The following is a 72,089-nucleotide window of genomic DNA, read 5'->3' on the forward strand; positions in this document are numbered from 1 at the left end:
TGAGGAGGTGGCAAACATCTACTGCTCCCCTGAAACCTTCCCTAGAGATGTAAATGGAGGCTTGAAGGTGGGAATATTTTTACGTCTCCCATATCTCTCAATTTCATAAGAACTTTTGAGTCAAAAGTCTTAGTTTATGTATAGTACAAAACTAATTGAGGAAGTTGTTCTCCAACAGCTATCATCTCCAAGAAACCACGTACAACACACAATATTTAGCAGTTCTGGTAATAGTCTCCAGGCAACTTTAAAAGAGTTAATAAAAAGTGGAGAAAATGTTGCAGCAGCTTCACATTTATAATTGATTTATTCAAAAGTGTATAAAGTCTTTAATGCAATTTAAGATTTGGGATTTTTCCTAATTTCTGAGAAACTTAATTTTATTTTTTCATTACGTAGTATCAGGAGGTTCACTGTCATTGATGATATTCGCTAAGCTATTAAGTGTGGAGGTATTTAGTCTTTACCAAGAATAGTAAACTGTTTGGAGAGGTGAATATATTTGTCATGTATCCTGATTAACTACCAATATCAGCTTCCACACCCGTAATGGTATTGATCAATGTTAGATTCATTTAGGTCACATCTGTGAAAAATGTTCTTTTGTATTTGTAGAAATATGTTTATTATACGTGGAATCTGTGGAAATATGTTCAGTAAATATGTACAGATTGATTCTAATTCTGGTTCTCAAGTCTCCAAAATATTCATCTTTCCTCTTCTCATTTCCTGGGGTCAAATCTTTGCCTTTTCAAAATCAGTGGTAAATCTTCCACTGACCTTGACAGAGCCAGTACTCTACTTTTAGTATTTCTTTTTCAGTTCTTTTCAGCACCTTTTTCTCTTTTGCTGGTTTCCTTTGGATCCCTGTTCTACTTTTGGTTTTGTTTAACTTTCAACATCCAAACAATCTGCTATTTTTCCTTTTAATCTTTTTTTTTCCCTCACTTTGATTCTTAGGTTTCTACATATGCTTTGGTTTTTGCCACCTTATTTCATGTACCCATTTCCTCCTTTTTTCTTTTTTTTTTTCTTGGGTTTTTTGTTTGTTTCTCATCTCCTGTTTAACTACTATTTTCCTCTGCTTACTCTGCTGTTTTTCCTCTCTCCTAGCTGACATTTCCCTCTGTACAATATCTTTCTACCTTCCCTTTCCTCTCTTTTCCAAAACACAGCTCATCATTCTATGCCACTAATGTATAGCAGATTCTGAAATACTGTCATCTGAGACAGTTAAGTACTAAACAAAACATTACCAGGGTGGAGGAATCACTTACCCTGATTGACAACAAATCGTAACTTCTGTATTGTTGCCAGATTGCCGCTAACTCTGTATATTCCATCAACATCTAGACCTGAAAGAGAAACACATATTTCATTTTAGATCATATAAGTATTTTTCTTTGTACGTCTGTCAGGAAGCCAGAAGTGCCCTAACAAGTATGAAGAAGAGCAGTGTCGTGAACGACTGAGAAATAATCCACCTGACAACAACTGAAGTGCCTCCTGCCTGATTAAAACAACAATGAAAAATAAAAGTGGTAGATTAACTTAAGTGAATACAAAACACCTAACTATAATTATCTTGTAATTCTGTCAGCAGAATACGGTTCTGCAAGGGTATTTGAGTGTGACAAGAAAGAAAGAGTGAATTAGCTCTTGTGCTTATAGAGAAGGGCTGTTTGGGATACGCACGGTGCTATGTAAGCCTTGCTTAAATGCGGGGTATTTATATTAATAGTACAAGGGAAACTTCTCAGTCTGGGGCCTGGGTTTTTCAGACGTGAATTTCTGAGGCTGTGACCTTTCTGAAAATAAAGCGGTGAGATGCCCACTCTGAAATCATGACGTGCATGAGACTACACGTTTCTCTACTATATTCTTCATAGCAGATCAGACAAGTTTGAAAATGAAATTAAATATCCCAAATAGCATGTGCCCTGGAGTACATTTCTTCATTAATATAGGCCATTCTTTTCAAGGACAACCTGACAGTCTTGTTTCTCCCTGCATATCTACTTAAGGTTTATCTTCTAGGTGAAACTAGATGTCATACTCCCTTTTGTGACATATTATCTCCTACAGCAAGCTCTGCTGATATGACTGTTTAAAATAGCACTTCCAGCCCCGGTTGCATAGCTGTAGCATTTCAAAGCACATGGGAACTGCTCTCCTTTCCCGGGAGAATTAGCTATTGTGCAACAACGACCAAATCTGCATGCTTAAAAATTGAAAACACTAAACTATACATTGTCATTTCACGTTTAAAACTTGCAAGTACATAAGAAGCTAAGAGAATCTACACAAAACTTGAAGGCTACTCATCACCTGGAACACAAGTTTTAATTAGCTTTTGGCAAGCAATTTCAGAGAAAGCCTTTCTCTTGGAAAACACTAATTGGTCAAAACCAAAAATTTGTGGGAAATATTTCCTGACAATGTATCTATGCGGAATTTTTTTTCTGATTCAGGGTGGGGAAAAAGCAAAAACTGAAACTATAGGAAAGAGCAAAAACAAGTTCAAAAGCCCAGAAGCCCAGTTGTAATAACACTTAAATAGGAAGGAGCTGAGGTTCAAGTCCTTATTTCAAAGATACTTGCATCATGCCTTGGCAGATGAGTGCCATAGCCAGTGCACTCACCTGCTTGGAGGTATTCCTCACCAATCTTGAAACATTTTAAAAGATTTACTTTTCCTTTTGATGCAGAATGAAACCAAATAAAGTCTTTTGTTTGTTTGGATGTTTGTTTTATCTCTCTATAAAATACAGTTCTTATTTTACTGTCTGTCCTGCTAGGAACATCCTGATTTGGTTTACATTAAATAGTCTATTTTAAAAATGAATAATAATTCCGCATTATACACTGGTTATCTGTGTCTTTTATTAGACAATTTTCTACCCTGCACCTGTGGGTGTCCTGCAACATAATACCGAGAGTGATGATTCATTTCAGGAAGATCCCCTTTGGTTACAGGGGAATAAAGAAGTAGTTTATTTAAGAGAAATCAAAAAGGATTTGGTAATCAAGAACACTTGGAAGTTATCCATCTACTGGATATATAACATATGAGCAAATGGAAATTACTAAAATGTTTAAGTAATGCAATTCTACCCTAAATCTGAAGAGTCTCATTCTGTTTTAGTAAGGGAAGAGTGAGAGAGCAAGAGTAATTCCCAGCATAGGAATGTGGGACTCTTGTGGTAAGGGATTAAGAATTGCATCATGTAAATTGAAGTCTAAACCAGAAAGTAAAGAGGAAAAATAAAACAAACAAACAAACAAACAAGCCCCCAAACAGAATGTTAACTTTTGTTTGGATCTAACTCAATTCAGTTCTTAACCTTTTGGGATATATGGAAGTGAAAGCAATACATGTCACTTTGGGTGAAATAGCTATGTCTCACATTAATAGCATCAATTTGGAACCTGCATAAATTATCCAGATCAAGTGAAAATGACAAACTGTGTTGTAAATTGGTGGATATTACATCTTGCAAAATGACCTGGAGTATACAAGTGCATTATTATTGTTATAAATTTACTTTGGTCCAGAAATGAGGTCTGATTAGCATTTCATTTGGACACTATACAATATGGCAGAGAGAAAAAAAAATAAAAAAGAAAAAAATCCAAGAATATCAAGCCAATTATAGTGTTCACGTGCCATCAACTTTCTGCTCCAAGAACTTTGAAAGTTAAGCCAAACCAAACCAATGCAAATTGGTGGATTTGGACATCCTTTTCATGACCACATTATCTTAGCTGGATTGTTAACAACTTATTTTGGAAATCCAATTAGGCGCAAAAGAAAGAGAGAGAAAGAGAGAAATACGTCTTTATAGTTCTAATATCCTGATTCTATGAACAATTTTCAAAGCAAATTCACTTTTAAGAGCACCTCTATCAAGAATAAAAACATCACTGCACTGCTGTCAGTGTTTCTTCACGGCAGGCTGTAAATACTTAGGGAACAAGATGAAACAAAAGCCTTGCAGAGTTTCCTATCTGGTGCTGGCATTTAAGTATAGTGGTAAAGAACGTTTCAGAAAAAATGTTCATTGTAATAAAGTCCAACTGTTGTTCACTATAGGGTGACCTTCTTGTGTTTTGGAGTGCGGTTTATCAAGGAAGAATCACTGGATTTTGCCTTAGAGGAGAACAAGTATTTTATTTGCTCTATATGCCAATCTCCAACTCTGTTTCTGTTTGTTTTAACGAGGAACCTGAGAACAGGATGGACCCACAATTAGAACTGATAGCCAAAAGCATGATAATGACTTCAGTATTTCCACCCTAAATTTTGTAGTGGTATAAGAAATGTAGGAAAAGGACTTACTAAAGAATACATCAGTTTAGCTGCCAAACTATAGGCACATTTTAATTATTTTCATTTTAAAAATTATACAGGTACTCCTGATGAGAAAGTTAAAAGGCAACTGAACTCAGGCTTGGTTGAGGTTCATGAACAATAATGAACGTTATATTCACTCTGCATAACTGCACAGAAGATGTTAGAAGAACACTTATTTAAGAACATTTCTTGCACTCCTGCTTCTAGCCAAAATGGAGATAACCATGAATGCAGGTCAGCGTCAGCTCCAGTAGCAGTTTGAGCTGGAACCAGATATTGCAGAGAAACATTAAAAACACAGGAAAAAATTAGAGCTTAGGTGATATATTTATCCAAACATACGTTTTAAAATATTAGACTTGGATATTCGTTGAGGTAGTCCTGATGCTTTATGAACTGCCTTGAATGAAATGTTCTTATTAATTCTTTTCTGTCTCCCAAATCACATTGCATTCTGCCTAAGTTTAATCTATATTTGACAATATCTGCAAACTGAATATAAAAGGAAATTATCTATATGCAGGGGAAGGGGGGTGGTGGTATACAGAAATTTTTCTCTCTGTTTTTTAACAAGATTTAAAATTTGAAACATACCATTTTAAATGGTACTAGGTAACTTCCTGCATAGAAACCCATGAAACTTTCACAATTAATGTATCCTGAAATAGGTGTGGTCCCCAGGCCTGGTAGGAGTTTTGTAAAAGAAACCATCGTGCTGGATTCAACAACAAAGTGAAGTACAAACTTGAAGAAAGGCATTCTTTAGTTAGTCCTTTCATTTAAAATCAGTTATGTTCAGGGCAAAAATATTGTATTTCAAAGGAGCCTATTATGCCTTCCCATAAACAGAAAGATCATACGTTTTAAAACTAAAGTATCATTATGTAATCAAGCTGTTGTATTATAAACTATTTTGTGGGCTCAGATGCCCAGGGCTATCTTTACAAATATTTAAGAGGTCATTATCAGGGTATGTTCTCCCTAAAACTATAATTCTTTCCTCCTGTTTTCATATGCATCTTACCATAAATATCTGATTTATAAACAATTTTTTTAAAGTTTACTAAGGGCACAAAAGTGAGGCATGAAGTCACTTAAAGCAACAGAAATGCATGAATGTAGTAAATACACCAATGTCAAGATAATGTGTCTGATGAGAAAAACACCACAAAACAATGTGCAACAAAAATAAAGTTTCGCAAAACGATCGATATTTGTATGCCAGTAGAACGAAAATCATGAAGAGTAACAAAGAATGAATCTGACACATTAAAATTCGACATTAAAAGTACTGTATCTGGATAGGGTTACAAAAGGTCCCCAGAGTTTTAGGTGAATGTGGGAGCAAAAGAAAAGTTTTTGTCTGACACCACGGAAATCAGAGATGAAAATGATGAGAACAACGAAACAAATTTGAGTTACACCACAGAGAGAAAAAAACAGAGGCACTACCAGCAAACAAGGGACATATGGATATAAAAATGTGTGGTGCAGAGGTGGTGTGAGCTAGAGATACTTGGACCAGCAAACTTGGTACGCAGCTTGATCAGCTCGAGTTGAAACGAGCGCCAGCTCATTTTGAACGTAAGACTATCTGCACTCAGCATGGTTTTCAGTATTGCTGACATCTCTATCCTGCTTTTTGGTGTGGCGTTGGGTGGGGTTAGGCATGCCCTAAAGCTCCTGAAGCGGGGCCGGAGGCTGAGACCGGGATTTGCTCTGCTCTGCTGGAAAACTTCTCTTTTGATCATCAGAACTACCTACTTCTTGTACTCCTCCCATCAAAAGATCACATTCGTGAGGCTGAAAACAACATCCCAGCTAACATCTGATGTAAAAAGAGGTCCCATCCCTAGTCCAGAGAAGTTACTCATCTATTGTGGAAGTGGGTGCCATACAAATGTCACGTTAGATAGTGCTACCAGACAGACAAGGATAAACCTACCTAGGGGACCAAACAGTGGGTGATATTGGAAGCCAATCTGAAGAACAAAGAGATAATCACCGTCATAAAAAAATCAGTTTTCACTTATCAGTGCTCATGATATACACGTCTCTCATTTGCAAATAAAGTATAGAGAAATACTTGGAAATGACTAAGGTTAGAAAGAGCGGCAGAAGAGTTATTCTGATATTGTAAAAGCAGTTAGAGGGATGCGCTTGGAGACTGGCTAGACTGACCTCAGTCCCAGACAGTCTACTTAAATAATTAATTCAGGACTCTATGAACAAATAATTCATAGCAAAATATAATTAATCCCAACCAGCATGGTTTCACGGAAATCAGGGCCTTGTCTAGCAAACTTGCTGCATTTTTTGAGAGGATTGGATTTTTGACAGGTTGATAAAGGCAATGGTGTTGAAATAGTATGTTTGGCTTTCCACGAGGCTTTTGACTTAGTACCACATGACATTTTGATTAAAGCACTTGCATTTTATGGAATTAACAGGGCATATATTACATGGATTAAAAAGTGCCTCAATGACAGACCTCAAAATGCGGTAATTAATGGGAGATATCAGTTAACAAGGTCGTAACTGGCAGAGCTCTCAAGAATGGAACTCTCAGTCCAGTGCCATCTAATACCTTTATCAGAGATGTGGACAAAGAGAAAAAAAAGCTCTGTTGGCAAAGTAAGCAGATGACACAAAGATCAGGGAGATATTAAATAATGATGAGGACAGGTAAAGTTACAGAAGGTCTGAACCGCCACCTTAAATGGTCACAGTCTGGTAAAATAAGTTTTCATACGGAGAAACACGGGGTACATCCAACACTCTGGATGTAGGTTACAAAGGACTTGAGGGTTATTTTAGATAATTAGCTGAACATGATCTCTCAGTTCAGTGCCATAGCAAAGATGACTGATGTGATTCCTTGAATTATGGAAAGAGGAGTACCAAACAGAAGCAGGGAAAAGATTGCAACTCTTCACATGCTACAAATAGGATCTCCAGTAGAACACTGTACTTGATATCGAAGCAAATAAAACGAAACATAAAATATATGCTTCGCTGCTTCGTATTAAGGAGAGGATGGAGAGATGTTCTCTCCATCGGTACTTTTCACATGTTTTGCAGGAACTGGACCGTAACCAGCACTGCCCAACTGCAGGACCTGTGACAGACAAGCCCGAATTCAAGGTAGCATGAACAAGATTTTCTTTATTCTATGATTAGTAGAAATCCAACACTGCACCAAAATTTAGTAAAGGCAGAGATAGTGGGGGAAAGAAAGGAGAGGAGAAATTGTACTAGTTCTTAACAAGCTAAGAAATTGCTCTATAGGAGGTGTCTGACATGAGGTTTGGTGAATCTCTTTAGGAAATTAGCTAACAAGAAATAATTCTATGTTTGACTGCAATAATATCAAGAAGATGAGGGGCATTCCTACATAAAAAGAGAATCTCATTTTTTCTTGCAGTAATAACTTCAAGATGCAATGAAAGGAGAAAAGCTTGACTAAGATCTTATTGTTTTCAAGACCCTGTAGAAACTGTTTAATGGAAGCAATTACAACACTGAATATGAGCATTACATACTGAGAATAAGTAACAAGTGAATATGATGGATGATATACTTTACTCTGTTTCATATCACTTGATGGTAGAATTTCCACTTAGATATTTATATACAAATAAATAAGGATAGCGACAGTACAAAGCAAGTGCAATTTAAACTAGCACACAGTTCACTGCTATGCAGGGCTGCTGTTTAATGCCTAAATCAAACTTGCTATGCCTTCGTCTTCTTCTCTATTGTGTGGCACTGTCTTTGACATTCAAGAAGTTTATGGTTTAAAAGCCCCAGGAACAACAAGACTTACTCAGAAGGCTCCCTGTAACACGAAACAAAACTAAGCTTTGAAGCTGTTTTTTTTTGAATGAAACCATCGAACATGCAGCGTGTTCACTGTAATTTTGCCGATACCTCCAATATATACTTTTGCCATTCCGATAGTCCCACTTCTTGCAGCTAAACAAAGTGACCTCATTGCTTTCCACTGTATTTTCTTTTAAACATTGGCTGGGATGATTGAGATTCAGGAATGTGGGAAAATGGATTCCCAAGCCACGTCCATCCCCTTTAATTCTGAGCTGTAATTTTTGGCTTGGCTTGAATCACAGTCATCACATTTCAGTCTGAATCTCTCTGTAAAGTGATCTTTCTTAAACATTTCTTTCACTCATCATGGGATCAGAAACAAAGCCATTCTAGTCTTTCAGCAAAACACTTACAAACGTCTTTTTACAGCGACTCACAAGAGCTGAATTTCCTTTAAAAATGTTTGAAAAAGAGGAGGTTTTCATTGCCTGATTGTCCTCTTTGTGAATCTTGTCATCTGTATGCCATGAGCTACAGCTATTTTAATCTGTTTTTGTTTGCAATCCATTTGGTGTCCGCCCAAGAAAATGCAGGTGATTCTAATTAACTTACTGCTGAAGATGTGGAAAAATCTCAATTGTGCTACAGAGAATTATACACTTAAAGCCTTCCCTCTATTATTTATAACGGCTTATTAATGAAAATGATTACATGAATACATTTACCACCTGATTCATCTTTGTTCACTTTTTAAATCAACAAGGTTTATGCTAAAGGGGAAAAAGCCCTACCAAATACAGACCTCAAGTACACACATCAGCTCGCTGGTTTAAACGGAATGGCAGTTTAAAAGGAAATAACATTGTCTTACTTTATGCAACACAGTATAATATCTGAAATTACCAAATGTTTGGAAATAGCCATTCTCTCTCTGTAACACATTAGTATTTAATTTTGTGAATGTTTATTTCTTTTTTGTTTGCTTGTTTGTTTTCTCTTTTAATACTTCCTTCACCGCTCCTATTTGCTCTCATTTGCTGCAGTTACCGCTTCTCACATATGGGTTAGTAGGTCCATTCTAACCAACGCTTAATTTATTTGAAATAAAATAAGATTTCTATGGTTCTCTGTTACTTTATGAAGTGTATTTTTTTTCCTGCTTGACCAGAAGGTCTTTCAGGAGTATTAGGAATCTTCAAAAGCTGAATCATCCCTCACCAGCAGCTCTCTTGGGATATTATCAGCTTCATGTCTCCAGAGATGTGCAGCTTCCAATTCTTACTTGTCTGGCGTTGTGGCCATATGACACTATGGTGACTGACAGAAGGGAATTTCTGGTAGAGAGATTTGGGTCATTTGTAGGAAAATCAGTAGATGTTAAATACTAACACTGAGCATTTTCTACTAGGTACAGCTACCAACAGGCAGTTTACCTCCTTCCATCAGTTACCATCAGTTACCATTTCTATTATTCTGTGCCACGTAATATACGCTGTGATAGTCTAATTTGAATGTGATGACAAAGTGGATAATGCAGTTTATTTTTGGGAAGATGAAAGCCTGAATAAAGGTTATCATTTTAGGAGAAGCTGACGGTGGAAAAACTCATCCACTGTGTGACATGATCAGAACAGCTGGGGATGTAATGTGGAGGGTGGGGGAGAAGAGAGCCAAGGTATTTTGTATGTTCAAGAAATATATACAACATTGCCATTTCTTATATCCCAGCTGTGCCTGTTAACTTCTGGAAACACGTAGAGCTCAGCAATAAAGCATACTTGACTGATATTTACTGCAATGTGCACTATAAGACATTTTCTGTCACACATTACGTTCTGAAAGAGTTAAGTAACATGAAAAATACAGGCTCAAGATTATATCTGTCATGGATGAAAATACTACATTTATGCCTCATTGTAATCCATTCATTGGTTTATGGACCCCGAGCCCTCCAGGGAGTGTCACAACTCCACATGATACTGCTGAGAGCTGTATTTTGCTTTTGGATTTCTGATTTAGCTGAAAGAAGTTTAAAAACACATGTAGCCTGACAACTCCCTATTGGCTATACAACTGAGGAGGGTCAGGAGCATAAACTATTCCAGCAAAAGCCAGCTGTAACTTATGCTCGCTAAACTGGCTGAAGATCTGCCTGTTACAGACAGTAGCATACAAGAAATTTATGCATTTTGCTAAATCCTCCCACTTTGGTTAAACTGTGCTTCATTTGGGGATCCATCATCACCAACATCATGCCTGTGTTTTTTGAGCAACATCAGAACACTAAGGGAAATTGCACTTTGGGGGGTCTAACTCTCCTCTTAGGACTATATAGGACTTTCAGTCAGGTCCACTGACATCAGTAGGAACTGTGGTTAAAAGCTAAGGGACAGATACAATTCTCCAAACATCCCTTCCTCCCAATGCTGATTTTAAAGAGAATTTAGTGCACAGTAGGGACAAATCTTTTCCTGTCTTTCACAATAGTGAGAGATTAAATTAGACCTCAGTAATGTCACCTCCCCATCCTGACTAGTACTGCAGCTTATTGGACTTTTAACAGTTGGAAGTGGAAGAACTGTACATTTGGGCACACATAATCTTCAGCCAAAATGGGTAAGGAGTTTGCATTTTCTGGACTGTAGTGCCTTTGCTTGGCAAAGAGATTTATTTTCTTTTAATGATAGTGACTGGGATAGGAAATTTAGGATGGAATAGGGATATTTAGGATGGAAATTGAAAGTCACAGGACTGCTTCTTCCATCATCCCTTGGCTTTTTAGAGATAGTTGAGGAGTCCAGATTGGCCCAATACTCTTCTCTATAACAGATCGGTTTTTTACTTGGCAGCCTGAAGCTATGCTCTGTTCAAGCTTAGATGTCTTGAGGTTATCTACCTTGTCTTCAGGAACGGGTCCTACCCAACCGTCTGTGGGCACTTCCTACAGCTGTTGTGCATTGCTGGGGAGTGGATGCGAATGCAGCGTTTTAACTGCTATAGTTCAACAACGGTTAAAGAAATATCAGCGAGGCATTTGATAGTACTTGTTTCGTTGCATAAGACGGAAGGCTGGATCTGTTTCTTACTGTTAGAAATTAGACCAGCTCGGTTCTGGATTTCTAACAGAAGGAATGTGCAGAATCTTGCTCTAAAAATGGAGTTTGGGCTCTCGTGCAGTCGGTAACGGTCTTTGCTTATACATATCGTATTGTAGGCATCTATCTTTGTATTTGTTTTTTATCTTGACGTGGGAGAAAACATTTAAAACTCAGATTCTTTAGTCTAAGGCACACTATCAGACACCTTTGGGTGTTACAGTCCATGCCTGTGTGGAGGGCTCTTGGAGGCTCTCTTGGAAGATAAGTATACATATGGCTATCTAACACCAACTTACTGAATTCTTAGCATTGCATATCTGTCTAACATATAAATGTGATAATACAAAGGTGTGTGTGTATATGTGTATGTGTAGATAACTTTTACTTTAATAATTTCTTTCCCAGTGTACGTTGCACACATTTAAAGCCACAATAATGATTAAAATCATGGGATTCCACTGAACGCTCTTACACCTTCTTTTGTGTGATAAACTTCTAGTCTAATAAGTGAACAAAATTTTCTTGGTTTTGCAAAAGTCATATTCAGTGTTATGAAACAGTGACATTAAGCAGTAGTATGTGAAAACATGGAAACATTAATTTTAATATGACACAAACCTATCATGCTTAGATATTTTTCCACTTTTTTTTGCCTTCTTAGCTGCAGGACTCTGCAGTTATATATATTGTTTTCCCTGTCATTCCCACTACATTTACTGTCCCCAAACAGGTTCAGGTAACTTAAAAACTTTTTTTCTGCCTCTATTTAATTTGGGCAAAATCTGAACCATCACCAAAGCAACATTCAGCAAAAAATGTAGTCAAGACATCTACAGAAATCATGAAAATGCTGAACTGGGTTACAAAGAGTGATAAGTACCAAAACTTAAGAGACTAGCGCATACTTCATCACTGTGACAGAAGCAACTCCTTAGTTTTCATTTTAGGGTTTGACATGCCATGGTATACTACATTAAAATAGCACAAAACTTGTGTATGAGTTGCTCAGGAACTCTTGAAAAGAGGTTGTTTAAGTATAGTCTGAAATGGAACAAATTGCTTTCTACTTTGAAACGTGCAATAAAAAAATCACAATGAAATACAAACAATATAACTGAAACATAATTGAGACATGCAAGATATACAGAAAAATACTGACTTCTGATAAGAAAAAAACGAGCTTCTGGCAATAAAATGCACTGGATATATGTTAGCTGAATTTTGGGTGAAGTAAATGCATAAATATCATTTGATATTTTCATGCAAGATAATTATTTTAAAATCTGAAGATACAAGAAGAATTTTGATTTGAATTGTTGTCTTTGTATCTTAATGCTGACTGTGACATGGAATGATGTAAGGAAGGTAGAAATCCAATCTCACCCCTTTTACTAGGGTTCACACAGACTCTCTGGTATTTCTGAAGGCTTGGAAAGGCAAAGTCGGCATACAGTGTTTTCCATATCTAATTTCCTTCTTTGGAAAAAATTCCAGTAATTATTAATGACATTTACTATAGAGACATCCAAGACAGTTGCAAAGTTTCTAACACAAACTCTTACTGTAAGCTGTATTCTTTATGTTTTTAATGCATGACGTATCAGCATACAAAAATGCAACTGAAATAGAGATAATAAAAGAAACCATTGTGAACAATTTCTAGTGTGCAAATTCAGATACTTTTCAAACATCAATATATCATGACTGTTTGCAAAGTATCTAAAAAAACTCGTGTCTTTGCTCAGTGATGGTAGAAGTGCTCCTGGAATAAAAAGCTCCGTCACTGGATCAGTGCTATCTATGACCAGAGAGTAGCCACTGCTGTGAGGATAGTCCTGCAGGTCACAGATCAGGGCATTAAATAGAGCAGTTTGTGAGCTCCCCTGTTTTAGCGGTAAAGTAGGAAAACCTGACTGCCTAAAGAGCACCCTTCCAGCATCTTCCACCTTTCTGTTTGGATTCAAGTCTGGCTTACAGTTTAGCTGGGCTGGAGAACGTGAATGATTTTGTTTTCAGTGGTTAGAGTAGACGCTCGGCGTGTTCAAAGTTAAGTTTGTAGGCTAAGTGAAAGCAGTTTTCATTAGAAGAGGATGTATCTTATCTTTCTACTAAGGTTTATTAAAAATATGTAACACCTGATAATTTAACACCAAATGAGTGCCTGCTAATTTTCCCCCTCTCTCTGTCTCCCTGTCTCACACACACACACATCTACATACAAACAGAGGAATGCTTCTCGACTGCCAAACTATGTGCCAAGATTTTGTTCACTTTAATCTCAATCATATGAGTTAGAGAACCATGAAACAAAGTTTCTACCAAGTATGCTGACAGATTTTTAGTTCTAGTGGCTCCACAGGGCATCACTACAAGCACACTAAGAGACTTTTCTTATTAAAGATTTCTGAGCTGATCCGTTTTCCATTTAAGTCAACATGAGCAGTATCACCATAAAGAACTCAACACTTGCTAACTGATACCATACACTCATCAAAATTATTTCATTTCTAAGTAAACAAAAAGTTGTGGTACCTCCAACACCATTGTGTGGTTACTGCTGGCACAGGAAAGACATTTGGTGGCAGCTACTTTGGTGTGTTATATCACATAACACCATGTCAGTTCAGCACTGACAAATCTAAACATATGGTTTGAAATATTGGGGGAAATTTTTCCTGGGAAGATGGGGGGAAGAGGCATGGAATAGCCTCTTTCTGCCTTTTGAGGACTTTCTTATTTGCTGAGTGAAGACATCCCAGAGAAGACCCATCACCTTACCCTTGGCTTCAAGGGGTCCACGGTGATTTTAAGAGCCTCAGTATTACCTGTAAATGGCCCATAATCTGGGCGACGGAACAAGTTCTTGTTCTTTGTTTTAAATCCTGAGAGAAAATCTGGATATTTACATTTCCGATCCAAATATATAAAGTTTAAGGCCCTGATCCAACAAAGCACTGAAACATTTCCTTAACTGTAAGGAACAACCTTTGACCACAAAATAGATCTATCCAGGTCCTTAAAGAGAAGTCTCCATCTGTTTTGGTGGACAGAGGCTGGTGTCACTAAAGCAGAAATTATAGAAAGAAATAACCTATATCCACTACAAAGTAGAATAAACATCAGAAAGCAGTTTCTAATAGCAATATGTGTTTCCCTCGAGAATTTCAGTTCTTTGAAATGCATCATCTCTGACACCAGAAAAAAAGGAGCATGAAGGAATCATGAAGAGAGAGCTGAATCAGGCTGGCTGGAGCTGCTCAGGTTCCAAGTGATATGGTTCTGTTGTGTTATGAAACAAAATGGCCACATTTTGCTCTCATTTACATATATGTCATTCCTCCCAAACCAGGGAGCATTGTTTGGCTGCGTCAAGACAAAAAGAAGTTGGTTTGCTATATAATTACATCCATGATCTGTGAGGATCCTGATTATAATAAAGCAATCTGCTACGCGAATATACAACTGGAGATCTTTAAAAGACTTGTTAATTCCATGGGGGTTTATCACGCAGTAGCCAATTTAGGGACAATTCAGTTACTAGACTGCTAATAATATCGGTTTCTTAAATTCAGAGGAGTAAAATGAGCTAAAAAATCTTCTCTTAAAGAAGTGAAAACCTTAACATAAAGCCTCTTTTTTAAGCTGCCCTCTTATTTTCCCCTCTGCCTTGCTCCCGAAGCTTTCTGTTGGTACAATTTCTCTCACTTAGGTATCAATCCCATTAGACTGCTATATTACATGGTTAAAACATTGATGTAACACAAGCTGCTACAGCAAATAATTGAAGTAATAAAATACAACTGCAGTTATTTGCTCTGTTGAATTGCAGGCAGAAAAAAGGAGACAGGGTTTTTTAAACTGACCCCATAGTGTTGCATAAAGACAGCAAAACTTTTTTTAATGTGTTTTATTGCTGTAAAACTTTTTTGAAAAAAATATAGCGTAGTTGTAGTAATTTTTTTTTTTTTTTTTCCACAGGAAAAGCAATTAGTCTACATTGTGGAATTATGCCTTCATAATTTTATTTAAAAACCATAACTTTATTTTTAAGCAACAGGGTTGCTGAAACAATCTGAAACTACAACTACCTCTTTTTTTGCCCCTAAAGGAACTTAATGGACTTAACTTTTTTTTTTTTTTTTTTTTTTGTGTGTGAACATCTCCTCTAGGCCAAGACTCATTTTGTCAAGTGTTAGCCCAAAGTGTTCTATTAATGGCTGAACTGTAAAATCTGACTAAATGGGGTTTACAGTGGAAATACTGCCAGCTCCTCGTCTGTGATGGCATGTGTACTGTACTAGGGCATAGTGCCTCACATCCTCAGTTTATTCAGGAGGAAAAGAGAGGATTTTTGTGTCTATCTTTTTATCTTTTTCATGGCTAGGAGGTGGATACCCTCATGTGTGAGCTTCCCTGAATCTGACTCTGACCAGGGGGTATGTCAGGACCTTCATTTTCTCTTTGGCACAGAGTAAGCACCAGAGACAGTCAGTTGGCTTTAAATTTCTCTAGACTTTTTGTTTCAGCGTGTACAAATGTCAACTACTTGATTTACAAAGTACATTAACATTATTTTAATATTGAGAAAATGTTGTTTGATTCTTTTTTATTTCACAGGTTAAGTGGTTTATTTTATTTATTAAGCCTATTGAAAAAGATTTTATGGAAAATTCTGAAGACAAAATGCCCTGTTTCCTTTTACATGTTCACTGATAGATATATTATACAATGCTAGAAAAAGGCAAAAGGCCAAACTCATCTCTGGTGTAATTCCAGTAAAAGCAATAAAATTACACAAGGCATGAATTTGGCCCAGGCATTGTAAATGTTACTCTGGTGCACGCTGAGTGTCTGCTTGTTGTTACTGGCAAGGCTTAAAATACAAATCCCTCTTTTTTTTTCATAGAAATGGATACATTTCTCTGGAACAGATTAATCAATGAAACAGGTATCAGGTAACTATGACAAAGACGGCAACTGGTTCAAATGCCTGCCTTTTTTATGGCTGTTTCTTCTTCTGACTAGCTTAGCATCTCTGCTTTCACATTTTGTAAATATATAGTTATTCTGTCTTTTGTGCATTGTCATTGCAAGGCTTTTTTGCCCTTTTTTTTTTTTTCCCCCTGCTGTTTTCTCCTTTTCTCTAATTTGTCTTGTATGCCCTTCTGTGATGTTTCCTGTTGACACTTCTTGATATTTTTTCTAACTCAGAATGCGGCTTTCTAGCAGACACAGAGGCCCCAGAGTGAATACCCTTCAGAGCCAATTCTGACTTGGACCTTGCACAACGCTATTAACTGGCTCTTACTCTAAGAAAGGTGGCTATAGCGGGATTGCCTGAGCCTGAAGACAGAAATGGTTGAGGAAAGCTTGCCAATATGTTTGCACTAAATTCAACCACTCTTAATTTCTACTCAAAAGAAGAATTAAAAAAAAAAAAAAAAAAAAAAAGCCCAAAACATTTTAAATCACAAACTCGCAAGGGCTTTTCTGAGAACTTTGTTGTTTTATATTGCATTCATCTGTACATTTAAGTTTATGTTTGTTGGCCACTTTAAAGTAAACATAGTTCAATGCCCTCAGAAACAGTTTTCTTCAGCCTACTAGAATTCCCTGGAAAAAGGCTTTATCTGCTGAACTGCTGGATATTTTTGTGTATGTGTAATTTTTTTTCCTATCAGTTTGTTTTGTTTCCTTCTTTTTTTTTTTTTTTTTTTTTTTTTTTTTTTTTTTTAAGTTCAGTGCATATAAAAGTTGGGAGCAGAAGCCTCCTTGGAACAAGATAGAATCATAAAAGACTTCAGGAATCTCATCACAAGCTAAACAGTACAAATTGCACATTCTTCATGGAAGTATTAGCTTTTAGTGCGTGCCTGGATCCAAGCATAATAGATTATCCCAAAGTGGGAAAGAATGAACAGTACAATTAGCAGAACTGGGAGCTCAGATCATTTGGTGGAGCAATATGATCTCTGTACTTTCAGGGTACTGAATTCTAAAGCCACTGGAAACAGTATGTAAAATTATATCAGAGTAAGCAAGGAAGCATGTGTAGGCCTGGGAGAAGGAAAAAAAAAGTTTGGAAAATACCTTTCCAAAGGAGAATAAGTACTGAAAATCAGTGAATGAGCTTGTGGGAAACAAACTGCTATTCATGAAGAGTTTCTTGCTCTGAGGATAGAAATATGCTAAAAGATATGATAGACAGAACACACAAGATAGATTTCAGTGGTAATTCTGGGGCCAAGTGTTGTTGGAGAATAATCTTGCACTCAGACAGAAATATAAAACTGCCCTGTGCACAGGATAGGTCGGTCTCCTGAGGTTTCCCTTCTTCTCAAGGAAACCTTGCCAGAACAAATCCTTTATGCCACCGGCTGATGGGTTTGGTCTAATCATGCTGGGAAGTAGCCCAGGAACACTGTACATTTAATGGAAGCTCAAAGATGGTGGTGAGCATACTCTGGCAAAACTACCCTGTACTTTCCAACTGCCTTCTTCAGGTCCTCAGGAATGGGACTGAAGCATTTTTGAGAACCAAATACATAAAAAATATTGCTTAAGCTAAATACACCCTGGAGGAGCAAGTCGCTGAACAAAAGTCTAATAATACGGAGGATTACAATATATATAGGGATATAAGCTGCTGGAGATTGTATATAGTGGCTATTAATACACATCTTGGCTGCCCAGGCCTCATGTCTTCTGCCATCTTCACTGTGCTCCTATAAGCTGCTAACTACACCGTACCAAAGTTAGTGATCTCAGCATGGGAGTCATCAGCTTTAGGAGGTGTTTGGGATTTTTTTTTTTCCAATTTTTCTGCAGTGTTTTCTTCCATTAGAAAATAAGATAGCATTAAACTGTTTTAAAAACTCATTTTTTCCTAGCTGTATATATATATTCACAATACTTTATATTTTTAAAACTCATTTCCTCTTTGCTTAACTCCTTAAGATAAGTGAACTCTCCTGTATGTAAACTTCCTACCAGAATACTGACTACCTTTTAAGCAGTATATGATTTAGAAGGTAATGAAATATCACTTTCTTTTTCTTTTTTTTTATAAATAGGTTTTAAAGTGCTTTTAGCTGCACTTTAGCTTTTAGATTAAGAGATAAAACTGATGAAAGGGACACAACCTTCTGTCACAGGGCAGCATGGCATTTGGGAGGTGAGGTAGTTTAAAATACCATTTTTATCTTCATTTCTCTTCATCGGGATGACTGTATTTCTTTACTACATCCCATAAGGTACTTTATCTTTGCCCATAAAGACATTTTCTTCCTTAAACACTGAATATTCTGCTGTATGAGACTTTGTGTGTGTGCATTTCTGCAATGATATTGTGCGTAACCGAATCACAGCTATGGACGTGAAAGCTAGACTGAGTCTTGATTTTAGGTGCTTTGGGGTGTCAAACTTTGGACACCTTTAAGAACGCTGATTTTCAGAGACTAAGCGCTTAAAATTTCTCTCAAAACTGTGTCTTCTTAAAATTACACACCCAGGCTAATGGTCACTTCTGAAGTCTCCCTAGCATACCCGCTCCGACCCCAGCAGATCAGCCCCCCGAACCAAGAGTCCTACGCTCAGGGATTTTTTGTCGCTGCGCTTATTAAACATGATTTGTTCACTGGGGCTCAGAGCAACGAAACCCAGTAAATAATACATTGAACAAACAGAGGAGATAACAAAAGGAAATAGTTAAGGTACTATAATAATTTTAGCCATTCTTTTTTCAGGTCACTATAATCTGCCCAAAGATAACTAATTGTTCAAAGTAAACATTCCACTCCGACCACAAAAGGAATCCATTACACAAACATATAATTCACAGTCATTTTTAGTGGGTTGTAAACAGTTTGGAATGAGCATAAAATGGGACAAAAATCAAAGTGAGCATTTAGAAATGAAAAAGTGTTTGCTACAAAAGGTCAGTCCCTTTACTTGGCAAACTATGTAGAAAAGCCTGGGAAAATGTTGAACACACAAGCAGTAAGGGAATTTTAAAGCCAACAACCTCCCTGTTTCTTTAAACAGACATCGGAACCTATAACTGGATCCTGTCAAACAAACGACAGCAAAAAAACATAACAGCTGCTAAGAAGTAAAGTTGAAAGATAAAGTTTTCTAAGCTAAGAACCTTCTCAGAAGTGGACTAAAGGTCTTTCTTAAATCTTTAAGCAAGGTTATGGATCCCAGGGTGGCTTTTAGGCATTGAATCAAATATGTAATTTTGTGTATCATTCCTGTCAGAGCATCCTGTGCTCCAAGAAAAGCAACAGAAAACAATGTCTGCAATGTCCAGTTCAGAATGGAAACGGTACCTGTAATCATCAGCTTTGCTGCCTGCAGTGTCATTTTTCAAGTCATTTAGGCTGATTTGAGAACACTCACTTGGATTTGGGAATGGAGCGAAAAAATGAAGGACGTTTCAAAAGAGAGATGAAAGTTAAAATATATTTCCCTGGAGCATTAGTACCGTATTTCTTTACAAAACCTAAACTACACTGGATACCCTCGACAGGTTTAGGATACTGACTGCTCGGGGTGTTCATTTACTCTGTCATTAGACACAGAGACAAATGATCATCCCTTGAAAAGAGTTTAGTATCAGACTGTTTTCACACGATAAAACTTTACTATGAGAAGTACTAGATGGCATTTTGTTTAGGTATAATGCAGACTGATATTTTTATTTTTTTAATGCGTTCTACTCATGCCTTTCACATATTTAAAAAAAAAATGCAAAAAACCAGCCAGCACTTTTAAAGGGTCATGGATAACAAAATAAATAGGTGACTCAAGAAATGACTGGAAATAATATCTGGCCTAGAAACACCAAAAATCTTGCAATGGCCCCCACCCTTGGCAGGAGTGCACAGCATGTGAGTTATAGTACACTGGGAGGATTGTCCCAGGCTTTCCTTGCTGCACTGCCCAGCTCAGGGTCGGGGCTACCTATCAGTCACTTTCTGGGAAGAAGGAAAAGCGTGGAATACAGATTGAAAAAGGCAAGTCAACAGCCCCAGAAAAGCCCGAGGTACATCCAAGGTAGGTGTTGATGGCAAAGTAAAAGACTACACAGAAAAAACAAGGAGTACGCTGTTCCATGAAAAAGTTTCCTTCCAAGACCCTGAGGAAGTAGAAAGTTAAATGTTAGAAATCTTTGAGTAGCCGCTGTATTTCTTCAACCTGATCATTGCATGGTTCAGAATTATTCTCTTATCTTCACCAGGTCACATCGTACACATGGGAGTTTTTTTCTATTTAGGATATTGCATTAGATACCAAGGGCGCAATGCTCTTTGTCTAGATACTATTGGCTTCAGTGGCACAGGTCTGTATAGCTAAGTACTAGGGACAAGAAGTTTACCAAAAATTGTGAATGAATAAATAAAACAGGAAGAATGAAAAAAAACCCTGAGATTGCTTCAAAAAAAGAAAAAGAAGAATTGATGTGACAATTGCCTTGCAAGTTTACAAGCATGGGCACATTTTTATTGACTCTCTTTACTAAACTCCACTACCATCTCTGCAAGATGGCTGAGTAAATGTAGAAATACCTTCTGCCTCCCAGTCCTATTTCAATAACTACAAACAGCAAAAGAGTCTGGAAAAATGGAATTCATTGAATTCACTTCTTGAACAAGTGAATCCTTGTCAGATAGATAAATATGCATTACGGTGTGAGAATATTTACACTAAACCTTCTAAAGCACCTCTGTCCTGAAATGGTAAATAAGCAAACAGTAGCCCACGGGATAAACAACCAAAATCTGATCTAAGTTGCAGCAAAATAATTTCAGAATAATTCCTTTGATTTCAATGTAGATATTAATTTAAAAATAGTGTAACTAAACAGGAAATCTTGCCAACAGTTAATGACACCCTCTACATTTTTAATCTGTGGGAGAATATTACTACAGTTGGCTATTGCATGTAACCTCATCTACACAGGTAAATGTACTAATTAATATGGTTTATTCAGATCACTGCTAGACTTTCTTTTTCTGCACAGAAATAATGTTTTTAAAATGATTTAAAAAACCAAATAGAAAATCAATAGGTAAATAATAATAAAGTCCTTGAGCTGACAAATAAGAACGCAACCATTCAGCAAAGTATGAATGTTTTGTATGTAACATTTCGAGTTAGTCTCCTAAGGTATTTTTTCTTAATAATCCTTTATCTTAAATGAAGCACGCAAGTAACATTTTTGGTACAGTTACAGTATGTAGATGATGTATTTTCTAAATAGGAAAAAAAGCTTTTCTACAACAGCCAATATGCCAGCTGTACTGAGTATCTAGGCCATCTTACTAAGACTATGAAAGTAAACATACAGTTTTCATTAAATGTGCCTTTTCCATAATTGGTACATAAGTATTTCCCATGACTCTGCAGTTGAGTATCTTGGCTGGAGGCATATCTGGCCATTAAGAGGAGGGCTTCAGATCTGTTGAGTCTCAGCCATGCCGGGAGACTTGGCACCTCCACATACTGCTTCCTAATACCAACCCCGGTATAAAATGTCATCAGAAGCTTGCATAAACATTGGACTTAGCTTCACATAAATTACTGCTGTCCTGAGATAGTTTATGCCAGAACTTAGTAAAAACAACACTTTGAGTAAATAGAATGTGAGTAAATGCAAGCATCTTAATCCAAGAAAATGATAATAGAAAAAACTGTATATCAAATATAAACTCATAAATACAGTGATAAAATGAAATTTTTATCTCATGCCATATGATTAGCTTTTATTTACGTATTAGACTAACTAAAATGGGTAGACTTCTCTAAGTCACGGCAAGTTTGAAGAAAACACAAGAACAATAATGCAATACTCCGAAGGGTGAACTCCTCTGAAGAAACAGTGATATTTTCATTTTCTTCCGTGAACTTTTCTCTGATAATCACACAGACAATAAACATCTAATTAGGTTTCTGGGATTTTTCTATTACAGTTCAGCAATGCAGAGACCTCTGGCCTCACTTCTCCTGGAGGAGTGGTCAGATATCACAAAACATCTATGAAATATCTAGTGCATCTTTTGGAGAACCTGTGCTAAGATCGTAACTGAACAGTCAATTAGATGTGTTCTGCATGGTGTGGCATTTTTATAATCTTATCTCTGCCTTTCCTTTTCACGTTCTGAATTTCTCCTTATAATTCCTCCTCTATTAATAGTCACTTCACACATTTCTCCCCTTTCTTTGTCTCTTTCTTTATCCAGCCTCCAGCCTTCCTCCAAAAAACCAATGCTACTATCTCCCCCTACCGAACAATCTCCAGTTTGTTAGTCTTTGACTTCCTGCCAATCATTCTGGGAATAATAATATCCCAGTGCTCTCTTTGCTGTATAATTAAAGCATGAATTTCCCAGAGTTTGAAACTCCAGGGTAGTTTTATTGCACCTTTCACTATAAAACCAGGTAACAATGATGGAATTAAAATAGCTTTTTCCTTTGTGGTTAACGGTCTAAGTGTCTTTTTATTTGTCATTGGTTCTCTTGTTCTGAGACTCCAGTATATGGCAGTGACAATGGGTTCACCCAGCTTTATTCTGAAAATAAATTTTCTATCTTTTGCAAGATATATGTTTCCCCAGATCCCTGGAACAAGTTGTAAACTTGTAACAGATGGTGATGAAGCCTCACATTTTTATACAATACATTTTAAGATTCTGCATCTACCGCATGTACCTTCCAAAGAAAATGACCTTCAATGAGAGAAGATACACTCTGAAGAAAGGAAGGCAGGCAATGGTGTTAAGCACATCTTTTTATACCATGAAAATCCTTCTTATTAAATTAATCAAAACTTTTAATGAGGATGAATATTCATTCCAATATTCTTACAGTATTACGGCTTTTTAAAATAACTGCAAAAATTAGACACCTGCACACATTAAAAAAAAATATGGTCACACTAGAATAGCCTGTATTTTGCTTGAATACAATTCAGGACTTAGGAAAAAGTATTGGCATCACGCTCACCAGAGACTTCAGAATGAAAGTTACTGACATTTTATTGATGTTTAGCATTTGCTTACCCAGAGAAAGACTAAAACAACAACATGTCAAACAAAATATAAGGAATAATCAGCATGAGTGGGTTCTATCAGTGTCTTATCATATAAGGAAAATGAAGATACAGAATGTGATATAGTTCAGTTCATAACTATATTATAAATTGAACTGCCTGCCTACCCTGGCAATTAGAGCAGAGTTACAAGGGTAAAGTTTTGATTACTAATAGAGAAAAAAAATAATGTTAAATATTAAGGTACTCACCTCTTCTTTCAACAGCTTTTATACACAGTCTTACAAACTGGGGGACTGTAGATTTCTCATGCTCACAAACCAAGTGCAAATGGGAGCCAAAAATTTGATCTACATTTGGAAAAAAAGAGGAAAATACATTAAGGCATATTATTAGTCGTGGGATTTTTCTCTCTTCAGAGCTTGCATATTAATTAAAAACTCAGCTATCGAAGATGAATAGACAAAGTTGGAAACAAATCCTTTTTGAGTCCTAGTGGTCATTAGCTTCTGCCACAAAACCAAATCTCTTAATATCTGCTGCCCGTAACACTCGGATACTTCCCCCTGGGTTCAAGTTTCAATTGCCATTTATACCTTGACCTTGACCTTTCTAAGGCTTGGAGATCTCTGAAATTTGCTTGGACCTGCTGTAAAAAAGTGAAAGCAATTCTAAAGATACAGCTCCATACCTTGTTGAATCCAAAATCCCGCATGATATTAACTGATGGTCCAGCCTTGAAACTCATATTGTCCTGTAGCCTGTCTCTTCCACGCATACTGAGTTTCACTCTTGTCATAGAGCACCATAAGGGTGCAAGGGCTTCTTTACTTTGCATCATTAGGACTTAGTACAAATCTCATCTTTACAGGAAGCATTTAACTAGATAATGCTATTTTTGGGGTTTTATGATTTCAAAGTTTTGATCAGCTTTGAATGTTGGTCTTAAAACATATTTGTATAACCAGGTTAAGCTCTTCAGATTACTAATTAGCTTCCTCCACCTCCTTTCTACTCTATATGTTTGAGAAATTATGAAAAGAGCAATCAGTAATGGGGATGTTGTCAGCTAGAATCAAAATGAATCAAACAGATGAGAGAACCTACTCAATAGGAGCCGGTTAAATGCTCAAACAGTAGGAGTTTATTATCATCATTTATCCAAAGGGACAGTCTCTATATAGCATTTCAACAGAGTACTACGTTTTGGAAATTGGTGTAGAGGCTTTGAAAATTTTTGTGTAGGTAGCTGATGGGTGCTAGCACAAACCTGGGCTCTGCACAGCAGACCCAACAAGTACGCTCATTAGCAGAACAGCAGGAGCTCCTGCTGTCCTTTACAGTTCCCGTGGCATGGGACATTTCCTCTGTAGTCGTTCCCACCACCTTCCACCATAACCAGTTTGAGCTCTTCTTCCTCCAAGCAGCACACCTTTTTCTCACTAACAGGCCAAAAGCTATTTGTTTATTTTCTGCTTCGCAAGGAGCTTCACTTTCCTATCGTTAATCACTACTGTTTCTTACTAAGCTTAGATTTCAAGAACAACTCGATTGCCTTTTCTTTCCTAATACCCCAGAGTAAGGAACGATCAGGGAAACAAGGTGGGGTGCATGGGCTGATTTGGACTTCTTGATATGTATCGGGGAAGTTTATTCCAGCACCTCCCAACGCATGTGATCTGCATTCTGGTAGAGTACATCAAAGCCTGAATTTAAGTTAGTCAGAGTTTTGGCTGCAGAAGGGATGGAGGACTGGGTTCACAGAACTACACTGAAGAAGGTTGTGTGCATGTGTGGCGTTAAGCATTAGCGAACAGTCTGTTACATGTTTTGGGGTTATGTTTCTGACAAAGCACAGTCTGGTTACATTTTCTTCATAAAACATTTATAGCTGCCTTCAGTGGTAATTATATATACAGAGATTTATGATTAAAATGTACTAGCACTTCCTCTTTTGACATCTTAATTGTTTTTTAAAATTTTAGCAAAGACCTGTCAAATTCTTTGCATAATATGGAATGGTCTCCAATGTAAATTATGTCAAAAAGAAGTAAAAATATATCTTATTTGGTGGACAAAGACACTTGCAAACAATTTCAGAAGCAAAACAGGCAAAAAAATGCACTGTGTTTAGATGGCAATACATGAAGAACTGAATCAAAATTAATGCATGGGTGTTCAGCAGCTTCTCTTCTCTGTTATAACCACTTTATAACCAACTTCCAGGATTATTTTGCAGTTACTCTTTCAATCCCCAGTATGAATGCAGAATACTTGGTATTCCTGGAAGGAAATTTTGAAAATGCTGGAAACTGTTTTGCAATTCTTACCTAGTCCATTATTTCTTTTCTGGGTGCAGATTCTGTACCTTCAGCAAAATGTTTAACCTCATTTTAGATACCTTTCAGTATATGGCTATAGTCACATTCTGTATCCTGCAGTTAAGCTTCTTTAGAAAATAGCCACTCAGGATTTTTGTCTTGAACAGAAGGGGCAGCAAATCAGCATTAATAGTTGCTGGGCATCAAAACAGACTATGATAAAACGACGACACACAACTGCTTTGGATTTTTTTTCCCCTTCTAGAAATTCATGAGTATTTATAAGTACGTGATCTCATGAATCATCCCAATACTCTGAATTCTGGGTACTCCTGAACCGCAAACTCCGTGACTCTCTCTAGTCAATTGATTTTTTGCTGGATCTGTTCCTGTACATAAACATGGGAATGGCAGTAGTTACACTGCCATATTTACACTCTTAGAGGTCAGAGGGATAGTTGAGGAAAACTCAGTTAAGATTTGTTTGTGCAGTATTTTGAAAACAAGGAATTATAGGAATGGCAAATTACTAACTTTTGCAAACTAGATTGATGTGTAACTAAGATTAAAATATAATTTTCTTATTCTTTTATGGGTGTCTATATATATATTGTAAAACTAGTTTAAGGGGAAAATATCTAGGACATTTTTTCAAAAAATAAGAACTGTTCCCAAAGGGATAAAAGAAACAAAAAAACCTTTGTTTGATTTATTTGTGATAAGGTCCTTCAAAACTTCATTTTTTATGACTTGGAAAAAAAAAAAAGATGTACACAACACTCCTAACCTCCTGTTATGACAGTTTATGTTTCCTATCCAGCTTATTTAACTGAAATGCCTGGGAAATAGACACAATTACCACCTTATGGAATGCTACTTAATTTTAAATGCTCCCTTCTGAATAGAAATCCACTTTATCTTCTCAGAGTTATTTCAGTTTCTCAGGAATTATTTCCTCTATAGGCTCCTGAAATGCTCTTGTTTCATCATTTAAAAATTTAAACTAACAATTGTTCAGAAATATCTTTTATTAGAACAAAGGCAATTCCCATACAGTGGATTCTGTTCACAAGAGCTTGTACAAAGGAGCTGCATACTATGCCCATATACAGCTTTAATCATTCACTCTTTCAGCTGTTATCAATTTAAAACCAATGAAACTCCCACACTGAGTCCATTTGAGCAGTCAATTTTAATATCTTGGGGCATCTGTAGTTATTCTGAATTGGCTGCAAAAGCAGAACTAACAAGTTAAGCTCTAACCATAAGTCTACATCAGGCTGGTAAACCATACATCAAACACAGACAGTTAGTCAATACTGTAGTATGAAAAACCAACAAGCATTTTTAAGAAGAGCAATATATTCATAATATGTTTGGTGGTATGGTTTACATTACACATCCCTGATATCTGCGCATTAAACTTTCTACTTAAGATGGTGGGGTGTGTGACAGCTTTGCACATGGATATAAAATGAGACACCAGAAGAGGAGGGAATGGACATTTGCAAGTTGTGTAATATAAAATGATGAATACAGCTGCAATGAATTGCTCGTTCTGGTGAGCTTCAAGTTTTCCCTGAGCTTGACAGAGCTACTTTTTTTGAGTAGCTCTCGCAGGCTGCAGCAAAGCCACTAATTCTGAGCTGCAGAAATCTAGTTTATGGGAGACAATACTTCTGGAAAAGAAACAATTAAAACAAAATCACTAAAGCCACATCCTCACTAAGAATGTCATTGTTTAACTGTTTTTGGTGTACATGGATGAGATGTGGCCACACTTGGAAAGAACTCGTACTTCAGTGGGTTTTTTTTAAAAAAACAGGGAAGGGCATGGCTAATATTCCCATTTCTCGGGGAGAAGCTCAAATTCTAACGTGAGAGGAGAAGGTATAATGGTGTAACGCCCAAGTTTTTAGAAACGTGAATTATACCTGTGTAATTCAGTGCCTTCCAGGAGCAGAGTTAACTCTGCTACATTTGGATTTGAACTGCTGGACTACCAGAGCTTTGTATCAACATCCAAGTTGTTTGTTTTCTTTGTATCTGTTTGAATGTTGGGAGAGAAAAGGGGGAAAGAGAACAAAACAGCAAAAAAAAGAGGAATGTATAGAGAGAGGGACAGAGGAAAAGGGGGAAAGAGAACAAAACGGCAAAATAAAAGAGGAATGTATAGAGAGAGGGACAGAACAGTAGACATCATAGCAGTGAATTTTTTGGAGGGGGAAGGGATGTGGTTGGAAAGGGCCATATTCTGAAAAGTGACTTCTTCTAGCTGCTCAATCTGTAGAGTTAGACATATTAAATCAGACATTAAAATGATCTTGATCCCAGACTGGGCTCCAAATAATGCCACGAGGCTTTTACAATAAGTGGGCCAGGTCCTCAGCTGACTGAAGTCAGCGAGGTTGTCAATGGAGCTCCCCTGATTTATGCTAGCTGGGAATCTTGCCAGTCCTTTTAACTTGGAGATTTACTATATATCGTTGATCTGTGGTGGTCATCAATTTTAAAAAAATTACATTTGTGAACAGTTACTATTAAGTGGCATATGAGCTACCAGATTTGTTTCACATTCTCAGGAAAAGGGAAAATAGAGAGGACTGCAGACACTGGTCTCTTTTAAGAAATGATGGTGTTTTACTGGGGACAAGAGCTCATTTGAATTTAAAAAGAGTGAGTCTGCTCTACTCCTCAAAACAGGTCTCCAAAAAAGAGATATTTTTAAATTATCTGAATTATTTCTGACCATCATGTCAAAGGAAAAAATCACTTTGTCCAGAGTTTGGCCATCTGCAGCGTTTGGGAAACGTACTTCCAAATATCCATGTAGTGGTCAAAGAAAGAAAGAAATACCCTTGTGACTCACTGTCCCTGCAAGTCAAAGGAAACATTTCCTAACTTTCCCTAAGTTATTATGGGCACCAGATCACTTGCTAAATTCCTTCATAACCCAGAAGAATTACAGAACACACCAAAGGTTGGTCCTTATCCACTCTTTTGGACTTTTCATGAGCATTACACTCACTACATTGAACTACTCCAGGGTCCATTGAGACATATGAGACAATAAAGACGTTTTCCTTTGTCTGGAAATAAAATGGTTGGTGACCTCTGTGCTGCTATCTGCACAACCACCAACATATGCTGAGTCCTGTTCTATAGCCTATCAAGCCAAATCACAGCTAGTTCCTTTCACTAGCAATTGAGTGGCTTTTATTTTCATCTTGAAACAGTTGTAACCATTCCAATTTTTATGCTGTTTTGGTTTTTGCCTTAACTTAACTTATGAAATAAATTCAATGAAGTTCCTTCGGTGTCTAGCTTTTGGGAAAAAAAAATCCACCCCCAAAAACCTAAATTAATTTCTTGCCAGCTGCATAGCTGCATTTGCCTCATTTCCCACAGTGTCATTTGTGTTAAGTTGTTACTCATGCTTTTTTACCATTTACTGAAAGTGTATTTTGTGATAATCTATTACCAACACAACCACCATAGCTTTAAAATCACAGAAGTTTCACAGAAGGGTTTTTTGTTTTTTTTTTTTTTTTTTTGTGGACTAGAAAGGCTCAGAAATCAGGAAGTTAGCAGGCCAATATCAAGTTGAAGGTTGGCAATTCATTTTGGGTAATATTAAATCATGACAAAGCTCAAACATAAAGATCAAAGTTCAATTATAGACTATAAAGTAGTTTTAAAAGAGAAGATTTATATATTATTTTTCTAGCATATTAGTGCAGATTCTGTAAATTCTGAGAATATTTCAATCCCGAGGAACTGAAGACCCCTGCCCTAGCATATAAATTTGAACGCAGTTATTCTCAAGATAACAAGGTTAAAATGACAGGCTTGGAACATGCCTCTTATTTACTATTTCTAGGTTTGTGTGCATGTGTGGATACATATGAACATAAGTGTGCATATAGACACATATGCATTACACAAAAATACTGTATTACACATCACCTCAAAACCAGTTCAAAATGCTTCTAAACCAAAGTTATTTTGTGTAAGCATGAGTGAGATGGAATGAGAAGGACTGATGATCTTCATTAGAGCTCTCGCTGGAGCATGAAAAGCCCCAGTCACCAGCCCATCGCAATGAATGGAGCCAATGTGCTGTTCCCATTCTGGCTTCTTTTACGCAGAGGACTAGAAAGCAAATGGGACTGTGATGACAAAAATAACTTTCTGTCATGTAAAGTGTCGTCACATCTTCATTTGCAGATCAATCTACAACTAACATTTACACCCTGGTCTGCTACGTTCCCTCGTCTGGTTATTATCCTCCTCCTTCTTATTCTTCTCAGTTGTTAACTACCTACTTTATTTACTACATGGATATTTGCTCCATTCTACAAAGTTTTGTAAGAGTTAAATGACAATCACATAATTTCTAGATCTTCTGATAACAGTGTTGGCAGAACAAAGTACCCCAGGAGATCAAACTGCTATTTAATTTTGAAGCCTGTATTCCCAAATTTGGTTAATGTGGAGAAATGTGTCGAGTCTTCTGGCCAAGTGTGTACACATCAGTGAGTAACAGAGCACAGAACTGTGTTTGAGTGAACTTACCACCTTAAAATGTATTTACTCATGACTATAATTTACGTGTTAAATTTATTGGAGTTTTGGTTCCAATGTGACATACAATGTAAAAAATCAATATAGATTTGAGAGCTTTATAGTGCCCCTGGCAAATATGAATAGCACTTGATGAAAAGTGAAGGTTTTCACAGCACCTATAGTGCCACTGCATTGGAGTAATTAACACCACACGCTTCACAGATATTTATATCAATTCTTCACCAGCACACAGAACAGCCCTTTGTCAGAAACTCGGTACTGAGATGTCCTGCAAGGCTTTAGACACACTTTTATTACGAGCCCCTATTTTAAGGGATTTACAATTCTGACAGAAGTATTTCCCTATGGGATAAAAGTTAGTATGCGTGTTCTCAGAGCTGGAGGAATTTTTTCTTGTAAAAATTGGTTAACATTTTTTCCCTTAAGAAACGAGCAAATAAATAGTTTTGAGAGGTTTCTGCAACCATTTAAGTCACCTTAGAAAAATAAATAGATGCATCTTATAATACAAAATTTGGCAAGCTTTTAATTTTTAAGCTGGATGGTTGCATTTTGTGATTTAAAAATATTCTAATGTGAGCCTAAAAATTAACATTTAAAAGTGGTCTCTGTAGAAGCACTGCAACTGCATTTTCATAACATTTTAACAGATTAAGGGATAAACTCTGGTGAAGACAATGAAGGAACCTTATCAAATGAGCATTTCACATAGACTTACCGTAGATTGGAATTAAGCCGTGCTAACGAATCCTGCCTCATTTGCATGGCCCAAACCTAATCCTAATGAAACTTCATGGTAGATAACTAACATGTTTTCTTCATGGTAACATTAGTTTGGTAATAAAACTGTGCTGCGTACCGATTCTGAATTACTGTGTCACAAATCACGCATCTTTGTTATCCATGGAAGAGTATCCCAGGTAGAACCAAGCTATGTTTATGAATCAAGAGCTTAATGCAACTGTAGCCAAACCCAGATGCATCTGGCTTTCCTAGAGAGATATATTAGAGGACAGATTTGAGTTATGCTAATGAATCTGGATTTGTTAGCAGGGATCACATCTGATCCCTATGTAACACCGCAGGAGATTCATCAGCCACACTTTATTAAACTAAAAAAAACCCCCTTAAATCCAGAAATTAAAAGACTATAAATTACTCCTCTATTACTGTAATAACTGAAACAAACTGATACGATGCATTCAAATCCCACCCTCAACCCACAGAGTACCTCAAAGGGGCGAAACCTTCCAATGTATTGAAATCACATACTATGAATGTGTAAGGACAGATCCTGAAAGTTTGGTGTGTGAGTGTGCACACCTCACACACATATATTTATGCATAAATTACATTTTTTTGAAGTTTCTGTGGCAGTTAGAGGCAGAAGCTCATCACTAAGGCACATAATGATTTCATATGATGAAGACTTCCATGCAGTAAGCAACATTGCACTGAACATTTTTGCATGTATCTAAAACATAAGACCTTAATTCATAAAATCATCTCCTCCTCTTCAGACGTGGGCCCAGCTGGTGTTTAACTCTTGTGGCTGCTTTAGCTTTTGCTGGCTGGGGTCAATCTCTTGGCTCAGGACAGACAAATCTAATACACACTCGCAACACCCCTTGCCATCTTTGACACACCACTGGAAAACTCACACTCCAGAGATTGACAGGGGCTGCTGGCAAAATGCCTCTTTCTAGTCAATTTGCATGTGCAGTTGTGGGTTTCACACATAATAATTTGGGAGTGCGTAAATTTTTAGAGCATTATTCCAGAGAATATTTGAAAACATGGCTTTGCTCGATTATTAGTGGTCAGAATGCTACCGCCTTCAAGTTAACTACCAGCTTCTTAGCAATATGCTTGCTCCTTGGATAAACTAACAAACACGTTTTATCAAAGAAACAATTTTTTAAGGATCAGTGAAAGTGATGGCTGACCAACTTAGCAAGAAATTGGAGTACGAAAAAATCACAGATCCAAAGCATTTATTTTTCACTGGCACATATTTTAAATTGTTAAAAATGTATTTTGTTGGCGAGTTAAAAAAATAATGAGAGAAGACAGCAGAAAGTATTCCAGCCTACCCTAGAAAACAAATTAGTCAGCACAGCATCTGAAGTTCCTATTTTGGATTCTAAAATATAAAACCGTATCAACATTCTTTTCTTAAAAAGAAATGGAGTTGCGCAGCATGTTGATTTGCAATGTGCACGGTGAGTGCCTGTGTTAACTGGAGGGGCTTCTACCACATGCACACCAAAGCACAAAAATTGAAGCAGTAGTCAGATAGCACAGAGATAGATGTAACCATACGTTGTTTTTTTCTTTACAGTTCAGCAGTTCAAGTTTCATGAGACACAGCAACAAAACCATATCTAAGAAGTATTTGCCCAATGCACTTATTCATTTAACTGAGAATGAAAAATTCATTTGTAAATTTTTACTTTTCACTCAAAAAAAGTATATAAGACCGAACACACCTTTAATAAGTCCCTTTTCTTGCAATGTTTTCAAGGAGGGTCTTCGGGAGATGAACTTCTTTAATCTGCTTTTAACTCGGTTTCTGTCATTTGTGTCAGAGGCACTGTAGTTCAGTCTGAAAACTAAAGGAAATAAAAAAAAAGCTTCGGTGAAATGATAATTTTAAACTAATAGTAGTTTGTTCAAATATCCTTAGAAAATAATGGCCATAGCCACCCTAGTAAAATCATGCGGTAGGTCAGCAGTGTAGCTGGTTGGATAGTACAAAACGTCTGATTAATACTTTCGTGAATAAACATGATGAGTTCATTCTGCTGGTTATTCAGAGAGTTGTATTATTTATTGCCCATAAGTATTTGGATGGCGACCAGTTTACTCATTAAATGTTCACGAATCCCACAAGTTTCACATGGATGATTTTTCTACTAAAACTCTGGACTCAAAGTGTGCTATGCACTATTAGCTATACACTACTTGTTATGAGAAAGGATGGATGGTTACACCACTAGTGAAGGACTGAATTCTCTTGCCAAGATGGATTAAGCGTTATATATATATTTAATGCAGTTATAGAAAACATGGCTATATGCCATGAAATGTGTGCAAGATGCATTAATTTATGGAAAGAAAAGTATTCCCGTCCTAATGATTATATTTTATTATATTTAGGCATTTACCAAACTGAGAAACATTTTGAGCTCAATTTATTCCTGCTCTGTGTCAAAAAGACATAGAACCCAGCTGCAGAAAATCCCCTGGAGGAAGTTTCAAAGGCATAAATTTAACTTTTTCTCTGCTGAGGTGCTTACAGGGCACCATCATAGCTATCAAAATAGTATTAGTAGGAAGGAGAAACTCAGCACTCAAGGCTGGATGCTACAGAAGCAGCAGTGATGCCGTGGGAAGACCTTCTCCAAAGGTTTCCCTAAACACACAGATTTTTAAAGTTTTCTAACAAATCACCTGAGCCTCACCACCCTTGAATAACCCTTATCCCGTGTCCTGGGCTCTCTCACCCTGCCCATTCCCCCAGTTGCTGAGCAGGAAAATGGGACAGCCAGAGCTGTACAGCCTTCCCCGGCAAGGACCTCCAGCTGAGAGAGGGGTGGCTTCTGCTTTTTGAGGAAAGAATAGCTTTCCACCTTCTCTTGAAAATAAATAAATAACTAAATAGATAAATAAATCAATCAATCCACCAAAACACACTCTTGTCCACAAGTTGAACTTGCAGGAGTTGGTCCATTGTCCCTCTGACAGAATTTCTAAACAGTACCCTGGATAGTTTAGCGGCGGTTACAGAGAAGCTCCGTAATCTCCCCATCCAGATTGAATCCCCCCTGTAATGCAGTGATCTTCATATAGGGAAACGAAGGGAAGAGAGAGAGAGCAAAAAGAAAATTATCATCAATATTATTGGGCTATTTTGTAGCAAGAAGTTTTGCATAAGTTATAAACAGCACCAGAATATTTAAAGGTGCACAATTATAAAACAATGGCAAGCTAAAATAACTGGTTAAGCAACAGCAACAACCCTGGAATATTGTGGTTTACATTACAAATCTGATTTTAACAGCCAAACTTATAAAATGGTTTACGCTTTGCTGTTGTCAAGGGAGAAAAACTTGCCAAATTGTTCACTTTAAGTAAATAGAACATAGCCAATTAAGGAAAGCAATATTTAAACACATGCCTATGATGATCAGAGCATAGTTTGCTTCTGATTTCACTACTGATTTTAACAGAAGAGTGCTCCATTTTCCCACAGCACCAAAATGACCCCACACATACTTCCACAAACTAGTAATCACACAGGACAAATAAAAGGACACTTTACTGGAAAATACACAGCTTGGTACAATAATCCATCACTTATGAAAAATAGAATTCACATTTTTTAATGGTAGCATTCTTGGAGTGATGTATCATAGAATATAAAGATTAGCATTCAATTGATGGTTGGTGCTTTTTTAACGTTATAGTGGAGGACTTTTTGTTCGAAATTGAGCAATCCTTGGCAGGGACAAGCTAAAATTCCAAGTCACTTGGCTGTGCTATAAAAAGAACAACAAATGGATGTTTCTAATTCTGCATCTTAATGGTACTTTGAAACACTGAAGTGAATTGTATTTAGTTTGGGGACTCTCTTGTTGCTGAGGGTCATTCTGTCCATAGCGATTCATATTTAAGTTTGCTTTTTCCTGACTTACAGTGAAGGTTCCCCAGCACAAATGATGCAGGAGTGAAAACATCCCTGAAGTCACTTAAGATGCCTGCCACACTTCCCATTCTGCAGGACTCTGAAGCGTTTTATGCCCACTTGAACTACATGCTTGGCTCTAAGTATACACCAGATTTGTTAAGGTATTTTAACTGAAGTGAACGTGGTCATACTGCGAATGGTAGGATAGGGGATCTATGACTTGGCAGCAGGGTAAAGATCCCTCTGTTTAGAAAGATACATTAACCCAGCTGGAAGTTTTATACCTGAAACAGCAATTATGGTGTTAAAACTACATCTAGAGGAAGAAATAATTATTGTCATGGATACTTTTGTATGTTCTATGTTGAACTGTATAGCGCATAGATAAAAACAGCAGCAAAGCTAATTTTGATGAATTTCTTATTTTATTCTATTAAGCATGTGTGAGTCACCAGAGGGAAACTCCAAGCCTCCCAGAAATTCAAGGGTTTAGATAGCATGTTCCAAAACCAAGCTTAGCCAGAAATATTCTTGTTGGAATCTCTTTTAGAAATAATCCTTCTCTTGTTAAACCATTCTTCTCGCGATATTCCCCACATTAAAATCACTTTGCTGTTACATTTGGAAATACAAAGAGGACCAAATCTTAGTTCCGAGAGAAAAAAAAAAAAAAAGTAGTTATAAAACTCAGAAACCACAATAAATATTTTTTTGAGTACCTTCCCTTTTAAATTTCAGGTTCTGGATTTGGCCAGAATAATCCTCCGTGAAACAGAGCTGGCAAATGTCAAAAAACATAAAAAAGTGGAAAGCCTTTCCATAGGGAAGTAACATAGGACACTTAAGAATCTAAGTATAAAATAATAAGAAATAAAATCTACTGCTTGTTCTACTGTATGTTCCCTGGCATAAACTGCATAGGTGTGCCATTTGATTCATTGTACTGAATAAACTCGTATCTTCAATTTCTGAAGATACTGACACTGACAAATCCACATAAATGCTTCAAAACCAACACAGAACAGAAGGATAATCCCCCTCCCTTTGCACAGACTCTTCAATTAAGTATTTCTTATATTGCACTAGGACTTTCTGAGACAGAAAAAGGAAACACATGCTTGCTCTTGTTGTGCCAGGGCCTTTTAGAGCACACGTAGAGGGGAACCCAACAGAGTCCAATATTATGCTAAATTTCTTCTGCTGGTGCAAGTGGCTGCAAGGACACTTCAATCCAGCAGCAAAAATGTAACCTGAATACTGGCTGACTTTCACATTTGGCTGGAAATAAAGTTGGATTCTCAGATCTAGAAAAGCATTTCTGACGACTTTGGTCACTTTGTTAGGTCTCTATTTATTCCACAGGTGGAAAAGGTATTAATGGACACATGAAAAAAATGTCAAGATCTTTTCCTCAGACAATTTGCTCTACAATTAAGCTATATTAAATCACAACAGTTTATCATATTAGGGAAGTGTAATACAGATTGGGTACAAAAAGAAAATAGTATAAACACATCATCAGGCATAAAAGAAAGAACACATTTTTGGCCTTTAATGTTGGATAGCACTGTAATAACATCAGTTAGTGAATTAGGAAGGATGACTATAGACTGAATTCTCTGCAAAAAAATTGCACCAAGAAAAAACTGACCTACCTTTCTTGGGGCTTATATAAATCCTCTGAACACTTATTCAGTGCCACAACATTCCTAATAACATATAAAAAACAGGAGTATCATGCAAAACCACAAAATAGAGTCTGTACAAGAGCTTTTACACAAGAAGACAGGTGGAAGGAAAGAATTAATGCGTTATCTCACAGTTCTGCAGAAATAGTACCATCAGAAGTCAATAGAAGTTTTGAGATGTACAGATGAAGAATTGCTTGCTATAACTTAATGCACTGAATTGTATATATGGTGCAATGAGAGTAAACATAGCATAATTTAAGCAGGACTAAGCAGTAGCTAACATATTTACAAGGTAAAGTTACAAAAGCCTTTCTCCAGGGTTTTGGCATAGCCACAACTAAAAGAACCAGGCAAGGCTCTAAACTTTTCAGGGCAAGGATCAAAATTTTTATGTGATTGCTTTCTGTGAATTTAGTCATGTACCTAGACAATATATTTCTAGCAGACTGTTTTTCCTGGGTGTGATGTTCTGGGGAAAGCCTGAATGATTCAGAAAGTAAAATGTTTTAATATGTTCTAAACCGCTCCATATTTTATTGGCGAGATTTTGTAGCTCCATATAACATGATGTCACATTCCTTCCAATGACTTTTATTTCACTCTTAATTTACAAAACATTTATACATAATCCCAAGGGTTTACCTATGATTAATTCCTGCCAGGTACAGTATATCTGAACACTTCTAACATGTTGAAAGCATTGGTTTTTGAAGAACTATCCATTAATGACTTTCTGAACTGTGACAATAGATATTGACAATGCTTGTCAGACTAAAGCACTATTGATTGTCTCACATCATGTGTATAGCAAAACCAATTTCTTCCAAGTACCTCTTCCTAACTGAAATACATTATTATGGTGCCTATGTGCTTATTACAACACCCAAAATTATCGTATGTAATTCATTTGGATGGAAAAGGCTCATACAGAATGAAGAGCAGCAACGGGAGTAGATAAGGCATTAAGAGATTCAAATAGCTTTATATTAGTACCTTCTCTTCCATTAGCCTTGTTCTGCAGGAAAAAAACACAACTAGTCTGGACCATGCAAATTTTTTTTAATACCCTTGAGGATTTCAAAATTTTGGAAAGTTCTTAGAAATGGACATGACTTGTAGTATAACGATAACACCTATAAACTGAGATTTAATAATTCTTTTCCCAAGGAATACTAGAAGTGGCAAGCTTGACCATTCAAAATACAGAATCCACCGATCAAAATCCTAGCTGCAACTTTCTTAAAATACGTATGAACAGATCCATGAACTTAATGGTTATCTCTGATGTCTTAAACTAATCATTTTCTCAAGTGCTTTACAGACTCATAGCCAGAGTTCTCAGCAGCATCTTGCAGGACTGAATCAAAGCTGAGATGGCAAAGGGGAGGTAGAAGTAGGTCTCTATGACTTTGGATAATGAAAGTGTCAGTCTAACAGCAGACCTATCACATATGTATGAAAATATTAATTTAAAAGCATTAATTAGTTAATTAATTAATTTCAAGTGACGGGAATGCTTAACTGCTGAGTGTCTCATCCTTCTGAAGAAATGTATCTTAACATGCAGAGGCGTATGACTATGCCTACATTCCAGGAGACACTGTAATTTAATACATAATGACTCATGACTTTAAGTTTTATTGGATTTCACTGGAACTCAGAATTCAACATTTCTTCAGATTTTTTTGGCCGGCAGCGGATGTGAAAGTGCTGCTAGTCTTTTAAGGACGGAGCAGCATGCATTATCACCTGTATAAATGGTCAGTTTTTCAACGAGCACCAAAGGTTTGAGAGTGACAAAACCAAGTCCCTGCCTCCTTCCTTTCCTTTGTGATGCTCTGAGATGGAGTCAATAAAGTCTGCTCACTAAGGGTAAAGCATTCACTTCACCTGCTTTATTGAGCTAAAGTCTTTTGTCAGTCATCCTATTTTATCCCTTAGTGAAATTCCTGGGCAGGTCTCATGAGTTATCCCCACACTATAATTACTATATCTTTTTTGCAAAAGAGTAAAATGAAAGATGGAAACATGGTCTGCTTAAAGGCATTACACAAAAGATTGGTGGGGAAAATGCAGGAATCAGGCATTACCCCTAATCCCTACGTTTATGATAAGCTTTAAAATTACAGGTTTTATGACTATAGAGCATAGACCCAAGAACTGCAGCATCAGGTAACAAAATGGGTATCACTGGCCAGGAGATGCTAGGAAGGTTTTGTTTGCATGGGCACCGAAGGACCTGAAGTCATTCAGGTTTATGGTCTTAAAAAAGATACTTGCCACAGCAAGTATATCTGCATTTATAAATGTTTATGAAGAAAGCTTAGAAATAAACAATAGGAAAAAGAAAACAGTGATTATGTGGCACAAATAATTTTTCTGTAATATGACAGCCTAACAACTTAAGTGCTCAGTAGTGTCATTACACTTTGTGAAATTTGTGTGCATTAGCAGCAAAGATTCAATAAAATGACTATATAATTCATATTTTGCATCATGCTCTGATGCATATAAAATTTTTTAAAATTTTGTCCCCCACTAATAATAAATGGAAATAAATGAGTAATGTGTTAAATATCACTACACACTTACATTGTGAAACAAACTGGCACTCCCCACACAGCTTTTCTTAGTAGTATTTGTACCGTAAATATTTTAAAAAGTAAAGCAATATTTCTGAGTATGTATTGGTTTTATAAAGGAAGCTCATACCAAACTAACCTGATATCTTTCTTTAATAAAATAAATGTTTTTTTTTTTTTTTCTTAGAAAAGGAAAATGCAATAGAACAAGTCTATCTGGACTTCAGTTGTGTATTTGATATGATGCCAAATGGGAAATTATTAGTTAAACTAGAGAAGACAGAGAGAACTAAAACAATAACTGTGAAGTGACTAAATAAGGTATTAAGATGAGCTTTGTTGAAAGGAGAACTACTGTCTTGAAGGAAGTTACCAGTGCAAGTCCTTAAATATTCTTGGAACTGATCTTTGTGTTTTCGTTAATGACTTGAACAGAAAGAGTAGGAGCATTCAAAAAATACTTGTTGGTGACTCAAGGCTGGAAAGCATCATCAGTTCAGACAAGAATCGGGATATCAGATAAAACCTTAGTGACTTTGAGACTGGAAGCTGGAGAAACCAGATTAGACCTAATACTACCCAATGCATGGTCAGAGAAGGATTAATACAAAATACTTTTCTCTTATGAGTGTGCAATCTTGGACACTTGTGTGTGTGAAATAGGAATTTATGCGAGGAAAAATGCAGGCAGCGGCCATGAGAAGTACCAGGAGAACGGGCTGCTGAGCTTTCGAAAGCAGACGGGGAGCTTGGCATGTTTGGCCAGCTAGAAAATGGCTGAGAAAGGCTGTGATTGTTCTCTACGAATTTGCTGGTGGGGGTGGGAAAAGGAGCAGGAGACAAGAAGAGGACAGCAGGGAGGGAGAGGAGCTGTTTAAACTGAAGAACAATGTTGGCACAAGAATAAATGAGTATAAACTGGCCATAATACGAAGTTCTAAAACACCCTTTCAAAGAAGTCGTGGTGGCAAATAAAACTAAAAGAATTTAAGATGAAGCTTAATAAATTTGTGAAAGGGGGACACAGAACACAGTACCTTGTGACAGGAGGGACTGGACTAGATCATCCAGGACACGCCAAGCCTTTCTTTCCACAATTTTTTTGGTATTGTCACAATATTAGAAATGCTATTATACACACTTAACTTGAATATAAAAAACCACAATGCCAGCAATCAATGAGTTTGTTTTATTCATACAGTACGACCAGTTTAGGTTCATCTAATGTAAAACATGTGGGACTTGGATGAAATCTGCTGCAGTATACAAAGTCAGACTAGTCAGGCTCTAGGAAGAGAGAGTACAGCGTGCTTGGGAAGGGGAAACTGGTCGCTTCGAGTCCGCATCAGGGATTAGGACTCTTGACACAGTCTCTTTGCAAAAAGCTGCAGTCTTTTATCCCCCTTGCACTGAGGAGGGCAATTTTGTATGAGCACAGATCACTGAGGACTCATCTGTTCTCGAGCCTTCTTCAGTAAATCTGCAGGTAAAGAGTGACCTAACTACAGGTGAATACAGGTAAAAGTCAGGAGCGAGAGGGAGATGCTTTTTGCATTTGGTGTACTTCTCTCCTTTGGAGGGGGCTGCTAAAATTCCCAGGAGAATACACAGTAACTTGGATGGTCTAACCCATAGGAGTTGAAGAGTGGTCTTGCCCTTCACTACCTGGGTGACTCGGTGCTGCCCTGTTCCAGTGTTTTCAGCCACACAGTCTCATCCCACTTACGCAACATAAGAGAGTTATAGAGGAAAAAAAAAGGCAATATTTGAATTAATGACTTTTGAAGTTGGCATATATAATATAAAAAGAAAACAAACATGCAATTAAAGGTTGAGGAAGACATAGCAAGGAACTGAAGACTATTTCCAGATTGAGTTGAGCAAGTAATTTACAACAAGTAATGCATTTAGGGTTTTTTAGAATATAGAGTTCTGTTTGTTTTCTTCTGTTGTGGAATATATGTCAATAACTTTCAAGTCTTTAAGCTTACCTCCTGACTAAAAAACCACTTAGTCTAAAAAAAAAAACCTTTTCAACCTTTTGCAAATAATATGAACTTTCATAATTTACATTAAATTGCTCAGACAAAAGGACAAGAAAATTATACGGTTCCTTTCTCTACCAGGAGCACCAGATAGACTGTCATGCCAAAAGAAAACCCTTCTGAGTGGCTGGGTACTGCCGGCCATGTGTGAACTTTTAACTTCAAAACCTACATATAATTCTGCCTTATGCTTTGGAAAACAAACTAATTCTCTGTAAAGAACAAGGGAGACTTGGCATTGCTGTATTTATATCACCCTTGTTAAGAGTCACACAAATGATTCACGTATTTAAATTTAGACACACACTTGGAAACCCTGTTGAATCTTTTATTCAGATCCAATCTTATGGGACATTTCCACAAAGAATATCATACCAAAGAATTTTCTTTTTATTGAGACTCTTATCAATTATATTTTGTACTTCTAAATTTAAAAAGTAAATTATTTTAAAATTTAATTATATAGCCATTGCACTCAGTCTCCAATTATATTCATAACCTTATATTTTTTGACCCATGATGAACTTCTTATGCTTCTCTTACAATAAAGGATAGAATTAATTCGTAGTGCATAAGTTATGAAAACCAACATGTTAACACTGTTTATTTCCAATGAGAAATGGTAGTGACATTCATCTGTATATTTGTTGCTTCAAACCACAAGTTCCAGTATATTTTTCTCTTTTAATACAGTAAGTTTAGTACTTTCCAGTGAATGTAGATGTGATATTTTATGAAGGAGAAAGACACACCTATTATCTTTAAAGTAATCAAAAAATATCTAACCAAAGATCTGAAATCCATTTGCTGTACTCTGTTTATATGTCGACTCTACTTTATCAAATTATCTTTACTTCAATTAAATCATTAGAGTAAGTATAGCTGAACAAAAGATCACCCATGAGCTCATTTTTAAAAATAATAAGTCGACGGATTTAAGAATCCTTTTTACTTCTTACCTTAAGTGAAAGTTCTGGTAACAATCTCCAGCATCTATATTCACTTAAATGTAAAACTTAGACAAGGTGACCTTTACTGCCATGGACTTCATTTTATGTTTCCATATAAATGATTTCTATTTGTTAAAACACAATTTATTTTCAAACTTTTCAGCAGTTACAGCTCTTTGCTTACAAGGTAGTGTCAGAGTTGCACTGCGAGGATGCAGGGAAGACTTCCATTAAAGGTGTTTTAGGATCTGCACAAAATAAACATAAAAACATGAAGCAGATCAAATGGAGGCTATAGCTGTTGTGTGGACCTACCCTATGGAGTCTGGCAGTGGGAGAAGGTGCCTTGTGAGATGTGCCATGGGTCAGCCTCTTTCTTGGGCTGAGACAGTGTAATTACAGGAGGAAAAGGAAAGCCCAGAATGAAGCTGCTGGTATATTTAGCCACGTATTATGTTATAATAGTTTATGTTGTAAATTTGACTGCTTACCTGAAAGCCCTGATTCCAGTGTGTTTCTTAAGTAAGGCATGCCTTTTTAGCATCGCCTTTATCACAACTTGGTCTTCTAACAAAGATCAGGTCGCACAGTTCAGTTTTGTAACAGCAGATAGAAACTACGTTGCCCTCTCTCTCCCTGATGCTACCAAGCACAGCTTTGGCCAAGGTGCAGGGTGGCCTGGGAACATCTCTTCTGGCTTTCTGCAGCACCCACCCACTCTCCCTACAATCTGATAGTGGCTCCTTCTACATCCCAGAGGCAGCATGAGGGCAAGGTCTGGGTCGGTACAGTTAAGACATGAGTCCAAAGAGGACACACAGATGTGGTCAGCTGAAGGCATGAGTAACTGGGACCCCAGAAATGGGCATGTCCTGCACTGCTAGTGCAACGAGTTTGCTGCAGCAGGTAGCTGGGACCCCAAGTCCACCTAGCCCTTGCGTAGGGACTCGGAGGGGGAGACCTCCAGAGACACCGCAGGGCACGCGGTGACATTTAGTCTCCAGAACAGTTGCACTGGAACAAGCTGCCTGAGCAGGCAAATAATTACTATATATCACCATCTTTTCCTGAAATAAAATCAGGCCAGTCATCACAATAACTTTGAGACACTTCAATCAGCTACATGTGGGGTTTGCATGGGTGCACTGACCCTATGTTTGACCAGCCATGGTTAAAACTCAGGCAAAATGTTAAAAAGAGACAACAGAAGACTGTTTTAGCTTTAAAATTAATGTTCCAGCTGACAAACTGCACAGGGACTTAACCTACTTTAGAACATATTTAATAGCATAATTTAGTCTCAAAAAAGAAAAGCAAAATAACTAATGATGGACAAATTTAGAGGTCGAATCTAGTTCAGATAAACATTCAAAAGTTCAGATGTTTAACCAAACCTTATCTTGTCCATGAAAAGCCTCAACCGAAGAGCTCTATCAAATATAAGCAAAGCACAGAAGATTGTGGAAACTTCCTTACAGAAGGAAAACTATTATCAGGAACCAGCACCTTATTGCAGCACTCACGTGTTAAGCAGTTAAGCATCAAAGCAAAAGCAAAACATTTTCAGAAAACTGCTTCATGGAAGTAATAATATTTGGATGCAATCCAAGACAGAGAAAAGAAAATAATATTAAGGGGAAAGATAATACAAATGCAATTAGACTATCAACCAATAAAACTTAATCTATGCTTGATAGTTGAAACCTTCCAAGCTTAGAGAGAATAAGGAAACTGGAGATCAGAGGACTCTGTCTTTTGAAGTCTTGCTGTCCAGATCTTGGGGACCATTATCTAGCTGAGTATTTTAAAGACATTATGAATATTCTGTCACAGAATTAGAAAGCTTTATTATTATGAGTGACCTGTAACTTGAGCAGGGATAACTACAGATGAATTCCAAGTAAACAATTGTTTGGAAAAGGTGAATTCTGCTAACTTAGTTTTCTGGACTAAAACCTGCAAAATAAAAGATGTATTTTTAAAGAACATTTTCATTGCGGGTTATTAATAACAGAAAGTATAACTCTAATGGATTCTCTCCATCCTCGCATTCACCAATTACAAATGATTTTTTAAAAAGTGTACCAGATGAGATGAGAGCACTGCTGTGTCTTGCCTGGCACTGTTTCTCATGCAGCAGAAAATAACCTGCTACAGTACCCCAGAGGAAAGCAAAATTCAGAAAAATGATGCAGCAAACCAATGGTGCTTCAGCATCCTTTAAATTTCTTTCCCTTTCCCCACGTCACCACCTTGACTCCTCTCTTCCGAAGCCTGTCCCACACCTTTTCTTTTGTCTCGATCCCTCAAGTCACTTGGGCAATTAACAGAAAAATTTACTTGTCTCATAATTGAACCCCAAATTCAAACTATCAGGTGCCCCAAATCTGAAACCTAGCAAAAGATTTTTTTAAGCCAGATTCAATCTTTCAGTTCAGAAATGAGTAATGTAGAACTTACATTAAGAGCAAAGTTGTAACAATAAATCAAGTATCCCACTGCTTGTAATTGTGCCTTAATATCAGTACTACTCTCTATCCATCATGCTCAATGATCTTCAGATAACATTGTATAACAGTTCAGGTATTACCGTATTTTCATTATTTCTCCATTAATTTTTAGTGCTATCTTTTGATTTTCATTCAAACATGTCAACTGAAGCACCTTCATATGAAGAAAGGAAAAGTAGGAACATTACAGCACCCTGAAATAATCATCTTTAATTGTACATAAACAGGAAAGATATGTTTTCACACAAAAATATACAAAGCTTATTTTTGCAGGAACACAACTTCTTAACTTCTTGGAAACCATAGCAATGAAACAAAGAGTTTGATTTAAGTGAATGTATCTACAGCTCGGATAGAAGACAGCCAAAGAGTGATCTTGAGATCATCGCCTGCACTACTTAATTTTTAGTCAACTTTCTGGTCCTTCAAGCTATCTCTTCCCAAGAGAAAACCCGGGTGCTGTTCAGGAGCCATTTTACTCCAGAGACTGCTCCCAAAAGGTACTATGGCCAAGACAGCACCAAGTTTCTTTGCTTCTGCTTTACTCTGCCCTTTAACTCTTCTCCCAGAAGCCACTTTAACTTCAAGTGTAATATTCCATGTCTACATATCAGACAACTCACCACAAAGTTTTCAAAGCACCAGGCGGGTGGGATGCATATAACCATCAGTTTATATCAGACATACACACACACACATTAACAACGCCAGGCATCACAAGGTGACCAAAGAAGATCTGAGAAAAAGCTTCCTCTGATTAGGACACAGCCAGTCTGCCCTAGAAAGAGCGAGCACGGAGTGATGTGGACGCAAGCCACATGTCCTTGCACCTTGAATGAGGTCTTTTAATATAGATACCTACCAAGCTAAAGGTTAACTTGCTCTGATTTATATTTTTGTACCTCAAAGCCTGCTAAATGGCAAATGATCAAATCTGCATCTGGCTGCTCTCCTCTTCTGACCTGCCTACATCTGGCCACCTTCTCTTAGGCTCTGGGTCCTTGGACTGGAGTATAACCTTCTTCAGCAAAAGTGATTATAAAACATACTATCACTGTGTGATTGCAACATATATGAACTATAAGGCTTTACATGCAGAAACATACTCTCTCTAGCAGAGCTTCATACCTGCATGCTTTTTAAGCTATTTCTGTGTTCTGGACAAGATGTTTTCATTATGATAAGCCCTTTTCTCTCCAATGTTGTTGTTTTTTTTTAAGTGTATTAGCACTGGAGTATTTTAAATTGTTTTAATTTCATTTATTTTAAATGTGCTGTTTGAAAAGAGTTGCCAGTTTTGTAAGAATGTTACTTTTCTGTATAAATTGAACACCTTAAAAAATAATTACAAAAACTGTTATCACATGTAGGAATACATTTTATGTGCTATAAAAAGGCTTAAGGCAGGCTTACTCTTTGGTTTTCGTGGAGAATGCATTGGTTGCAAAAGATTAAAGGACAGCAGGATCTACATGTTCTGGTTGTTTACTTTTTATCTCTAAAAAAGTGGCCATGAAACAGATAAATACAGTCCCTATCAGATGAGCCATTTCCATATGGAAGAGTGAATTCCACTTCACACGGCTGTGGGAAGATCTTGCCTTGAATATCCATGTGCAAGAAATACGGACTGAAACGGGGGCAGATTCAGAAAAGGGATATTTGAGATGATCAGGAAAAAGAGCAGCAGCCTATCATAGGAAAGATGACTACGGATCTTGGCTGGCTTAGTCTATCAAACCACGCAGGAGAAGGAATACGACTGCTGTCTGTAACTCTATTTGGGGTGGTACACCTGAGACAGAAAGGAACTTCTGAAAATAAAGAGCTAGCTAAATGCTGACACAAGAACACGTTCGTGCCACAAGTCCATTTAGGTTGAAAATTAGAATGCTTTCAGCTTGAAAACTGAAAGTTTTGGAACATTCTTCCAGCATGAGCTGAGGGACAAAAGCATTACTACCGAATTTCATTAATTATGAAACGAATCAAATGAGGTAGTTGTTTTCAAGAACTGGGGAATTGATTCAATGCTACAAAAAGTCTGTCTGAGGCAGATAATGCTATGTTACACTTTTCAATAACAGTAACGCAAGTGAATTCCTCTTGGGTGAATCCTGGGCACAGTTAAGACAATGGCCAATGGAATTAATTAAATGGAGCCAAATATCCTTGGTGGTGAGGGGAGCTGCTCATATGTCATAGCATTCTCTTCAGCATCAATATTTAAAGCCAGCTTGTTGGAACTTTCTACTTAATTGAGAAACAATACAGCATTTAACCCTTCAGTGGTATTCCACCCTTTGGCTTTCAGAGGCACGACCTGTTTATCTGGCGTGTCAGCAGGCAGCTGGTGGAACAAATAGGAGATCTTACAAAGCACATTCCTTTTTAAAGCGTTAATACGTCCTGTCCAGGAGACAGTACCATGCTTTCATCCATTAAGTTGGTCTTTAAATATTTGGGATTGGAGGTCATAATTTAAAGTAAACGCATCCTCCAACCTGGAAGGTACAAATACTGAAGTTGTTTCACCATGGGGAAAAAGGTGAGTCTGGGCAGTAGGTATTCCTATCTAGAGCCTGATTTATGGTCTCTCTAACTGAGCTTAATTTAGACTTTTATAACCTAAAAACCTCCTTATTTCTGTCACGTTCCTCCCAAAGTACCAGGGGGATTGCTTCTGGATTATAAATAGTTATAAAGAGTAGTGAAACCTCAGAATACAGTATAGCATGAGGATCATTTTTTTCTGGCTACAAACTTGCAATCGGGGTAGTCATTTCAATAATTATCATGAGAGGCTTCAGAATTAGGCTCACAGGAGTGATGGAAAGCTGGGCTGGCTCTTCCTTCCCAAAGAACAAAGCTCAGCAAGTCCTTCTCACTCGCTCTAATTCTGACCTCTCTCCAAAGGCAGTAGTCTAAAATATTTCCCGTTGCAGTGAAAATGCCTGCATCTATTTAGGTGTTATCAGTTGTCAGCCTATATTCATCCCCTGTGGAAGCAAAATATGGAGATGTACAGAAATGGAGATATACTGACGACACAGGTGATGGAGGGTCAAGCAGATGTAACTGTCTGCATTGTCTATCGCTTTAAACTATAAAGATCATGATATTTTGCACAATATACATAAAACTTTAGTTTTACTTCCTGATGTAACCAAAGATCTACTTAGGAATTAAGAGACTGCACCAAACCAGTGCAAGGCATGTTGGATAGTTGGGCTTAAAAGAGGTAGAGTCAGAGTAAATATCTTTTCCTCATGTCACAGGAATCAACATCACTTTTAGTACATGGAAGAGACACAACTGCTTGACACCAATAATACCTAAAATGCTCCTGATTTCTTTGTGATTGCTTTTTCTGAAGCAAGTGTGTGTTTTAAACAACCGCTACACATTTTTCCAAAATGTAGTTTCCTTAAACACTGTGTCAGTATGTGTAGTTCGGTAGGAAAAAACTTAAAGTAATCGTGACTATCCAGTCTCTACTTGCCTCCATATCAAATTTATCTTGAGTGAGCATGTAGGAGTTTATTTTGTTAAGAAAAATACAGGGTGTCTCTCGCTTCTTTGGAACAAAGTAGAAATATGGATTTGTAACCCTTTTTTTTTTTTTTCTTTAAACTTAAGTCCTTCAATAGTGTTTTGAACAAACCTAAAGAGATTTTAAGACAGACATTTTGTATTATGACATTCCTCTGGGTCGTATGTATGATCGTCTTTACTAAAGCTCCTTTCGGTCCCAGTTGAATAAATATGCATTTTATTTCACTAATCTTGAAACAACAGGAATAAAGTTTACCCAGGTCTTTTATACCTCAGAGAACAAAACAAATACTACAAATCTTTAGAGAGAAAGGATATACAAAAGGGCTTGAGGTGAATGTTTCAAAGCAAATACTCTTTAAACGATGTGCAAATTATTTCAGCACTTGAACATGATTTATGAAAGGGGATTAGTCCACTGAAACAAGAACCCAGTTTAAACTGTTGGGTTTCAAAGTCAAAGACGAGAAACGTTTGCTGGAAAAGGCAGAAGAAATGGGATAGTAATCTATAGTGAGGATTTCGGATTGATTTTCTTTAACTAACTCAATCTTACATTAGCTATCACTGTCATTCATACTTAACTGTGGTGGGCAGTATAAAATACCTTCTTTTATGATATAATTCTCCATAAAAGTGAAGTATGCAATAGTGATAATTAAGTAATAATGAGGTAATTAATAACACAGTGACTAGCTCTCTATTTACTGGTATGCCCCATAAATGAGTACAAGGAATATGAAACAATTAAAGATTATCCAAGCTCGAACAGATAACTTTTCCAGAGAGTTGTGTGTCAGTGAGCAGACCAATGAGTCACAGGTCACATCTATAATAATACATTATATTATATTGTAGTATTCCCACATACTCTTCACGTAATGGGTAAGAGCTACTCTTAAGTACTATAAAAATGATCACTTTTATGTAATTGTAAAGATTAATAAGTGAGCTAACTTCTCATGGTTCTATAATGACCCTGCTGTTCTAGTAGGTAAAGGAAAATTTAATGATCCTGCTCAGATATGATTAATATCTAACTTTTTCCTGACTAAAAATCTGGACTTGGTTCAATAAAAATGAATTAAGTGAACATGCACTGATTTCCCTGCCAAACGTTTATATGGAAGTTGGTTATGCCCAATTTAAAAATATGCTTTTTCAACCCAAATAGTAAACTCTGGAAGGATTTTGGAAAGTGAAGTAGAAATAAAACAAAGAATTAAGGAAACATTATATTATAATTGATGGAAACAGGATATTCAAATTCAGGAAAAATCCTTTTTTTTTTTTGAGAACTAGTCACGGCCAGTTGTGATTTTGGGTGCAACATAATCTCCTATTATCAGTGGAAGTGACACAATTTGTTTCTGAATTTGGCATGTTTTGTTTCCAGAATGCCAGTATTATTACTTCTTTGTTGCTGAATCAGTATTTTCCTAAGCTTTATGAAAAGACCATACGTATAGCAAATGTTGCAGAGAAACATGAGAGTAAAAATATGTCAAAAAATAAGTTTAGTCCCCATAGTACAAATATGAATGCTCCCACCCTCCATAAACAGCATGTTGCATTTTCTGTTTGTGGGCTTTTTTCAGTAGCTGAAGCTGACTGCATTCCTGTTGATGCAATAAAAATAAATGCCACAAACATACAAGCTGCAGAGTGACAAAATTAACATTGCAGTAGGAAGCTGCATATTTGCATATAGGTTTCATTTTGCTTCCTGTTTTAATTGTTGTCATCGGTAATGCTGCGCTAATATACGTTACTGCTTTATATTTCTTGGTTTTATTAAAAGTAATAAAACTGACCTATACCTAATGCTAACATTGTAATGTAATAATACTCCCTAAATAGCATCCATTTGGCTTTGAACTTCACATCTAACTAAAATAAATGGGCTGGGAAGGGGAAAGAATTTAGACCTCATCAGAGCTAACAAAAAAATGGAGTGATTTCCCACTTCTGCCACTATAATTAGCCCCTTTATCACAGAGGTAACGCTACGTGGGTGAAGGATTCCGTTTGCTACCACAGAATCCGGCCCTTGACAAGTTTGGCTGAGCCAGTAAAACCTCTCCCTAGATCCCAAGATACGGTCTCCCAACCTACCGGCTTCTTCACGTGTTGGAAAGGAAGAGAGAAAAATGACACAGGCTCCTCTCTCAGCACTGCCTGCAATGAGGTGGCCTTTTTCTAGGAACGCTAAATGATGTTTTCCACAAAATAATTTTCTGGCATTTTTTTCCTCCTACTATAACCCAGCTGAAGCCGTGCAGATACGTGTGTTTGTGCCCTGGTAACCATCCCTTCCCTCTGCAGAGAAACAATAGCCTCAGCAAGGCGGTGTTTGCCACAGAAATATCCAGTCATGTGCGGGGACAAACTTTAAATCCTCAAGCAAGCCCTCAGAAGAAGCTTTAGCCAGGGAAGGAGCAAGAACCATGCAGGGCTAGAAAGGGTTAAAGCTCCACTGACTTCTCCAGTTCTTCCATCACGTCCACTGAGAGACCAAAACGGGGTTTTGCTGCCGTTTCCCACCCCCCCCACACATTGTACAGTCTTAATTAGCTAACAAACTGCATTCAGAAATGATTCTGGATGTTTTAGTAATTAGTTAGGAATATTTACATGCCATGCTTCGAGTGTCAAAATTCAGCCTTGTAAAGTAAAGAAAAGTGAATGAAACGGGAAAAGCAACTTTGGGTGATTTTAAAGCCCACGCAGCCCTTGGTTAGATACTAGGGACGGGCTGGCCTGAATTAAATTGTGTCTTTTAAGAAAGCAAAGCAGATTTCAGAGCCCTGATGACTTTGTAGCAAATACCTCTGAAGGCAAATCAAAATTATGATCCAGAGGTTATTATTTTTTTTCTTGATTAAAACGATGCTAGGAGGCATATTCCCCGACACTGCCCTGCAGCCGTTCCCCGGGGAAGCGTGCGAGGGCTGTGGCATCCCAGAGCAATGCGTCGCCCTTTGGGACTAAAAAGACCCATCGCTCCCTGTTGAAAGTGCAAGAGGCATTTAGGTAAGGAAAATATCGTTATTTGAGTTGGCCGGCGGCCAGGGTGCTGGGGCTAAGACCCCGATCCTAACGAAGAGCAGAAAGGAATCCCAAGCCTGCTGTTTAATATGCATGACATGTCAGCTTTGCTGTCAACTTTTCCTTCCACCCCCTGCTTTTGTCCGCTTTTTCCACCTGTTGTAACTTGTCCTTTATTCAGGCTGAGAGCTGGAATTGTCTTACTTCGGTGTCGCATTGTGTCTGGCACAATGACACCCGGATCCCCAACTACTCTTATTGAGACACTGAAGTGATCGTGAATAGCAATAATACTGCACAGCCCATCAAGACTTTGCTTTTCACACATATATATAAAATTATCTTTTTTTTTTTTTTTTTAAATGCTGATCCTCTGGTTGTGGCACCTCAAGCCAGAATTCAAATATGGAGGAGATTTTCCAGGATTCGTCGTTGCAGGGCTGCATGACTAAACACTGGGTTTTAAGTAAAGTGTTCTTGAAGATAAGAAAAATATGCGAGTAGAAACAATAAAAATAATGCGATTCAATCTTATCAATTCAGGCAGTTCCAGCTTTTATGTGGCAAACAAGGAGATCAAATTGCATTTATCTAATATCACAGATTTTTTAAATGTCTAAAATATTTAATTATTTTGCTTTGGCAACCTAAAGCTGAGGAACAGATTACTGTTCCCACTACATAAGGAAATAACTGACAACAATTAGTATTTATTCTTGTTGCTTTTGTAATAAAAATAGAATTCCATCACTTTCAAGGAAACCTAAAATATTAATAAGAATGTGATGAACTGAGTAAATGTGACGCCATAAGGAAATGATGGAGAACAGGTTGGAAATATAGTGCTTTGGGAATGGATTGCATTATCAAGCTTGTGATTGTGCATTTTGACAAGAGCAGCCCTCAGATTGATACGGTAGCCAAAGGGCACTCTTCCTACTGCGAAGCCGTTTGTTTCCATCCAGAAAAGGGGGAGTAGAAGGGGAATTGATCCCCTCTGACAATCGATAGCGACTCCAGCCCAGGCTCTTCCACAAGAGGTCACTCCTGAGTGACAAAATTCCCAGGTGATGGCCAAAATGCAAACCACAAAGCGACCATGGGCAGAAAAAGAAAAGCTGAGCTTAGCGGAGAGCGTGGAGTTGGTTTTATTGGCCACAACATGACTGTCCTGACAGCCCCTGTAGTCCATACACACAGTAAGGTCTCTTGGTTTTTGCAGAGTGGAATGATTTCTGGAAACCTTGCAATGCACAGATCCTTTTCCTACCTCCCATGCACCGCGGCAGCATCTCTACTTTCAGTCTAACCCAGGTGCCTGGTTTCAAGTGGTATAAAATAAACGTGGCAGACCACCTACCAGCAGACCCAATTATAATTGGTACTAATTAGTTTTTTGGCAACCTTAGGAGAAAAAAACAAAAACCTACAGTCTGAATGATAACAAAATTACTTGGAAATTATGAAGTCTGCCACTAATTTTAAAAATTATCGGTTTAGAACAACACTCACTTGCATAAAAAGGAGCAGTGCTCCAAAGCAGTTTCCTTGCACCAAATGTATACATCTTCTAATGGGGGAGGTTGCTAGGGTGAAAAACGTGTTCCTTCTGACCCAGCATTAGCTGCATAAATTAAATCAGTGAAATAGTTGGCATGGTAAAATAAAGAGTAATCTCTTTCCATGTATTTGAGAGCAGGATCATGGTTTTACATATTTTGGTAATGTTCCCCAAGGCCATCCCTGGTTTCTTCTTAGCTCAAGAAAACTTCAATTAGAACATGAGTTGAATCCAGACTGGATGAGAAGCCACTGAAAAGCTGCGTGACCAAGAAGACGGACACTCTGTGAACTCTGGAAATTGAGCCTGGCAGTTTGAACCCAATTTTCAATGAAATCAGTGTCTACAGCTCAAAAAGCATAACAGAGAATTACCATTTGTCCTTGTAGTGTAAGCAGAAGCAATTAGGATTAAACATAAAAACCCAATTCCTGCTACTAAGTCTCTAGGGTCAGTCTCCCCAGTTTTAAATTAAAGAGTAAATTACTGGAATACTTCGGTTAGAATATACCTGTCCTTTATACACTTGTGCTGCTAAAAAGCCCCAATGATACAGCAGTACCAAGGCTAAAACTGGACATTTTTTGCAGCCCTTAAAATGTAGAGAGTCTGAACTGTCTCAATATTTCATTAAAGATTTTCAGGGGGGTGGTGGCCTGCTAACATATCAGTTGCTCATCTTCAATGTTAAATTGGAGGAGTGTTAAGCCATCTTTAAAAAATCTCCTTTGTTTGGATTTGGCATTGGCAGCAGTCAATAATGCAAGAGCGCTATAAAATTCTAAAATTGTTAAACTTTGTAAGAACTTTAGAAACACACTTGCAGATATTGCACATCTCTTCTCTGTGCTCTGCAGTCAAACTGGACAATGAAACGACCACCTGTTAACTGCTAACAATGTGTCATTACCCGTTCTCATGCCTTTTTAAAGCAATTTTGGCTCTAGCTGCCGATAATTCTGGCTACGATACTTGTGTGAACATTAAGGGCACAGAAAGCCAAAGGCAGAAAACTGACAATACAGTTTGTGCTTAGACTACTAATAAGTAAGTGAATAATATGATTTTTCTAATTCCACATAATTGCTTGATCTCAAGGGGCCAAAGAAAAGTTCTGAATACATATTTTAGAAGCAATCCAATCTACAGTATTTAAATGCGAGCTTCGATTCAGTGAGATTTCACAGCAGATATTTTCACATTTTTTAATAGTTTAAATAGCCTTTAACTAAACGGGGGTTATTCAGGATTCTCTAAGGTTTGGAAAGAAACGTAGACTAAGTCTCTGTCACTGCTCATATTCACTTTTTCTGTTTTGTCTGACAAATTATCATTTAAAGATATGTGAGAAGTCTAAATAAATAAATAAAAATTCCCCGAGTGCTGAGACAGTTTATGGGCATTTTGCTATTAGCTACAATAAATAAGAGCAGAATCAGGCCCTCAAAACTTACCGTGCTCTCAGTCTTATTTTTCTTCCTCTGAGAAATGCAACGTAACACACAGTACAAAGATATTGGGACAATTTTTCACAAGCTACGTTCAGGCTACTTTATATTTTAGAACAGAAAGAAAAACCTTGAAGAAAACCAAATCTCCAAGATAATAGGAAAACAACAACAACAAAAAGCTTTGGTCTGCAAAAAGAGACTATTTAATGAACTCTGTATTTGTGTGCATACGCGCGCACGCATGTGTGCATATATTTATGATTGTGTGGATAATTATCATTAAAAATAGCTATGTTGGGTCTTTTTAATGCAACTGTTTTCTTAACATCCAAGGCTTTGATCCTGCACTGAAACGCGTGCAGGCAAATTCCTGCACAGCACTTCGGTACCTATAGGTATCTCGCACCAGCACGCGAGTCTAAAGCTGTCACGGCGCTTACGTTAGAAGCAGGATGTGAATCTCCTGCCAAACAAAGAAGAAAAACAAAAATTCAAGCGAGAGGGTGAAATTAAAAAAAATGCTGAGTGAGTGATTCATGGTCAGCACCAGCTCCTGCCTCTACTGCCCACAGTATCATGAGCATCTCGGCACAAACTGGAAAAGGAAAGCCTCAGTGGAAAAAAGCACATCCCTGCTAGTTTTAGATCACTTTCTTTTCTAATCATACTGACAAAAATCAACCTCGATCCCTGGAATTTACCTTCTATAAAATTATAGATATATCGCTGATTGTCAGCTACAGAGGATATGTCAGGTCTTTCAGCAATTCAGTGTATAAATATACAACAGACAAAATTACTCTAGCAATTTGAGGTATTTTACTAAAATGGAAACAAAGCAACTGCAACAGACCATTAGCATAGGACTCATGTTGCTTATTTTTAACAATAAATGGCTTGAATAAATGTCTTTGCTGCTAAACAAATTTATTTTGCTTAGGAGAGAATGTCACCCTTTAAAAGTGTGGAGCTAGTAACTGTCTTTACTTAAATGCAAGTTATGTATATCAGCACAGAACACATTCAGCTTTAAAATTCTCAGTGATCTTCCTTACATTCTGTATGTAATAAAAATTATCTTACCCTGTAATGGCATAGTTATTTAAAACGGAAAGAAAAAAAAAGAAAAAAAAATCAGAAAAGAAAAAAGCCTTACTTAAAGATTTTCTGTGTTCAGGCTTTGGTTCTTTGGATTCAGTGTCTAAGCTATTCAGTAATTCGATGCTGGAGGATCTTCTGAGTTTGAACTCCAAATTTCTCGATGTACAGCTCCGTTCTTTTGGCTGGGAAAAGAATATATATGTATATATATGTGTATGCTTTTAATAAAATCATTATTTGTGAGAATGAAGCAAGAGATTACAGAACGCCAGTACAGCCTCAGAAGCTAACAGACACACATGTAGCAAGTGATGCAGTGAGTATATAATTTAAGGAAAGCGTAATGCAAAATTTGTCATATGGCAGAGCTTTTATGGCCCTGACAAACTGATCTTAATTTCTGAGATAAATTCCCATTTAAGTGAGGAAAACAAAAGACCTACTTCTTTAGGCTTTAGAGACCAAAATTATTTCCACATTGCAGGCTACTTCCAAATGATTGCAAAGAAGAAGTTTGTTTAAATTGCCTTTCTGCTTTAGATAGTTACAGTACATATTCTTGCAAACACAATTGTTTCAAGCATCCTTACGAATTTGGGGTTGAATTCTGCTGGTCTAAGGTTAGGAAAGGGGGGGGACTTTTCTATTGCTCTAATTCACTGGCATACAAAGTGACAATTAGGGACCATTAACAGAGAAAATAAGGAAAAAAAGAAAAGAAAAAAAGGAGATGATATTTTGGCTAATCACACATCTCTTCCCATGGCATTTGGTCAGGTGAGATTTAGCCATCCCAACAGCCTGGAAAACTGCAAGGCTTTACACACTCACTCAAAGTTTGAAAACTGAAATAAATGACATGTATAAAATGGTCACTGAGTGCTTCGTGGCGGCATCCTGTCCTGCGCACACGGCAAAGGCAAACCTTCGCCGGGCCAAGCCCTGCCCTCCGGTACCTCAACCCTTTACAAGCGGTGCCCCACCAGACACTGCTGCTGTGGTTCGCTGCACGCTCAGAGCTGCTGAAGCCACAATATTACCTTAGTTGCACTAAAAAAAAAAAACAACAAATAAAACCCAAGTCTATTAGATGTTTAGCTGAATAACATGCAAAAAAAAAAAAAAAAAGTATTCTGACTCTCCACGGAAAACTCCACCCCAAAATCTTCAGTAGGATATCAATATCCTCACACACCCAATGAAACGCGCAATATGAAGACATACATCATCAGATCAAACTTTCCTTGGCTGATTATAGCCTCAGGGTAATATAATGTTTGTAGCTCTTTAAGGAAACAGTAGCCGTGTTCAGATTAACCCTTTCAAAGAGGCTGCCTCTGCCCGCTCTGCCAATTCCGTTGCAGCAAAACCTCTGAAAAAATGCAAGAAATGGGGATATTTTTCTCTCTCCGGATTCTGCAGTGAACAAGGAAAGTCAGTGCCCTCTAAAAAAACATGTTCTCGGATCAGGCAGGGATAGGAGGAAGACATTTGGAATTTGTACTGAGTGTGGCAAAAAAGAAAGAAAAAGCTACAGCTGAATCTGGTTTGGTAATTAAAAACTGTTTTAATAAAATGCAGCCCTGCTTACTTCTAGTAGAAAACCCCCAGCCTTCCTGGGAGAATAACAGCAATCAGTTACAAAGGAATATTATTTGCTAGTGTTATTCTTGTGAATAAGTAATACAAAAAATCATAAAAGGCTCAAATGTATTAATAGTTCTATTGAAGATTATATACTGTAGGCTGCATAAACAGAAAACACAAAAATTCATTAGTTATTAAGTGCTTGTGTGCTTTTACAACCCTCAGCAAACCAACATCCTTGTTATTTCAGGGAAATAAATGTAGCGTTCCGTTTCGAGGCAAGAATCAAATGACATTTTTGTTCAACAACCTTGTTTATCTGACATTTTTTAGTAGATTTGCATACATATTTTTATATCCTTCAGAGAAAGGAATGTCTAGCTAGCTGCTGACTGCCTAAAACCTGTGGAGATGCCTAAGCAAATGAAGTTGAAATTGCTACATCTTAATTAATAAAGGTAACAGCCAAAACAAATACATACCAATCTGTCAATTGCATTTTTGATAGCGTGGAACCAATCCAATATGAGAAAGTCGATATCCGACTGGAGGAGGAACTCATTTCCTGACACTGTCGTGATCTGGGGAGGGCATGGGCACACACAGGTAAGTAAAGCACACACCGACAGATCATTTTCTTCTATTTTCTCTCCTACGCACCCAAATGCTTTTCCTCTGTACCAAGAATTATCTCCTGGAGTGCTGAGTTACTGAGGAGTTTTGAACCTCTGTCTCAAAACTGCTTTGAATATGTCACAACAAACGAGATATTGTCTCAGCAATGCAACCATCGAACACAAATAGTGCAAAAATAACGGGAATGTGACAAAAGTTAAGAAAAGCCAGGAAACTCGGTGCTACAAGACACAGTTCAAATGTAAATCAAAGCACCCTGGAAAGAAATTAATGCAATATGAGAACCAATTCCTGTTATTTTCCATTTCTATTTTGGTATTATTATTTTTATATCTGGTACCTCCATTCTCAAATTTACACATTTATTACATACCTGTGATTCCAGAGTCCATTTCCAAAATTAATAATGTCACTCGTTTTTACATTAAAAAAAAAAATAGTATCAAAGATGGCTGTAGCAGAGTAATTAGGAGCCCATTTATCATGAAAAAAAATCCCCAGTTTGTCTGAATAGAAGTCAATTTACATTTTTGACCCACTCACTGGGAATATTTATCAAAAGAATATTCATTCCCCTGATAATGCTGTTTCACTGACTAACAATATTTGGTAGAAATATGTATGAATATTCTGTTGGTCTGAACTTCCATAAACCACTGTGATAATAATGATACATCACGGGTTTTTTTACATATATATCTTTTCACCTGAACAGATCTCCAGGTATTTTACCCAGCAGGTCGAAACGTCCATTTTACAGATGACAAAACTGAGGCACAAAGCTGTGCAGTACTTTGCCCCAGGATTATTCGTCGGATCCCTGGTGCATGTGGCCACGGAGGACCACCCAGAGCACAGCAGTTCTGCGCATTTGCAGACAAGTGAACAGAGGGTTACATCTCCATCACGTTTTGCAAGGGGCAGGAGCTCATCCTGCCCATGCTCCAAACCAGTTCAGCTCCTGTCACCTCTGAAACCAAACCTTTTTTTCTTTTTTTTTTTTTCTCTTTTTCTTTTTTTGCTAAGAGTTGCTTATGCAAAATTCAGTAGCATCCGCATGTGGGCATTGCACACTCAGGTTTCAGAGTTTTGGGGATGCAGGTTTAGTCTGCACATTGGGATTCTCTTTGGGGTAAAGAGCAAAACCTTTTCGGGTCTTTCTCAGGGAACACAGTGAACAACAGAGATTTCTCTTTGACCAAAGCGTGCGGAAAAGCAGAGCGAAGCCGTTAAGACCTGGCACAGCCTATTTATGTAAATCCATCAACCCAGAGTGCTACTGTTTCACTGCATCTGCCCCATGTCAAGAGTTTTTACTAAAGCATAAAAGAAACAACAGATCCCCACCAGCCCGGGTACTCCCCGCATCTTTCTTAAAACTGAAATATAACCAGGGGAAAAAAAAAAAAAAGAAAAAAACCAAAACAACCCAGAAAAAACAGCTTAATGTTTTATTAATTGTTCTATAACTCTCCCGTTATTGAGGAAATGCCTGTAAGGAAGGTTTCCAAAGTCATCAGTATTAAGGAATATCCCGTCAGCGCAGCTCCAGCGGAGACATCCTGTGAGAGCACTGCGGAGAATGTGGGAATGGTCCCCCGGCGCGGGCTCGGGAGGCTGCCCGGCTGCAGATGTTCATCCCGTCCCATCCGCACCCGTCAGGAGCGGACCTCCAGCCACCCCATTGTTCCCCGCGTGCATGGGAGAGTTAGTTATTGGGGAAATTTTAATTCCCTTATTAGTCCACAGCCATAATGTTAATCACTACTCACACACTCACCGTTCCCTTTATCAAAATTAAAAAAAACAAAAGTCAAACTTCAACTTAAGGTGAGCAGTTGAAAGAGCTGACCCTCCAGTTCGGTGCCTGGCTAACGCAGTAAAGTTTGGGTTCGAAATGCATTACATTATATCACAATTTATTAATGTATACATGCAGACATGAATTAGACTAAACACAGGCAACAATTCAATCTAATGCCTCTGTCCCAGCATAAACAAATCATTATTAAAATTATAAAATAGAATAACATTTTCAAAGTAAGAGCAACATATATAATTAGATTTACTGTATTTTGAAGGCTTAGAAAGGACACAACGTAGTTCAGTCTTCTGTTCAGTAAATTCAGGCTTTATTAAAATACAAGTATTCAGCACTGCATAAACATTTGCACTGTATGATATGCAAAAGAGATACTCCATTGCTAACAAGACCAAAGCAAAATACATGTTGAAAGTTTCTTTGTCTGAATGTGTTATTTTGATAATCATATATTATCGGTGTTTTATGAGCAAATCTGTAAAAACAGATCATAGAATGGAAGGAAGAAAATTCATTTAAAATATACTTTCTGTAAGATATAGCTCAAGTCCTTTTCTTTCTTTCCTCAGACTAATCTTCAGAGTAACTAGACAGTTTCAAGAAGACTGCTACTGCTCTCTACAGTTTAAATGCATCCACTCCTTAATTACAGTCAGTAATTGACTTTGTTCTGCTCCATTCCAGTCATTCACAGGAAAGCAGTTCCAAAGGCTTTGGCTGGTAAATCCCATTTAAAGTGCAGGTTTCCTATCCCACTTTTATATATTACCTCCTTAGGATTTCTGATAAATGGTTCTTGGAAGGGATTGCTAAACCATATTTGCACTTTGAACAATCGAATTTTCAACACCCTTGGGAAAAGACATCAGTAAAGAATGCGAGCTTTGACTAAACCTTGTGATTGAACAATTTATGATCACAGCCCTAAATGATGTATAACTAACAACAAGCATAAACCGTTCAATATTAAGGCACGCTCACACACCGTCCCTGTATCAGGCACTGCTGAAATAAAGAGAAGGACCAGAGAAATAAATGCAAGACAAATCTGGGAAAAAAAAAAAAAGAAAATGAAGTGCTCTAGATAGAGCTGCCAGTCTCCATTGTGCCAGGTACTTCATTTATTTAAATATTTCCTGAAATCCCTCTCTCTTTGCCATCATTTTTGTAAAGTCTGGAATTAGCATTACCTTACCAGGCAGAATTACGATGCTGCTGTCAGCAATAAATAACCACAAGGAATGACAACTGACATTAACCCTCTTATTTGCAAAGGGTGTGCCTTTCAGGTTGCTTACAGAGAAGCCAGGATGCCTGGATTCTCTCCTTCTTGCTATAGTACCTTGGAAAAATCACTTCAAAGGCTGAACCCACTCACATGGTAGTTTTACAATGAACTGTAGTACAGTCCTACTGCCAAGCATTGATCCTCTGAAAATACCGGCTCACCGCAGGTAAATGTGTGTTAAATTCAATACACTGCTGGGCTGCCAACAAGGTGTGGGAAGTGGGGGGGCAGGTGTGAAACACTTTTTATGCTATTCTACTTGTGGCTTATTAAGGATTTCTCTTGTCACCTTATAAAGCTGCAAATGGAGGGGTGAGCTTCTTTTGCATGTCACCATAATGATGTACCAAGGTTCTGTTCAACAAGATCCTATGTTATTAAACAAAAAGATACGGGACACGGTATCTAATTAATACCATTACCATTTTATAATACATAAATATACCTTGGATCCTACCCAGGATCAGTAGTTCTTAAAAATCCTACAAATCATATATTTTTCCTGCGCTAGGTTGTGCTCTGGGACGTGCTATTGTGCCATGCCTGGCTGTGTTCCTCCAGGACTTCCAGACCTTTATAGATCACCTGGATCACCTTTTAGAGCATGGCTCAGAGATTCTTCCCTTTCACGGTATACCTACACCAATCAAAAGCAGGAGATAAAACCCAGAAAGGTGCCGTGGGGTAAGCCCAGGGGCTTCTGTCCATAGTCTTCCTGCAAACTTTGGTCTGGGGACTACTGCATTGCTGTGAAAAAAAAAGTCTCCTTTATGGTATCCCTCTAGTTCTTCACCGATATACATTTCTATAGATACATTTGTTTCTTACATTTTTTAGCTGCAGGACAGGGATGGAGGCAATTTTAGCGATCCTACTGATAGGCACTCTATGGAGATACAGAAAAGGGTGATAAATTCACACAGCAAAACAAAAATACAAAACTGTATTATTGATTCACTCACTTCAAAGTGTACTTATGCATCTCTGGTGGCTAGAACTATTATTTGCAGTGATGAACTATTTTCAGACAATGCCAAGAACAAATTTTAATACAGGAAGTGAAGAATTCTATGGGGAAGAAGAAATGCAGCAAAAAAACATTCACAGTCTCTACCCTGCAGCAAAAGGGAACAGAGCTCGGAGCTCGGGAAGCGTATAGCTCACGTACAGCTCATGTATGGCCACCAAGAAACCACTACAACAGTTCTTATTTCAGCCAAAGACTGAAACAAGCCATTGTTCAACTCCCTCTGAATGTGGGACATCCATAAAAAATGCTGGCTATTGGGTAAAGCTTCATAAAGCTTCAAACCTACCCCAATGGTTCAGCGTTGGATTATTGGACGCTTCTTGACTGTGGAAACCCCACCAGACTCCAACCCAGTGCAGAATCCAGTGCAGAAAACCTAAATTTTGATGTCACCTGGGACTGCCCCAGCTTGTGGTGAGCACTAAGTGATTTAAACTTGGATTGACAGATACCTCTGCGTGCAGAAATTCAATAAAATGTGTTCCTCTTGTTGCACTGTGCATTGGGATTGCTGCCCTTGATATGTGTAGGAAAAAAGGAAATGTGAGTCGCTGGAGTATTTCTAGCTCAAAAGCTAACACTCTTCCCCCTTCCCACTGCTCCCTTCATCTCACCTTGCTCTCTCACAAGGAGGAGTTTTTTTCTAATCATGTTAATCATCCTGATTACCCATAACGAAGAGGGATCTAGGCTTTTCCCTCTATTTTCCTGAGATATTTTTGCAGGATGGGATCTAGCCACCCAGCCCACGTAACACAGGACATGCCACTCTCCATCTGCGTGGCAGCCACCAGGACTGGGAGAGGAAAGGAAGGAAGAAAATCAAAAGCAAAGGAAAAAAAAAAAAAAGAAAGGAAGGAGACTAGGAATTTTCTCTCTCTTTCTAAATATTCTTTAAAAAACCCCAAAACATTAGAATATAATCTAGCTTGAGAATAAAAACATAAAACATAGATACTCATGTGTCCACACCCACAGTAGAAGTAGAATTAATTAAAGTTGGGAGACACTATGCTCCTTAGTGGTTTAATTAACTGGATTTGAATTAAACAGGGACAGAGACATGTAAGTTTTTAAAAACATGTCAAAAGTCTAACTGCTTTTCTGGAAGTTGATTTTAAATTCTTTCTCACAGATAATCCAGTCTCTTGGCCACGTTTATGCTGAATGAGCGAGCCGCAGAAAGGGTAAATAAAATATCTCTCTGTGCTGTACTGTAGTGAGCTGAGTCTAATATTCAAGAAATGCAAATAAAAGAAAACAAAAGGATCAATATTGAGCTGCCGTATATCCATACATATCCATTATATGATTCAGCCTATCAAACAGAGGTAGTCATGGTTATGCCGATAGTTAAATTACTTAAAGGACTTTGAGATGTTTATGACTACCAAAGAAATTTCATTATCAAGCAGATTGTCTGTCTCATATTACAGTCTGGCTTTACCAATCTAGCAGTCCTTTGGATGTCGAGCAAAGTTAACATTGAAGTGATGGGGAAATATCAGCTTGAAAGAAAAGGTCTTCAACCAATCTTTCAAAAAAAAAGATATTTGTTAAAAAAATTTTGTGAGAAAGTATCTGCCTTGTGTTCCCAATGTTGCTAGATGTTAAGTAAATATATGCTGATTGCAAAAAAGTTGCTTTGGCAACTCTCTTATTAAAATGCATTCGTAACCCCCATCTGTCATGAAAGTTTTGAAAAGTTTGTTTACTTTGGATAGCCGCCTTATCCAGGGTTACCCCAGCATACAATGATAGCAGTCTTCAGAAGTTGTGTGAGGAACAAGCCACTGGGGATCCATTTTTGTTTTAATTGGCACACACAAACACTTTTCTGGTCTGTCAAAAAGATCAAGTTAATATGCATGGCGGGTGTTATATTCTCAGCTTTTGGGAGTAGTAAAGCTCCCTTTATTTAAGTAATTTAAATGATAGACTGCAAAAACTTTGCAAGTCAGAAAAATGTTTTATACTTTCCTTGGGAATATTTGTTTTAAGCAACAGAAAATGTTCTACATATCTAAAGATGTTGAACCTTATGTTATAATTACCCTGTTTCTTCTGACTCTGTAAAAATTACTGTGAAAACCAAGCATTGCAAGGAGGCAACAAAACAGATCCTGTGTTTTCACAACTTCTGCAATATTAGCAATTGTAAGACCAATTGCTGCCAGATGTTTATAAGATATGTCTTCAATTGTAGTGCCCTGTGGTATGACTGATTTGCACATCCATTCTCTGGGAACCTTCGCGGGGTCATCGTATCAAAGCAACCTGCTCATATACATAAATTGCTTTTTAATGAAAGTAATCTAGTATTTGGGGTATACACATCAATGGCTCTGAAGTGGATTCAACAGTCTGAAGTCAGGGGTCAAACTTCCAAGAAAGAACAAATTTTTAAATGAAACTGTATTGCACCAGTGACGAACAAATAATTTTTTTCCTGGTAAATTCCTAGGACTGAGTCCTTCAACATAATTTAGTAAAAATGAACTCTGGGACTGTTAAGAAGAAGAAGAAACAAATCTTTGAGCCTAATGTTTCTCTTCTGCTGTGCAAAGAACTCGTAGTGTGTAACAGTTTCTATTGAATTACATTAATACTAGCAAGGAGAGAATCAGGTCTTCTCTCTGCATTATAAGGCAAATCTTTTCCTTTCCTTCCTGGCTGTGAAGAACCTCAGCTGCAGAAAAACTGATTTATATCGCTTGTAAGGAAGATATTGAACAAATAGGAGATCACGACTAAAGCTGATTAGGCCCTGAGAGACCGAAACTCCTCCTTGGATTTGAAGAGGACCTCAGCCCAGAGAGTCCACAGAGCCTCCTTGGAGGGGGAAAGGTCCAGTGCTCTGCCAGAGGTACTGGGATGCTTTCACTGATTTCAAGGAACAGCTTGTCATTCTCCCTTTTTCACCCACCAGTCCAGGTCTTATTTTTTCCTTCCCTTCGAGATGTGTGAAAAGAAAGCACATGCTGATTGATCGAAGGGGAAGGTAAAGAAGAGCAAGTACTTACTGCTAAACATCCAAGGAACGTACCGGGAGAAAACATTTCCTGCTAGGTATTATGCCCTATGCAAGATGCAGTCGGACTACTTGGATTGGCCTCTGAAATACAGGGGTTTCCTTCAGAGGGCAAAGAACAAAAAAGGAAAATATGAGACAGGCAGGAGACGACCATCCTGGATGTCAGACACCTGCGTGCAGCCTCCCATGCACACCCTGCGCGTACTACCCTCTGCTCCAGCCCCATGGATACGCTGCCCTCGCCGCGGGAGCGGGATGGATGGACTTCTGCCAGTCATTAAGCCAAAGCCAGGGGAGATGGAAGTCAGCAGACTTGGGAAGCGAGAAAGAAGTACCCCCGAAACTGGCTCAAAGCAGAGAAGCAAGAGATAATAATTAAGACACAACTCAGTCACGTCTCTGCATAGCAGGGAAGTAGGGGAATAGACAATTGCACATTTTGTCCACAGATGAAGACTAAAGGCAATGTATGAATACCTACTGCAAGCTACTTTTCTCCTTGGGGTAATATTTTACTGTTATTGCCTTTGCAATCTGAAGCCATATATTACCCAGCCACACACAGAGATATTGGCAATGGTTTCTTAGTGAAGTCCCGTCTTTCTTAGTTTTACCAGCTGGACAATACCCAGTGATGAATGGTCCTCCTGTCCAATTTTATATGCATGTTATAACACTTTATGATATATGTGAGTGAGACTCAACATGATAAGTCCTTGTAACAAACAAAAAAAATGAAAGGGAGAATGAATGCTCTACTTTCAGTACAAGCAAAGATATATATTTAAAATATATATGTGCTATGTGTAAAGATTTCATTTTGTTCACTCTTATTTTAGCCAGAAATTCATTCATCAGTAGCAGAACATTTTACAGCTACATTATTTGCAGGCAGAAGCCGGTACTGGCTTTTAGTATTTCATTTACTGACACGTGTCTCCTATTAATAAGTGCTGAGATTGCACAATAAGAAAAAAGAGATGTTGCTATAAGTATCTTTATACTTATAGTAATGTATTTGGCCATGATTATAAGTGTTTATAAAACATTCAAGAATTGTTCCTTGTCTACTTACACTAATGAGAACACCTGTTAACTTTAGAGCTGCACAGACTTATTTGCATTGAATTCAGGTTTTTGCATACTGTACATCACTTTTTGAAACAATTAGATGTTTACAGAGAAATATAGCTAAAAGAAGAACAGCAGCTTGAATGCCCTCCAGCCCAAGTCAATGCTAATCCTGGTTTGAGTGAAAAGCAGAAATCTGCTGAATTATAATACTGACACAAATTCAGTTAGCAGTGAACAAAGGTGTACCTGCAAATCCTCTGATAGCAGATGTTACTTGTGGGGATTGATACCCGCTGCCGAATAAAGCATCTCTTAGAGATGAAACAGCACTACTGAATGGGATTTTGCATTGTTATATTTACCATTTTCTTTTCATTTGGATATTTTCTTTTTCTTTTTTTTTTTTTTTGTGACTCAGAACCTCTCTGTGTACTGAGCACGTAGAACATGTGGTCGCTTTCCAAAATAGCTGTTTGCATTATTTTATTAACTTGCCAAAAGCCAATACAACAACACAAGAATCCTCCTACTGCTAGAGATCCAAAACACCATCTCTGCAGTAGAGGGTTTTGTGGCCTGGGGCAAGGAGACAGGAGGTCCCTTTCTGTAAAAACAGGTCTACCGAATGGTAAGTGTAATATCCTGCTGCTACATGACCATGCCAGCTATTGTTTAATGTAAAACATCAAAGTCGGTCCATGATCTGAACATGTACTCTGCCAGCTGTGTCAAGTTCCTAAGTGTTGCAGGCAGGAAAAATATAATGGTTATCATCTTCCCTTGCATGCAGGGAGCAAACAATGCATAACATCTTTGGTTTGCTTCTTTCTATCTTTATTTGTAGGTAAATATTATAAAAAAGCTAAACAGGACTAAAAATGTTTTGAGTAAGGCTATTGTATCCATTTAAGAAAACAAACATTTCCAACTACAGCAACTGAAAAGATTTCCATTTAAAAAAATATTTAGTATTTTAATAAAAATTATGCTGTTGAGATTTAGGATAAAGATGAACATATTTTGTCACCTAGCTGAACTCTCGTTTCTAAGGAGTGACAACCTTCTTAGAAAACATTCATGGGTGATACCATAAGTACAGTTCTTAACTGAGTACAGAAGGATATGGTTATTTCAAATACAGTTCCTAAACGGCTAATAGATTATGAACCTTTCTCACACAGTTGTGGTTTTTTTTTTCATTTCGGAATGAAGATATTTTATATAATAAGCAGCATCATGGTATAGATAATATGGAGACAGTGTTTCATTCAAAGAATAATATCTTCTAATTTTTAAAATTAGAAATTCTTTTAATCTGAAAAAACTGGAACTCTGTATGTCTCCAAATTCTCGTGATAGTTTCAGACTAGTTTTCAAGTGTTGGAGGATCCTGGGATTTTTCTTTAGACATTCTGGAACTGCTCTGACAGCACTGGCCTTTAAATTTATCAGCAACACTACATAGTAGTGTAGTAATGACAGAAGGTTACTCAAAATGTTATTTAAAAATAACACATAACCAAAATATTAAATTACCTTTTCACAATAGGTGTCTAAGGGGAGATTTTCTAGGAAAGGAGAATATAGCTCAGAACTCAGTGAATTTCTTACGCTAACTGAATTTAGTCAGCTAGTGGTAATTGGGTGAAAAACTACTGAAATATATGACTATGTAGCTCACAAACAAGACAACCTACTTTGATCGATTCTGTAATGTACTGGTTTTTAAGAAATACAGTGAAATTAGAAAAAAATATAAGAAACATACCTTCTCTCTAGATCTTTGAGTTTCTGGTTTGCACTGGGATATACCAAATACCAAACGTTATAGGCAAATACATTATTTTAAAAATACGCATAGTTTTTACAAGTATCTGAATTTTTTTAATAACATAGGCTTTTCTCATGTATTAGAACATGACGTACACTTTGACATCTGTCAGTCAAGCTTCTGGCTATCACACTGGACAATCTGGAGGGATGCACCACAATGTGATGTGGCATGCAGAAAAATTGAAAACCTCCATTTTTCCAAAATAAAAATCACATCTTCTAGTTTTAAATAGGGAGAGTGATTGCAAAATATTTGGCCATCAAGACTGTAAAGATTGAGGTTGGATAATCAATAACGTTTGTAGCTGAATTACCCACTGATAACAAGTAATTTCCTGCTATTCGTGAGGGGAATTGGGAAGTGGTTTTTGGGAATTTGGCAGACTCTCTTTCTCTTTTCTAAATATGCTGTGTCTGAAAGCCTGATATTCTTTTCTATTGCAAGCTTTGGGATGATGCAGTATAGCCGAATGCAGGTTTGGGGTGACAGCTCTTACAGGAACTTAGGGATCTAAATATAAGAGACGCTAAAAATATGCAAAATTATCAGGCACAGAAGTGGCTGGGTATTTGGGTTTTTGAGTCCTTCATACCATAATCATAAGACCATATTTATTTGAAGCCCTGCAACACCGTGATTGTTGCTCCACTTCTTGTCTCTAATAAATGTACAGTACACATGACAGCGAAATAGTGTTTTAAAACGCATTAAGGCCTCCTTGTCCAAAGATGTCATCATCGCATATTAATTCAAGCACTGTGGATGTGCCAGGAGACTCGTGCTTATCCAGCAACACAAACTGCACATACAGAAAGGCTGTGACCAGAGCATGTCCCCACAGACCCCTGACCCTCATCCCTTCCCACCGCATTGCTAGAGATACTGGGTATGCTATCACTGTTATCGAACTCAACGGCACATGACAACTCAAAAGCGACATCCAATCAGTAACATACACTTTAAACAGCGAGGCAAAATGGAAAGTCTTAAGGAAACTGGAATTTCAGACTTTAGTTTCTGAAAGTGTTCTGTTACCCTGTATTACGATCTCACCCATGACCTAATCCGTGCACCGTTCTCCTGCCACTAAAATAATTAAGAACGTTATCAGATTCTTGAGTCTGAAAAAGGAAACTGAGAAGTTACTTCCCAGTGATTTGGGGCACTTAATCATCAGAACCTCAGCTGGAAGAGCTGACTGACTCTCTCTTACTCATTTATAAGAGCAGAGACATGTAAGTGGGTTTGAACTAAAAACAGAACCAATTACATTAACATTTCCCAGCACTTTCAAGAATAAGTCTAGAAGCTTTTGTTTGTTTTGCAAAACCATGATCCGCTATGCTAATGAGTCTAAAATTTGATTAAAAGAAAAACACTCAAAGCAGAACCTGGCAGTACAACTTCTTACGTGCTTTTCTTTCATCTGCTGGAACACGGCAGCCCTGATTCAGCAAGGTACTTCATTAAGCAATATGCAACATTCAGAATACGAGTACTTGCGCTGTTTTCAGTCACAGGACTGAAATGAGCAAATCAGTCGGAGCAAAAATAGCAGAAAAGTTATATTTATTCACAGAGTGAGTATTTCAGAGAACAAAAGATACGTTAGTGACAGTCAGTAAGAGCCGCATGTAAATTAACAGCAGAACCACAAGCAACAAAGTTAGCTATCACTTATAAGCCTAACAGCAAAAGCAAGCTATACCTTGTAGCCCAACTGAGAGAAAAGAATAGCTTCTTAAGGAATTAGAGGGGGAAAAACACCAAAACAATAACAAAAAAGACCACCACCTATCGGTTCCTTCACTGTTAGAAACAAACCCAAACTGGTAACCTTATCTACCTACTCGAAGAACACAGTATCAGAAAAGAAATATGATTTTTTCTTTTTTCTTTTATCTTTGGCTATACTAGTCAACATACAGCCAGATCACCTTGAAAAAACTGAGAGAAAAATAATAACTATCTAAGAAATTATACCTAGTCTTCAGCTAAACTCTGGGTCTTCATTTGCCAACCATCCCCATAACTCACTCTTCCTGAGAACGGATGAACTGATCCTCTATCACAGCCAAGCTCATAATGTCTAAGATTAACTGGAAGTTACTCACTTAGAAGATGACCTTACAAAGAATTAAGCCATAAATTAGATACTGACAGAACTTGAGAATTAAAAGAAAAAAAAAAAAAATTGCTGAGAGTTTTAGGTGTTTAGAAATTCAATTATACCATTTCATCTCTTATTGAAATGCAAACACACATAGGCTGAAACATTGTGGTGTAAAGCACAGAAATACATCACATTTAAATAAACTAGTGAGAAATGCTAAAAAAGGTGAATATTTATCAAAACTCTCACTTAACAAAGAAAGAACACTGATATCCATATTATTTGGGAAAGCTGCTTTTATCGAAGGAGAGAACAGGATCTCAGTTTCACGCTTAAATCTGAATGATAACTCGCTCCCATTTTTCACTGCTTTCGCTCGATGACAGGTCATTCACCTCACTACTGTCATGCGTTAGAAAAATTAGCAACCAAGAAAATGAATCTAGATCAGTTCCTATGTTTGAACTTGCTCTTTTGCCTATATGCTCTATTTCCCACTAGAAACCCGTTTACTGCATCACAGGACCAACTTCACAGCCGACACGGAGCAAGAGAGATGGAGAACCTTGCGAATTTTCCCAATGTATCAGACTTACAGAAACACCTGTGCTAAATAACTTTGTGCTGAGCTACTGTGAAAAGCTGCAGTGTTAAATAGCGATCACAGTTTCTGATTTTTCACTGAGCTGGTTACTCTTCTGCTAGAGTCCTCCGAGCTGTCGTACAGAGCGTGAATGGTACCCATTTTAATCTTACTGCCTTTCTCTTTATTTACATTGTTATAGTCATGAATTTCTTTATTTATCTTGAAGTATCGTTATATCAATACAATAGGACTGGAGCAGTGCCTGATAAAATTGAAAAAAAAATCTGTTTATAAATGCCTTTCATTTCTGAATTGAAACCGTTCATTCACCGACTACTATCAGAAGATGAGAGGAGTTGAGGAAAATCTTCTAAGGCATTTGATTTGATACATGTTTAAAAGTGTTATTTCTCTTCTTTAAAAAGATCCCAAATACAGTATGTAAAGGGAAAAGTACTGTAAAATTAAATAAACTTAGAAAGTCACTGCCAATCCATCCCTTATTAAGGACTGTAGTGTTCATGTGAGAAAAAGCTCTGATTTCCATCTTACCAGGAAACAATGCCCTTAAATCTACACAAGCACTTAAAAAAGATGCATTTGCATGTATACAGAGCTCATTATAGGCTTTAAGTGTGTTAATGATTAGATGGAAAACTTGTTCAAACAAATTATTGACTCTGTTAGCGAAGATCAGAGAGACAGTAAAGCTACAGCAAGCAGGTAGAAGGTTTATCCGAGGATTATCTCACTTTGCCTTTCCTAGAGCGGTAAATAGCAGCAGCCCCAGGTCTGGGAGCAAATAAATATCAAATGCCTTCATACACCTTCACTCCTGGGGGGGAGAAGCAGGTAAAAGCAAGCGCTGCCACTCATGGCAACATCACCGCTATCAAAAACGATTCGCCTTTTACATCTCTAACCCCTTTACGTGGGTTCCCTACCCACTTAAACAGCTCTGCAGTTCTTTAGCAGTGGCGTTGCAGGAAAAGTCCAGGAAAGTGGGAATAGAGCTGCTGCTAATAATGATTCACCTCCAGTGATGTCTGCATCAGTACAAGTGGAGACTGGAGATATGCTTAGATGTTCCACTCAAGCTTGAGTAAATCTAAACCAGCATATGCTTAGCCAAAGCTTTTGAAACTGGGGGTGGGGGGGCGGAAAGAAAGTTGTTGAAAATTTACTATTCTCTGTTTTAATCAAAACTTTAAGTAATTCCTGATTTTCACCAGACTCCAGGCAGGAAAGCACAGCTCATGGTATTTAAATGAAGCTCCCACACCATTTTGTGGCAACACGATATTTTATGGCAGCGAGTGCAAAACACAGCAGCAGCACCACTGTAAACTTTGAAACGTTTCGAAGAATATCAAGCACCAACTGCGCTGCCAATATAGTTTTAAGAACAACGTAGTGAGCGAAAATTATGCAAGCAACCGTTTCTCACGCAAGTAGTCCCAATGACTTCAGACAAGGGCGATATCTGTGACGAAGACTTGCAGAAGAGGATGCGACACTTGAAAAGTACCAAAAAAAAAAGTACTTTCCAGTGCAAAGAAGGTAGCAACGCCCGGACTCGTGTTTAGGTAGGTTTGTCTGCGCTCTCGCGATTCTCATTTCCTACCTACGTGAAGTGTGTTTCAAATCTATAATTCATATAAAGT

At 37.5% G+C, this 72,089-nt stretch overlaps 1 protein-coding gene across 1 annotated transcript; it reads right to left on the minus strand.

Annotated features, from left to right (window-relative positions):
• Positions 1 to 1,277: 1,277 nt before the first annotated feature.
• On the minus strand, positions 1,278 to 57,990 carry LOC104076466 (rho GTPase-activating protein 15; the record flags this gene model as incomplete). Its single annotated transcript, XM_009577344.1, has 6 exons — positions 57,985 to 57,990; positions 57,491 to 57,589; positions 55,477 to 55,603; positions 32,727 to 32,849; positions 23,581 to 23,679; positions 1,278 to 1,355 (listed from the first exon to the last, which is right to left on the minus strand). Coding segments are annotated over exons 1-6 (532 nt in total), but the record flags the coding sequence as incomplete, so codon positions are not given.
• Positions 57,991 to 72,089: the final 14,099 nt, after the last annotated feature.

This window comes from Fulmarus glacialis, unplaced genomic scaffold (assembly GCF_000690835.1).
Source record: "Fulmarus glacialis isolate BGI_N327 unplaced genomic scaffold, ASM69083v1 scaffold4305, whole genome shotgun sequence".
In the NCBI taxonomy this organism is placed as follows: domain Eukaryota; kingdom Metazoa; phylum Chordata; class Aves; order Procellariiformes; family Procellariidae; genus Fulmarus; species Fulmarus glacialis.